Source organism: Malania oleifera, chromosome 8 (assembly GCF_029873635.1).
Source record: "Malania oleifera isolate guangnan ecotype guangnan chromosome 8, ASM2987363v1, whole genome shotgun sequence".
Classification (NCBI taxonomy): Eukaryota; Viridiplantae; Streptophyta; class Magnoliopsida; order Santalales; family Ximeniaceae; genus Malania; species Malania oleifera.
The window spans coordinates 16,340,376-16,412,464 of NC_080424.1; the positions used below are offsets into that span (position 1 = coordinate 16,340,376).

Consider the following 72,089-nt stretch of genomic DNA (forward strand, 5'->3'; position numbering starts at 1 on the left):
ATTGCCTTAGATGAATTGTCAAACACTAGGAGACTCAAACCCAAGTTAAATTTCTGGTAAACTGACTTTTAAGAAAAAACTAGTTTAAAATTAAGGTTCAAAGGGTTAACAAATGGTAAATCAATGTTTAGTTCTTTTAGGAATACTAGTCGACCAAAGATAGTCACCCCTTATTTGATCGGAATACAATCATTATACCCTTAAGACACATACCATAATCTAGATAAAAAGCTGAAAAATTTTGTTCATTAATTTCATCATGGGCTACACAATACATCAAAGTAAAGTACGATAGAGTTTGATAAGTCGTATTCTATAGAAAATCGAACCTAAAAAATAAAATAAAATAAATAATAAAGAGAGAAACAAAGTAAAATAAAAGAAAAAGGAAAGAAGTTAGTTGGCAGGGCCAAAACCGTCGACGATTTCAGCGAGCATGAGAAAAATCGTCGCCGATTTTGGGTCAATAGGGCGAGTCAACCATAAAACTGTCAACGATTTTGTGGATACAGGGAAAGCCGTCGACGGTTTTCTCCTGGGTTGCTCACCTATAAATAGAAGTGAGCTCATTTTTTAAGAATTCCAAAAAAAACTTCTCTTTTGAGTTCTACTAGGGTTTCGGGGTTTCTTCATTATATGACTTCTACAGGTTCCCTTTTACTCCCGAATCATTCTCTCTCCTTCCGACTCATAGGATCTCTTGTTTTTTTTTACCGGTTTGAAAAGCTAGGGTTTCGGGTTTTTTTTCCATTTCGGTTTCTTTTTTAGAAACAAGTAAGAGGATTAAGTTAAGTCAGCTTTTTAACGAATTTGAACTGTTTGAAATGTTTCTGGTGTAAGTATATTTATGTTTTCAGCTGTGGTTTTCAAAAATCGACTGTTTAGAATAAACCTTTTTCAAACTTATGATATATGGTATGCTATTTTGTGTAAAAATGAATGGTGAAAAGCATGGATCTGTTTTTTAAACTAATATACTATGTTTTCTTGGAGGCCTACAACTATGTGCAAATATTGAAACTTGTGTGACAGGTGAATGATATGTAGGTATTATGTTATAACCGAAATTAGGAATATTTGTGAAATATTGGAACTATTTATGAAAACACAAGGATTTGATATGACGGTTGCAAGGGCTGGGTTTTGATATAGCGGCTGTGAGCCGAGATTTATATGACAGCCACAAGGGCTAGGACTATGTTTGGCGGTTGTGAGCCGAGATTTATATGACGACCGCGAAGGCTGGGATTATGTGTTAACGAGAGTTATTAAATAAGAGGCTTTATATGAAATGAGTTTGAAATAAGCTTTTTATTACTTAAATTGCATGATATGCTCTAGAAACCCTAAGGATCAGCTATGTTATGAGCACGATATCGTTGCTAAAAATTCATTATGGGGCCATGTGCGCCTTCACTGTTCTAGATAGCAGTGTAGGGTGGTTTCAGCCTATTAGCCTCGGTATAGGGTGTACCTTCCCTGGAAGCCTGGACTTTCAAGATGTGGTAGGGCAATCGGAACCACGCAAGCAAGTTGAGGATGCCTGCATAGTCGAAGTTAGATGTAGATGTATGTTTGACTTTGTCTGAGTTGATCACCTCAAGCTTAGTCCAGCTTTTAGGCCACACAACCCGTACCATGGGGGAAGTAAATGGTGTTAGTCACAGGAATTGTATTTTATGCATATCCGTATATTTATGTAAATGTTGTTACTTATTTATTTAACTTTTTTATGTCATGAAAATGAGACGAGTATTTCAACTTTAAAAAAAAAGAAAAAAGAGTTCAATGTAAATAGCTATTTTCGGTTAAATGAGGAATAAATGTTTTCTATAAATACCAAATGCATGCTGACCACAAACTGATATTAACTTAATCTTTCTTACTGAGAAGTGTCTCACCCCATTATACAAATTATCTTTTCGGGACCATCTCGAGGTCGAGTTTAGCGTACTCTGGGGCAGTTTGATAGCCAGATAGATTTTTGTGAGTGTTAGTAAGAACTCTGCTGTATGTAAGTTGGGTTTGAAGCCTTGAGTATGTATTATGGTTGTATAGACTAAGATGAGAATTTGTTTGTATTATTGGTTATAGTATGGATATTTGGAAAACCTTCATGTATAAAGGAAATTTAGAACTCTAGTAACGCATGTTTGGAGAATGTTTCATTATTTCCACTGCATTTATTATGATGATTATGGTATCAGGTATGCAGACGTCACTAAAGTAGCACCCCAGGCCCCCGTGGCGAGTCGAGGCATTACATATTCATCTACTTCTCCTGATAAAACTCCTCATAACTTGAAATCCATAGTCCACAAGGCTTCTTATGGATTGACAACTTATTATTCTAGACTTCTTCAAAACTACCAAGGACACATTGTTGAAATGGGGTCCCTACTAAGCATCTGTCTTGAGGTTTCATTTTTTTTTTTCATTTTTTTTTTCATGTTTTTTCAACTCTTTTCATTTCTTATTTACCTTTTTTTTGTTTTTTTTATTTGTTTTGTTTTTTCTTTTTGTTTTTGTTTTTGATTGTTTTTTTTTTTTGTTTTTTCCCATTGAATTGATTCTCCAAACCAATTATTGGCTCTAAATCCTCTGTACTAGCAAAGCTATTTCCTGTTTCATTTTGTGGAATACAAGTAAAAACAAACAAAATTTGGCAAACGGTGTGTAACGACCCCAAAAGTAGTTATACTTGATTACGGTTGTGATCCTAAATAAAATAAAATAAAATAAAATGAAATAAAATAAAATAATTAAATTAATTATATGATAATTATTAATTAAATAATATAATAAGGATGCTTATCCTTAAGAATTTTTAAATTGGAACAACAGAGGCACCCTCCTCTCTCTCCTCACGTCTCTCCTCACGCCACCACCTCTCTCTCCTCATTATCTCGGCAAATATTCGCCAATCGGAAAATGGAAGATACCGTTGGATTCCTATATCTACCACTGATATTCCTACCAGAGTGAATTTGTCGTAGAAGCGACGTAGGCCCCACTCTTGGGGTAAGGTATACACCCTCGCTTTCCTCAATTTCTCCTTCAATCTTCAACTAAATCGACGATCGGTACCACCACAGGATCTTAATCTCGATCGTCATCATTTTGGCAGGAGTAAATTTTCAATTTGGGGGTCCTAAGCACCACTTCAAAGCGAAAGTGAGATTTAAGGAATTAAGAAAATTGGTTATTTTTGGGAGTTCATTGGTTTATTTAGAATTTATGGGCCTAGTAAATGTTAAAATAGTATTTTGTTTAGGGTTGATTTGATTAAATTAGAGTTATTGAATCAGAGTTCAGGTGAGCGCCGCAAGCATCGTTTTGGGGTCCTTGCTGGCGTAATTTATGGAAACCAAGTAAGTGGAATATATTAAGCAAGTAGTTTTTTATGAATTTACTAGTTTGAATGGAAATTATATGCGTATATAAATATATATGATTATCATGTGAATTTTAAAAGAAAAGCCAACCGTTTGAACTGTGGTTTTTTGAGCTTAGGGTTATAGTTATTATTTGTGAAAATGGAATGATTAAAATAATGTGTTTTCTGGAAATTGCGAAGATAATTTGATGCATATTTTCAGTAAACGGATGATGAATATGGGTTGACTTACTATTTTAACGAGATATTATTATGCGTATTATTTGGAATATGTGGCATGAGTAAAATGAAAGTACTGAGTTGAGTTGTGAATTATGATATATTTATGACATGTTGGAAATACTGAAATGTGATGAGAATATATACTGCATGTGTATTGTTTAATCGGAGCGGGATATGAATGTTAAATTGCAATGTATGATTTGAGAACTCCGGTGGACCATAGTGAGGCGCAATACTGTTGCGCGTGATTTTTGGCAAGGATTAGTGCACCCATACATCTCATGGAGTGTTCTACCTCGTCGAAGAAAGACTTAAAAAAGATTCGATGTTACTACTCATATCAATAAGGTGCACATTTCTTTTTGGGAGCCTTCCTATAAGAACTCCACGATTAAGCATGTTTGGCTTGGAGTAATCTTGGGATGAATGACATTCTGGGAAGTTTTCTCAAAAAGTGTGTGAGTGAGAACAAAACACACTGAAAAGTACACATGTTGGTCTGTGAGGCCAGTCATTAGTCTGATAAGGCCCGCCCCTTATTGTCTGGTCCAGGTGGAGGGGGAGAGACGCAGTGTTCCCTGACAGGCGTTACAAATGGTATTAGAGTAATTACCCAGCCAGAAGTGTGATGAGATTCACATCGCCTGGGTTTGGAAATGTGGGTTCACAATGAGGACGCTGCATTTTGTAAGTGGAGGAGAATGTGATACCCCATGGAAGAAAGACTTAAAATAAGATTTAATGTTACTACCCATATCAACAAGGTGCACCTTTCTTTTCGGGAGCCTTCCCATAAGAACTCCACAGTTAAGTGTGTTTAGCTTGGAGTAATCTTGGGATGAGTGACCTTCTGAAAAGTTTTCTTAAAAAGTGTGTGAGTGAGGACAAAATACACTGAAAATGACACGTGTTGGTCTCTGGGGTCAGTCATTAGTCTGATAAGGCCTGCCCCCCTGTTGTCTGATCTAGGTGGAGGAAGAGAAATGCAGTGCTCCCTGACAGACCCAAGTTGGGGCGTTACATGGAGAGTGTGGGGACGGGATGGTCGATTGTGCTATACATGGTAGAGATTCCCCCTGTAGTCTAGACCAATGTGGGAAAGCCAACCTGGCTTACAGACTGAAGAGGTTGTTTTCTGATTTAGCTCTGGTGGGCCGACTAGGGTTAAGTCCAGCTTTCGGGCTGCACAACTCGTCATAGGGGGAAGCATGACAATAATGATCCATCTAGTAGTGAGTTCTAAATGCATAATTGTTTAATTTAACCAGTAAATAATATGAAAACAAAACATGTGAATTCATATGAGAATACAAAGTAGTATGAAATAAGAGTAATGTAAAATGTGATATGAGATTCACGTGATGTGAACTATGAAAATGAATTATATGATATGAGATTCACGTGTTGTGAATTGTGAAAGTGAATTATGTGATATGAAATACTGAGAACATGAAAAGATGAGTAATACAGAGATAATAGATATAGAGTAAAGTAAATATGTTTATATATTGTAGTATTATATTTATTTGGGCGAAGTATACACTTTGCCCGAGGGCTTGCTGAGAAAGGCGAGTGCCCTGATTAATATCAGATGTAGCCATACTAGGCTGCATAACGTATTAGGGCAGAGGGAAACTACTTGTATGGGCTGATAATCTTCCTTATTCTCGAAAACTTCTGCTAGCAAACATTTGTGTGAATGTGTGTGTGAGTACGAGATAAACTATCCACCCGAGGGCTTACCAAGTAAGGTAAGTGCCTTGATATGCTTCAGTTGTAGCCAGAGGGCTGCTACTTGTATGAGCGGGTAATCACCCCAATCCTTGGGAACTCTCGTTAATAAAATACGTTGCATGTGTGTGAGTAGGGACAGAGAATGATTTCATAATTGTGGATTAATTTGTAAATGATGATTACATTTTGTACACAAACCTCGTGATAGCCGCACACTGGTGTTAATCTATTGCGACTTATTGAGATGTGTCTCACTCAATATGGAATTTTTATCTTTTTCAGGACCTTCGCGTGATAGAGCTCAGTGAGCTCGAGGTTGGTGTAATATTTTTGAGAGAGAAAGGGTATAAACTTTTGGATGTATAATATTTTTGGGGTTATAATATATTTATGTTTTTTAGAGTTGTATATACTTGTGAATATTGGATGTTGGAGAATACCTTTTGAGATTATAGATATGTAGAAACTCTGGTATATTATTGAGGAATTGTTATTATTTTCATTGCATAATTGATGTTAGAATATCAGCTACAGGTAAATGGAACAAGTGGCACCCGAGCCCCACTTGGCGAGTTCGGAGCGTCACAAGGTGGTATTAGAGATATATTTTAAATAACATTCCGGACATTAGTTTTGGGTTTGGGGCGTCACATAGTGATAGTCAAAGGAGGATGTGGTGAGATCAGACTGAAATGCATATTTTTTTTTTTCATTTAAAATGTATTTTCTTATAGGAGACAGACACACATGTAAGGTAAGAGTTGTAATCATTCTTGGAATGGGGTGCTTTAGGGTGTTAATATTTTAATTTTATTTGAAAAGAATCCCTATTCACAATTGTACTCTCGAACCTATAATTATTTGAAAAAATTTTCTTTTATTTTAATTTTTCATAAATTAAAAAAAGTGGTGATTCCATTTTCCAAATATAAAAAAGTGAGTTAGGAAGCCGAGGGTTCAATTTCCTATATTTCATTTGTTTTTAAAATAGTTACCAAACTAGTTGGTAATAAAATGAGTCATCGAGTTCAGTGTCTATAAGCAATAATAGAGCTTAGCACCTTTTATCGTTTCGCAAGCCACCAAAGCCAACCATCGTCCTTGTTGCTGCCCACTCTTTGAACTTGGAAAAAAAGGAAGAGAAATGGCCTGATTAACATCTTCAAAATATTGTTGAAAAATAAAAGAATGGAAGCCAATTAAAAGGGAGGAGAAAAAAATGGTAGGGAGAGGATAGATGTTGTTGAGATAAGAGAGACCACTAAGACAAGAGAGACCACTAAGATGTGGTAAAGCAGGAGGGTTTATGGAGTATCAGAGGTTTGAATCCCTGCAACAGCTGGATGACAACATTATGTTGGAAGGCAGTTTGCCTTGTGGAGACATAGTCATTGTGCGCTTTGCCGCCCCTCTAGGGGTCCCATCCGCATGACATAAAGGGGGGTCCACAGGAAGAGTAACCGCTTTTCGAATGTCTGGTCCAAGTGTGTATAAGTTGTGACCACATCTGATTTACCTGGGTGGCGAACCAAGGGAAAGGCCGCCACTCCTCAGGATTAGTTGGGTGAAGTTTAGAAACTTGTGCCATCAAAGAAAAAAAAAGGAATAAAAAAAAAACCCATAAAATGAACAAGAAGCAAACACCATTCGCAAAAGCACACCATATCTTGGAAAATTGTGCAAAAAAACTCAAGGCACCAACTCTCACTAATTTTGAATAGTCATAAACCTATAGTGATCCCACAATGGAATAGCAATGATATAAATCTATTCATGACAGAAAAATGCATGGATGGTGAAAGAAATGGGGAAATCAATATTGAATGATGAAAATCCATCCATGATAGAAAAATGCATGGATAGTCAAAGAAAGGGGGAAATCAATTTGGGCAATACAACTTTGAAGAACTCAAAAAACTATATGTAAATATACATAAATATAGATATAAATATTATAAAATTATAAATTTATAAAATAAAAAATTTAACAAATTTTTTTCAAAAAAATAAAAAAAAATAAAAAAATATTTTCCGCAATAAAGGCTCCATATATGTTCACTCATATTGGTTATATTGCGCTTGAGAAAATCTTCGCCAACAGAACTCCAAACCAGTCCACGTCGACGATTTTTCGTTTTCCTTATTGTTTATCTGTAAGCTTTTGCCGGTTCGAGCATTATCTGTCAACGGCAAGCTCTCTCTCTCGTTGCACTCGCTCGCTCGTGTTTTGCAGGTCTCTGCGTTTCTTATTGACTCTGGATTTCAGTTTGCATTTTGAACGAATCTAGGTTTTTCAGTAATAGGATTTTCGTTGCTGTGTCCCTTAAAGTTCTATACACGAATATTTATTTATTTTTGGTAAGTAGGATGTTCGTCAACACTTGATCTAGGGTTTGGGATGTTTTCATCTAGGTTTGATTCATTGATGGACTTTATTATTGCAGAAAAAAAACACTGTTTATTCACTCCATTCGTCAATTATTTCCTTCATCCGTCATTCTTCGTCTTACTAACTCATCAGCATGATGCCGTGGGGAAAAAGCTATCTTTTTGTTGTTGACTTTGATAATTTTTCCCTTCGCCGCTACGCAGTGCAATATCATCCCTTGTGCAATGTGTTGCCGTGCCTTGCTCTTCAAAGACTTGCTATTCAGTCGAAAATTTCTTTAATTTTTGCTTATTGTAAATTCTGAAAATGCAGGATTGTTCGATATTGGGTTTGTTTCAGTGTCCTTTAAAATGACAGAGCCTTCGAAAGTTGTTCACGTACGAAATGTGGGGCATGAAATATCTGAGGTATATGCTCTCTCTCTCTCTCTCTATATATATATATATATATATATATATATATATCAATTTAGTGATCCAAATTTACTTGCTCAAACGATTTTTTGTGGATACTCTGTTGTGAGCATTACAGTGAAGAAAGTCAATATTTCAGTTGGCAATTTATCTCAAATATGGTGATCCCCTCATTTAAGATGCCATAAAGCTGCATGAAATGGGCTAATTTTCTTAGTTACGCTACTTAGGAAGGAGAGGACATGAGCACATGCATCGATGTTCATCTAGTAATTGTTTTGGTGCTAGGTCCACTTGAATGTGAGTGATTTAAAACAAGGAGTATTTGCTGCTGTTAGTTTCACGTAGAAGGGAATATCTTTGTATTGGAATTCATGTATATAAACTTTTGATGACCATTTATACCGTCGAGATTTATTAGTTTGTTCATTCTTGTTGATCCCTTTGTTTTGAAACTCAAAGGTTCAAAGTATTGATCTATTCCCCGGGATGTATGTAATTGATTGTTTAGATTAATTGGAGATGTAGGACCATTTTCTTTGTATGCGTTTGGTTCACAAAATAAAAAATACTCCCATACACTATGTTCCCAAGAATCTCATTCTTGGGAATGAGACGATTGTTTCATTGGGGTGTTTTTGTTTGGTTTGTGTTGAAAAATCTTGGTTCAACAAGGGAATATTGTCAAACATTTCACAAGATTACCCTTATAGCCTTAGCCTTGATCTATGTTTTAATAATACATGAATAATATTATTTTTCATTCTAGAATGGTGGCTGACGCTCTCCTCTCTCACTACTGCTCCTTGGTGTCGTGACTGCCATAGATTACGAAAAGAGGGGATTGCCATCAACCCATTCATATTGAAGGGAAAACCTTCAATATGAGAGTAGATAAACTGGGAAAGGGAGGTTTTCTCTTTGTTCTTGAGTTCTGTAGCGAAATCAACTGAGGTTTTCTATTGGAAACAGTGAAATGCTTTTTTGATGGTTTGGATTCGGATTTCTGTAGGCCAGGAAGGGGTTTCTCAAGTACTAGATTTGGTAGTGTGAGTTATTGGTTGGCGGTTTGACCAACAAAACTTGGGAAATTCTTGGAGGTAGGGTGGCGATGGAAGGGAAGATGTTTTTTAGTGTTTGTTCTTGGAGGACCAAAAATGGATGGATGGGGAATTCTTTGCTGTAGTTAGGTTTTATTTATTGAAAAGATTGGCGTTGGCAAGGATTTACAGATGTGTTGTTTTCACTAAGCTAGGTATTGTTGGTAGAGAGGAAGGGGGTTGTGATCGATGTGGGTGCATGATGCAATTGCAGTAGCAACAAGTGGTGCAGTAGACATAGCAATAGGTCAAGCAATAGATAAGGTGGATTAGTAAACACAGGTGCAACAATAGTATGATTGTCCATTGTTGGCGGGACATCTTCATATTGAGATTATGACTCTGATGGTAGAGATGGCTGGGGTTTCGTTAGGGGATGGGAGTGTAGTAAAGGTGGGATGGAGTGGGCTGGGGTGCCTGATATATTTGAACTTGGGTTGGGGGTGCAGTGAGGGTGATGGAGTGGGCTGGGGTGCCTGACCAATTAGGAGTCTAGGTCTTGGGCTGGATTTTGGGTAATCTAGGTTTTGAGGACTTGGGCTGCCTAAGTTAATGAGTGTAAGCCCAAATGCTTTAATTGTGAGTTGGCCCAGTTTCCAGCCCAATGGAAGTTGAATAATAGCTAGCGGCCTTTTGAAGCTTATAACAATTTAGATTTTAATGGCCTTTTTGGCCATGCCAAAAATTTTATTGATCACAAAGAAGGTAATGAACAATGAGTCCACTATTGAATTTTGGAATGGACTGTATAAGCTTGGTACAATCAACTCACATGGAGATGGACCTTCCCTTTTTGCAGAGTAAGTTTAACACCTTACTGTAGGCAAGGGATTCCAAGCCTTCCATGCGCAACGCAAGGGGATTGGTCGGGTGAATCCAGCAGGGTAACCTCCACCTAGGTTAGTAGCAACTTGGTTAGCGTTGCAACCTCAATTGGTGATCCTATGCTTTTAGTTCGAGGCGGTTGCTACTAGAATAGGGGCTTGATCAAGAAGCTATTCTTAGCATTAGATGAGGAACGGGCTTGCACTAAGGTTCATGAAGGTGGTACGGATAACCTACAGAGGTTGGCTGTTGATGAGGGGGACAAATTCTTCTATTAAGGGAATGACTTTTTGTTCGCTGGTTGGACAAGCGATATAATTCTTCTAGGAATTTTTGGAAAAATGTAATCAACAATGCTGAAAGTTAATGTGCTGTGAATACCCAACATCTTCAAAAGGGAGATGCAAATGAGAGGAGTCAGGGCAATAAAGGAGAAATGGTGTGATGTATTGGATAATGTTGTGATGATGTTAGTGAATTTGTAGACAAGAGTAGCTTGCTTTTGGATGAAATTTGGGATTAGTGTGGCTATGTTGCCTAATCATTTGATTTTTGACTTGGGGATTTATTGTATGTGGCGTCATCTCTAATGGAAGGTTTAGAGGAAACTTTTATAATTGAGGATGTCTTGGTTGAGGAGCAACAATATATGGGATTTTGCTCACTCAAGTTGTTGAGGTTGATCGAAAGGACTTAGAAGCTCCTTTATGGATGAGATGGGTTTGTGGTTTTCTAGCCTTGGAAGTGATGAAGTTTGCTTGGATGGAGAGATGAAGAAATTGAAGAAGAGCAGCGTAAATTAGCAAACTTGAAGTGTTTAGTGAACATAAGGGCAAGGGTTTAAAGAAGGGGCTTAAAGAGGGGTTTTTGGGGAGGTAATGCCAAAGATTTAAAGAGGAATTTAAAAGGAGAGTTACGCATAGTGGAAGATATATGCTAAGAAGATGGGTAATTCTTGTGATGGGGTTAGCAAAGGAAAGGAGGTTATGAAATCGGGGATTAATAAGATAATGAAAGGTGATCTTAATGAGTTTGCTTGTGGTGGGGGTTTATTGTTGGGTGAAATTAGGGAACAATATGAATATGTGATGTAGACCAAGAAGTAAGACCTTGGGAATATCCTTACTAGAAATTAATTAAGAAGAGTTGGGTTAAGGAATTGTGGGGTTAATTTAGTAGTTTATTATGTGTGTTTAGTTTTGATTAGTATAGGATTATTATGTGAATTTGGGGGTTGTTTTTAATATTTGTGTAAAGTAGGGGTATATTTGTAACATAATGTAGTTTTAAGGGTTTATGTGTAATTTCATGTAAAGAGGCTTTCTTATAGATGGTGTGTGAAAGCCATGTTGTAGGCAGTTGATGATGAATTTGAACTGAAATGAATGTGAGTTTTCCCCTGGTATCTCCTCTCTCCTCCCTTCCTTCCTTCTTTTCTATTTTCTCCATGGCTGTAGAACCTTGAAGTTGCTTCTGCATCATTTGGTATTGGAGCCCAACTACGATCTTTTTCTTCCATTTCAATTCCCCCATTTATTCCTTTCAATCTTCTTCTTTCCCCCTCTTCCTCTCTTCTTCCTTCGCTCCACTGTTCTACAACTTCTATCACCCCCTGCTTCTGCTTCTTCTTCTATTATTCCTTCTTTCCTTCTCCTCCTTTGTTCTGTAACTTTTCCCTCCCTCCCTATTGTTGCTTCTTTCTTCTCTTTTTGTTCTCTGGTTCTCTGCTTTGCCTCTATTCTGTTCTGTCACTCTTTGTTTTCTATCTAACTGGCCGTTCTCTGTTTTGTCTTTCTGCTGCTTCTTCTTCTTCTTCTTCTTTGTCTTCCCCTTCTTCTTATTCTGCAGCCTCTTCTTCTTCTTCTTCTTCTGTTATCTCCATTAATCTGTCCTTCTCTGTTACTCTTTCATCTCATAATTTCTATTCTGAAATTTCAGTATAAAAATTTTCAAAAAAAAAAAAAAAACACTGAAAGGCAGTTTGAACTTTTCAAAAATTCCAGTCATGTCCCCAAATCTTGAACACCACTTTCCAGTGACCATCTTGCGACACCACCCACACCACCAAAAACAGAACCCTTTGAAATCCTTCCCCACAAAATTTCATCATTGTTTGACCATTAGTGTGGCTACGCTCCGACCAAACTTCTCTAGTCACCGACCCCTTCAAAATCTGCCCTTGCCAAAGTTCTTTTGACATACAGCTATCACCACTGTATTCCCCACCAACCAGAGCACCATTGCCAGTGGCCCACACGCCCCACGTGCCAGTGACTGCGACTGAGAGTGTCAGCAAAAATCTCCTCCTGTTCCAATCTCATGAGAAATTGCCCAGCCACGATATTTTGAATTTTCTTTGTGATATTTTGAGCTGCAAGGAGATATTTTTTAATTGTAGAGACACTACATTGCAAGCAAGCACAATAATTTGGCATGAAACCCTAGAAATTGTGCTTGCCAGCATAAAAAAATGGTTTATTTTTTGGCTGTAATTTGTGAGTTTTCTTCGTGAATTTGTTTCATTCTAGCAAGACAATCTATATGAAGGTGGATTAAAGATAGTATTTGAGAAATTGGGAGTAAGGCTTGTGGGAAATTGCGTTAGAGGGTTGTGATATATAGCTGCAGCATATCTATATGCATAATTCAATAACATGGTGACAAATTATAGGAAAAAGGAATGCCATTTGCCAAACTTTGGGCACAATTTCAAGCTTTTCAAAACCTTTCTCAAATGCGGAGAAAAGGTTTGAAAAATCATTATTGATGGAAGATGTCCAATGAACATGGTTTCCATAAATGGAGTCACTCAAATGCATCTTCATCTGGAACCTCACCCGGAGCCTTATGAGATTTATTGGGTTGGTAACTCTGTTGTAAATGTTTATGAAAGATGTTTGGTTCCCATCCAAATGGGAGAATATTTGGCTAATGTTTGGTGTAATATCCTACCTATGAAGATTGGCCATGTACTCCTTGGTTTTCCTAGGTTGGATGATTTGGTTGCAACTCAAGGACATGGGAACACATATGTTTTCCACTATAATGGGAAGAAATCATTTTGAAGCTTGCTATACCAACCAACCAAGACAAAGAATCGGAGGTTAGTGATCATGTCAAAGTTACTCAAATTGAAGACACTACAAGCAAGGCAATGGAAGTGTTTGAAGACATCCAAAATCCTTTAGACATTCCAATTGTTGAGTTTGTCATTCCAGATGTGTTTATTGATGCTAACTCTCAATTCAAGTGTATGATGCTGCCAAAGGATCGTGACTTCTTGTATCACTCAAGCGCTGACTTTCAAAGGATCCAAGTTTGCTTCTCTCCTTTGATTCTCCAACATTTAAAAATTCGAGTTTGAATTTTTTCTGATTGGGGGAGAGTTGATGTAGGGCAAGAAGTAAGACCTTGGGAAGATCCGTACTGGAAAATAATTAAGAAGAGTTGGGTTAAGGAATTGTGGGGTTACGTTAGTTGTTTATTATGTGTGTTTAGTATTGATTAGTATATGATTATGTGTATTTAGGGGTTGTTTGTCATATTTGTGTAAAGTAGGGGTATATTTGTAATATAATGTAGTTTTAGGGGTTTATGTGTAATTTCAAGTAGAGAGGCTTTCTTATAAATGTGTGTGAAAGCCATGTTGTAAGCAGTTGTTGATGAATTTGAATTGAAGTGAATGTGAGTTTTGCACCTTGATGCTGCCCCTGCATCAATATGTTTCTGATTCCAATGATGTTCTTGGGCATTTATCATATGTACACCCATCTTTGTTGGAAGGATTGAAGGGGGTTTCTATCTTTGAAAAATGACGGTTTGGTTAATGATTTGTAGTGCAAGGACAAAATTTTACCAGCACTAGTGGAGAAGATCTCAAGTAAGGATTTAGAAGTTCAATATCTTATGGAGAAATTGTATTTAAAGAGTTTGTGATCTTGGAGGAAATGAAGTGCGTTTTAATGGGTGCAAAAACAGAGTAAGAAGGGTTAGAGGGAGTTAGCTAACTTGAAGTGTGAGGTGAATTATGATGGAAAGGGGTGTTGAAGAGGGGATTCCTTGGTTAATTGTTAATTTTTGTTATTTTATTATTATTTTTAGTTTGAATTTTTATTTTTTTTGGGGTGGACTTCTTGTCCCCTTCTGTTGTATCTTCTCTTCCTCTATCTATTTTACTATCAATTTTTATTTTTATTTTTATTTTTATTTGTATAATTGTATCTTATTTGTATTTTATTTTTTAAAATTATTTTTTCGAGGTTTGCCCACCCTCTTTGAGTTGTAATATTCTTTTTACTCTTTATAATCTTCTTCCTTTTTTTTTTTTTTTTACGTCAAAATGATAATATTAATAATAATAGTATTTTCACGAAAATCTATTAAAAATATGGACTATGGACAAAGTTAAATGCAAGTCCTAAAATTTTGACCATCATAAATAAAAAAATTCATCATATGATGATCCAATTGACCAAATAGTGGGGTAATATGTCTCTAACTTTAACCATTTTGTTATATTATTGTAACATAATAATAATTAATCTCAAAGAGGGTTTAAGAATTAACCTACCTCGCCGGTGTGGTGTTTTAGAGTGGCTTATACCTTACTTAGCAGTTCCTTTAGGAGGAAAGCCCTGCCTTATAGCTTTTTTTGAATTTGGTGATGTGCAATGTATCTAAGCAGTTGGATGGGTGGAAAGGTGCTTTATTCTATTTAAAGGGGGGGGGGGGGGTGTGGGGTTAGAATTACTCTTATGTAGGTCAACTTGTCTACTATTCTTCTGTACTTCTTATCCCATTTCACGGTTCTTGGAGGGATAGCTCAAAAGGTAAGGCGCAGGGGGAGAGGAGATATCATTTAGTTAAGTGGGAGGTGGTGCGTAGGGTGAAGGAGGAAGGGTTAGGTCTAGGTAATTTGGTGTGTCTACGGCCCTTCTAGTTCAATTGGTTGTGGCATTTTCCCCTTGGCACAAAGTTGTCCGAATTAAATTTGGATTACAAGAGGACAAGGGGATGCAACTATGGGTTTTTGAAATTCCCTAGAGAGTCTTTGGAGGTTCATTTCTTTTACCCTTTCTTTTCCTTCCTTTCTATAGTTTCTTTTGGGTAAGGCAATTATATTCAGTTTTGGGAAGATGTTTGAGGGGGGAAGTTGCTTTGTATTGGTTGTTTCCTTGTCTATATTGTCTTTCTTCTCTTCGATTTCCTCCTTTTGTATTCCTGTGACTGATCCTTTTTCTTGTGATTTCATTTTAGGAGGGATTTGAATGGTAGAGAGTTGGAGGAGCAAGCTTTTTTGTTCATTGTCTTGGTACATGCCTCATCTCCAATAGGAGTGATGCTAGAATTTGGATTTTGGAATCTTCAGGGGATTATTCCTGCAAATATTTCTTCTCTTATCTTGTTAAGGTTTATGTGTCTTTTCCTCTTTTTTGAGGCATGTGGGATATTAAAGTTCCTTCCAAAATTAAGCTGTTTGTTTGGTTGATGGCGCTTAATAGAGTTAACATCAACAATATGTGAAAGATAGGCAGCCTCCTTAAACTTTGTATATCTGGATATGTGTCCCATGTGTGGGAGTAGTTTTGAAAACGCCTCACATTTGTTTCTACGCAGATCATTTGCATGGGGTTTGTGGAACAAGCTTCTTGGAGTTCTCAGCAAAGTGTGGTTTGCCCAAAGTTGGTGGAGGGTATTTTTGAGTATTTTGTTTGTTAGTTTGGGAAGGATAAGGATGTAGAGTGGATGGAGACGTGCTCTTTGTGCTGTTTTATGGGGAATTTGGCTGGAGAAGAATGCTAGAATATTTTTTGGAAAGAGAATGTCAAAGGATGTTTGGCTTCTTGGGCTTATAGTGCAGATAGTTTTTAGTGCTGCTGTTTTCAGGATGTTAATGAAGATTGTTAAGATGATGCTGGTTTTTCTTTTTCTCTTCTTTTGACGAGGACTCCTTGTTCTTTTTTTCTGTATTTCTTTTCTCCTTGCTATTTATAATGGAACTTCTTCTCTAAATTTGCTTAAAGTTCCCTAAAATTTTAAAGCTTTTATTTGGATGGCAATTCTTGAGAAAATTAATACCGAGCACTTGCTTCAAAAGTGAGGACTTAGTAAGGTTGTCACCTGATATTTGTGTCCTTCATTTGAGTAGTGAGATGACTTTCGAAGACCAAAGACTCAATGTTTGAATTGATAAATGATAAGATGATCTCTTTGTGCTCTTATTTTTATGATTGAGTAGTACTAATTTGTTGTGTTAAAAAAAGCGCCTACCCTGCTGTTGAATGACCTTAGAATATTGATAGTAGCGTTAAAGTAAGTGTAAGAGGATCACTGTAGAAATTGAATTAAAGTTAGAGGTACAAGGGATAGAGGGCTATGGCAAGGCGTTCAACTCACAGCTCACATTTGTTTCTCCATTGCCCTTTCACATTGACCTTTTCGAATAATTTATTTGGTATCATTGGTGAAAACTGAGTTTGTCCCCACACATTGAAGCCTTTTTCTACTATTATCTGTATAGGATTTAGCAAGGATGGTAAAGCTTTATAGAGGTGCACTGATATGGTTATTATTTGATGTGTTTGGTTGGAGAGAAATGCTAGAATTTTCAAAGGTGTGGCTACTACTAACAATTTGCTTAGTGTGGTTCTTTTGTGTCACTGTTGGTGTCAGCAAGTGGTTTCTTTCAACATGTTTCTTTGGAAGACATACAGTGGTGGATTGGTTGCCTTTGCTTCATTGAGTTGTTATCTATTTTTCTGTGATCTTGTAGCTGTTTTCTTCTTGTAAAAGGAGGATTTCTTATTCTCTTTGTTTTATTTTACCTTTTTTCTGTTTTCAGTGTATATTTTCTCCTCATCTAATGTAATTCTTTGTTAAAAAATCTCTTTTTTATCAAAGGAAAAAAATATTATTATAACATAATAATATTACTTCCATTTTATATTGTTTTCCATTTTCATTATTATAATGATTTATTATTATAAATATAAGAATAGTTTGCAATAATTCTATAATGTACTAGAAGACCTCCCAATTTGTCCCAAGTCATTTTGGCAACGCCAAATATGATGTGGGTTTTTGAATCAAGGGTTTTGCTTCTTTTATGAACTTTGATTGGCTGCCCATTGCCCCCTTATCAATAAGGTTCTCCAGTATTATTTTCTGCTGTCTTTTACTCTAATATTGAGAAATAGTGGAATAAGAAGAAGATGAGAAGATAAGAAGAGAGAGGTGAAGTAGCTTCTAAGCCTCATAGTGACAAGTCAAGAGGAGATAGAAGGTTGTGGGGAGATGGATAGAAGGCCAAGTTTTTGCAGTGAGCTCAATATTCTCTTTATGTCTTAGTACCCCTAGTGGTTTTCCTTTGGATTTTCTATTTATATGCTTTTGACACTCTAGAAACTCATAGAGACGTGACAAAGAAAATCCTTCCCTACATTTTTTCCTTGGATAATGAAGGAGCGCTAATGTAAATTAACCTACCATTGCTTTCCTCTCCCTCAGTCTAATCCTGCCTACATGTTAACATGTGAAGACCATCATTCTGGCCCCCAAATCCTACACAACTCTGAAAAAGAATGAATATTAAATAAGTCCTAATATACTTGTAAACAGTTGGAATACTAAATCATTAATTATCTCACATGGATAGGGTGCGTCAGGTGCTGTTAAAAAAAATAAATAGGGTGCATTAGGTTGTAAGCTGGGTGCTCACCTAATTTTTGAGGCATGTATGTGTTTATGTCTGTTGGCCTAAGTAGCAATTGTAGATGGGGGCAAATTGGACAATATTGAATTTTATTTTCTAAATTAATTTATGCAAAAAATTAATCACACTAACAAGCACAATATAAATAATGAGGAAAATGAAAGGCGGAGGAAGGAGGGAGAGAACTGTTTCTAGCGGTTTGGCTCCAGAGCTGGGGTCTTCATGCTGAGATTTTCGCCAATCTCGATTTTCTTCACAATGGTTCTCCATAAACCACAGGAATAACACCCTCATATGAAAGCCCTAACACAAAACTTTGCTTGCAAAAACTTCTTGTACTCAATTCTGTTCGTTCACCTGACGACAAGAATCAGACAACCAAATATAATTGATATTTTAGATCACTAAGAACTCGAGTCCTTCTTTACAAGAAATAACCTCTCACAAATGCTAGTGAGGAAGAGTGAGTTAATTACTGTGAGGGGCAGTCCAATGGGTAGGGGTAGACCTAAAATGACTTGGAATGAGATAGCAACGATTAATAGCCTTGAATTTGTTGAAGGAAATTGCCCATGATTGCATAAATTGGCGGAAAATGATTCATGTAGCCTACCCCCACCTAGTGGGACTTAAGGCTTGGTTTGTTGTACATAATGGTGGTTTACATTGAGAAATCTCAAGACAGAACATAATTGATCAAGATCTAAGTACAGAATTGATTCTATATGCACGGGTGTTTTCTTATTCGAACAAGATAAGGGCTCAAAATATTGAAGCATACACGTTTACACACACATATTTTGTGTTACTTCAATATTCTCACAATCATTAAAATATCTAGGCCAATTGGAACCTTTCCAGATTTGCAGGATAAAACTAAAGTTTCACTTTACACCAAGTAGAGTTAAGTCAATCAAATATTGTTCAAATTATTGAATTTCTCCTATTGTTAAGAGATTTTGTCAAATGGATGAATGATAACAAATTCAAGGAAAATTGGGTAACATACAATTCAGGTGAGAGGGGAGTAAATGGAATGAAGAGATTGACCCCACAACCAGAAACATGAGTAAAACAGGAGTAACTGACGTGTCAGCCAATGAAACTATTGGGTACTAGGTTTCAAGGACTGAAATAAATATGTTTGCCTATGAAACAAAATCAGTAATCCAAGGATAGAAGGATGAAGAGGCTAGAAGCTCCACTATGCCCGATTTGATAATAGCAGTACAGTCAGCACTTGTTACTCTCAAGACACAGAGAATGATGTGCAATCCCCTCCATCCTCACCAAAAAAAAAAAAAAAAAAATGAAAAGAAAAGGTAGAACTAGGAGTAAGCAACTGGTTGGTTCGGGTAAATTGGTTATGATTTCAAATTAACTGAATTTTTTTGGTCAGCAATACCCTTTGATGAATCAACAGAATTATTCCTTGTTCAGTGAACCAGATGGATTGAGATTGTTATTTAGTTTAAATTGGTGAATTTGATAAAGTGAATCCATTAGGCAGGCAGTAGGCATACTTATAGTGAGAAAAAAAGAAACCTAAAATTAAAAAGATAATATGCTATAAGGGGCAATGAATAAAACCTAAAATTGATCACATGCCTCAAATGTTTCTTATAGAATTATTAAAAAAAATCATCATGAGGTGGCCCCGTCTCCCCAAATCCTCTATTTCTGATATTTTTAAACAATGGTTACAAGTTACAACAATGAAATATATGGGCTTTGATACCCAGCATTCAACCATCAGTCCAACTAATATTTACAATTTCCATCAGCAGTGGCCTTAAAAAACAACTTTACAAGAACAACATGCATTACTGTCAGTCTATAAAATTAAAATTTCAATTTCCATCAGGAAAGCAAACAAGCACTGTGGGGGTTGACACCCAGAATTCAAACCACAGAACAGATCTAATTAACCTGAGTTCCAATATAAGTATCAACAGACTAAAGAAAATAAAGCCATCCAAAATTTTTAGAAGTGCAAGACAAGGGGAAATGTTTCTCTTTTTGAGAAATAACAGCAGCCTGAAAATAATAGAAACTGGATGGCAACTGCCCCTGCAGTCCAATCACTTGTTATCCCTGCTATTTGTTTAAATGACTTGGTCATTACTTGCAGGGAAAAAAGGAGAGAACTTCATTCAAATATTATCAAAATAACAGCCTGAAAAAATATAACATGAATTGAAAAAGAAGAATGAATTGAAGAAAGAAAAGGAGAAGCATCAAGCAATCAACAGGTCCTATGAAATTGCTCAAAGAAGCCAAAAAAATAAAGTGGTATTATGCTCAAAGAATATTGCCTAGGCATTAACTTTTCGCTATGGTATTAATGCGCAAACCAATGGTTCTGTTCTGCAGTTAGTCAGCAGAAGATCCATGTGAAACTTTGATAAGTATCCCTAAATGTTCTCACAGCCAGCATCAAACCCTTTTTGTTTTCTGGCAATCTGTCTTAGTTTTACAAATTTGAGTTTCTTCATAGAATTTGAAATAAAATATTAATTGGTTAAGGGCTTATAGGTATATACCCTCTTGAAGGCTCTGCATTTCTTCTTAATATCTTAGTATCATGTAGTATATGTGACAGACTTCTGTTTTTTTAATATAATTGCTTCCTCTGTTTCAGTCTAATGCTTGTATTGGTTAGGGCCAAACCCACGATAAAGCCGCTGATGTTTTTAGCCTACTCAATAAACATGAATGGGATGCGTCATGTGTGCTCTGCTAATAGATCAATAGCTCATGTGATTGATTTGGTAATAGATGGTTGTTCAGCACTGTGTTTTGCAAACAGTACTTGTGCAGTGATGCAGCCTATACTCGTGCTATATTACCATGTTACTTCACAAAACTTGAGCATGAGATTATGTTTGTCTTCCCCTATTTAATTGAAAAAAAATATCATAATACCTTGGCTACATTCTATCTTTTATCCAAGTTCATAGATCAATCACCATTGTTTGTTGGCACCACAACATTTGACAGCTCTAAAAACAAAAATAACAAATAATAAGAGCCTGTAATAGTTGTAATCTTACACAGTCGTGAACTAGCAAATAAGAAATTGTATAATTTACAAGTAAGCATTAATAAATTTTCCTTTTCTAGTTCTTCAAGGTCACCCAAACTCTTCTTGATGCTAATTGGTGTAGATAAATCCTGAAACCAATCTTGGGGCATAGATGAGGGCATGTGCAATTTTAGGAGTCAAAGAACTCCTAGACACATCAAGAGCACATCCTCTGGTGCTAAATGCAGACTCAAAAAGTAACTGTTTAGATGGGCTCTGCCAATATCATGAGTCATTTTTGAAGGGATAGGAAACCGTAGACTGTTAAACTTCCACCAATCTAAAATATTAAAGTTCGCCATATCGTCTTGAGTGTCTTTGCATAAATAGCCATCCAATTTTGATTCTCTCCAGACCTCCAACTTCAGACTTGAGCCTCTTATAAAAAGCCTTCAGTTGTTCCTTCATTTTTTTTTTCCAGTGGTGGTTCCAACTCAATGGAATGCTAGCCATCAATTCATCTTAATGGAGCATTTGGTCAGGTTTAGGACATAAAGAGAAAATTGGATGTCAATTTTCTCAATATTTCTTGTAACAGACCAGAGTGTAGCCTTTAGCATCTCTATCTCAGTCCTAGAGTCCTTAGTTTCAACATTCGTTTTCTTGTCATCTCCTTAAGTCTTCCCATTCTCGGACGTGTAGCTCTTCTCTTCAACTTGGCTAGTTGGTTGACCAAGCTAGTTCTAAACTTGAAGGATTTTCAATCTCTGGTTTGTCAGCCATTGATCAAGTGTATAGTCTCCCTTTTGTATGGTAGGACCAAATAGTGAAAATCCATTTTATGCTTTTGCTCACTCCTTTTCTTTCAAAGATTGAAACCTCCACTATTGCATGGTAAACTTGAGATGAAAAGTATGTCCCCAATGCATAGTGATGAAGAAATTCCTTGGTTTCCTCCTAGGAAGTATTGACAGTTCAAAAGGCCTCGAATGTCTGTATCTGATGCATGCTGAACACTAATGTGCATGTTACGCAGCCTGAAACATGTACAACATATATGTCAATAAATTAGTTTTATTTTGACATAAGACACATCTTCACATGCACTGATGCATTTGGGACAAGTTAGGAACACACTGTGAGGACCAAAATGCAGCATTTCGTTTGTTGTTTTTTTATTTTATTTATTTTTTTCCTTTATGACTATTGGCCTTCAATTATCCTCTTTTGAATGAAAGAAGCTCGTGGAGCCCTAAAAATGAAGTCCCATCCTGTGAAGAAAGGTAAATGCAGTGTTTTTTATTGCTTCGTGTAACAAGATGATGCGTTGATTTGTCCAACAATTGCTTTTCTTTTTTCCTTTATCTTTTATCTTTTATCTTTTATCTTTTTTATTTCACTTTTTATTTTTGATTCTTTTTTGATTTGAGTGATTTTTGCTTGGTGTCAATGTTGTGTCTGTCTTCTACTTGTGTTTTGGTTCAAGGGATCTTTGAGAATTCTTGGGAATGTGAGTTGGGAATCTTTGATACCCTATATGTCTGGAATCCTACATGGTAGGCATCAAGCGTGCTATGGAAACCATTGTGCTAAAAAAATTCCCATTTAGTGTTTTGTAATCTGGATTCACTTAGAAATGGCATCTTATTCTCTGGCATGGGATTCCTACCATGAACGAAACACCTTGTTAAGGCCTTCATGTGTTGGTCTTTTTCCTTCAAACATAGAATTTTAGATGAAGCTATTTTGCTTAATGTGCATAACTTATGCCTATGGTTTATCTTAAATTTGTTTATAATTTTATAAGAATATCTTGATCTAGAATGTGCATAAATTATGCCTAAGGTTCATCTTAAATTTGTTTATATCAATATTTTGGTCTAGAGAGGAAAACCATGCCAGCATGCCTATGAATACACACACACACACACATAGATATGTATTAGAATTAATTAATTTACATATCCTTGTTGTGTAATTGTGTTGTATCTTTTTTTTTTTTTTGGAAAATTTCTGTATTGTCATGTTGGTGTTGTCATATCTGTGTCACATGTTAGTATTGGTACCGCTTCTTTTTCCTCTATTGATAGCTAAATTTCTTGAATGTTAAGGAAGTGAAGGGCATGACCATGGCCCATTTCATCATTATGCTATAATCATTAAGCCTAAATTTTTGAAACACAATTTCTTTTGGTTGGATTCAATGTCTTAACTCCAAGGTTGATTCTTGGTCATTAGAATTATTCACCCGTCCTTCAATTTTTTTAAAAAAGTAGTGTGTTGGTCATTAGCCTATGGTCACGGGCTTTTAATTTTGGAAGATGATTAGGGTTCTAATTTATTGCTATTAGAAGCATGATTAAGTTTCTGATTTGCTGTCCTTAGAAGCATGATTAGGGTTTCTATTTGTCATTTTGTTGTTATTAGAAGCATTTTTTGGATTAATTTTGTTTAATGGAAAAGAATGATTGGGATTTATTTTATTTAGATGTACTTAATTAAAAATATGCTTTGAATTATTTTCATTAGAGGCATGTTTTGGAAGCATGTTTATGATTGATTAAGTGGGTGCATGCCAATTATTTTATGGTACTCATGATATTCTTCTAAATATTTTCGATTTCATTAGATGATGAATGCATGATTCTCATATGTGTGCATATGTGTATTGGTGTTTTGGCCCATTGTTTCACAAGTGATTTTGAAGTTAGGGATTGTAAGAGCTTGGGGCCTCATATTGAGTTGAAATCCATGACCAATACCCTTTCGAGTTTTTTAAGGATACTTTTTACTATTTAAATATTATTCATTACTTATTTAATTTATAATTACGTGTGAAATTATAGTTTGATTCTAATTTAGATGAATGTAATATGTCTTCCAATTGTATGAGGTTATTTGATTTTATGCCTTGTTTATTCAATTACTGTTCTTAGTTAGGCTTCATTTTTTTTTAAAATTTTTCATTAGTTTGTTCATTTTTTATGTATGATGTTGTAAATGATTTCATGTTTATTATTTGTCATGTTTTAATTATTCCTTGTATGTATAGACTTAATTATGGTATTCATGAGTTAGTTTAGTTAATTTTATTTGACATTAAAGAGTTAAAAAATGCTAATTTGTCAAAAAGAAAACTAAGAAGGTGAATAAAGATGCCCAAGGGGTTTTCCCTTCATGAACCATCTCAATTTGTAACTTAATCCTTGGGCCCTAGAATGTCTTGAGGATGTCTTTCCAAGCTTCTTATCAAATTTAGGTTTCTTATTATTTTTATTAGAAGTGATAAGATGACACTACTTTTTAAAATTTGATTCCTATTATTTTATTGTCAAATTTGATTCCTCCTATCCAAACTATGTCCATTTAGGTTGATGGCTTCAAGGAGTACCTATCATCAATGTGCGTGGTTAGGGGATAATGGTTCTACCACTTGAAGTTTTAGGATGGTGGTTGTACATGCATGATTGATATGTAGTATGATTCTATTCAAATGGAATGATGAGTTGTTGGCCCATTTTAGGGTTATTGTTTGTGAATTTATTCAATTTAAGCATACTGTGTTATCTTAACCATAAAAAGCTTAAAAAATAATTCAAGATTGCTTTTGGCCAAACATCCATCCTTTTTGAATTTATTTTTTGAAAATAAAATTGAATAGAAAATTCTAATTTTAATGTATTTTAAATTTTTGGTTGGCGCGAGGGTAGGTGGCTCATAATAAGGTTTATACTCATCGAATAGTGATGCAAGTAGGTATTGAAATAAGGAAACTTCTTGATGGGAATACATTTGAATTGTTGATGATCAAATCTATTTCAAAAAAGGAATATTGATGGTAGTTTGTGTACTGTAGAAACTTCGAACAACCAAAAGGTTGAATTAGGTAAGAAGGTAATTGAGGTTGGTTGTCTTAAGGGAAAGAACAGATGGGGTAGTAACTCTCATAATGGGAATGATTTTGACGGTTGATTTTGCTTGTGATAGCGGATCATTATTGTGGATTATTATTGGATGGGTTTCATGACCAGCATGGGTATGTTTCAAATTCATCTTTGGTGGTATTTCTTGCATCACTGGCTTGCTCAAAGGTCTAGAGGGCATTCCTTTTTTCAAGTATGATGCTATTTGTATGCAAAAAAGAGCAACAAGTTATTGATTAGAATAGGGATGATATTTTCTCTACCCATATTGCTACGTGATCAATGGAAAGGATATTGAAGCTAAAAAAATGGTGGATAAGATGGATTTGTGGTTGTTTAGTTATGGAGGACAAGTAATTCGATTAGATAATGATAAGAGTAAGGGGAGTTAAGCGGGAGCAAGCGAAGGAAGATTGTCATTGTTGAGAGTTGGTCTCTTGACCTTTTGCTTGATGGTGAGCATGTCGACGTCCTTGAAATCACCAAATATCAAAGTGGAATATCTCTAGGAGGTGGCGGAAATCGCATGGTTCCTTGCCACTCGGGAGATTTTTGGAGTTGAAGGAAGGAGGGGCTCAACTTCTTTGTGGCTTCACTGCACAAGGAGCAAAGAGAAAACCTTGATACTCCAACTCAAGGAGAACAAATTCGATAAGTTCCTTGCCTTAATAGAGATCAATGCGGTAGGTTGGTGATACTTAGCCTTTGAAGGGGTTCAAATTGAAGGGATGGAGCAAAATCTCCTTCAAAGTGACAGAGTTGGGAAGACGACTGATCTCTAACTAGGAATCGAACTCCAAGGCTTTGTCGGGAAAGCAGGAATCCTTGATCCACTCGTGCCAAATGAAAAACGTTGCACCCTCTCGTTGAGTAGCATTGTTGTCCACTCCCTTGGAGATTAAGTGTCCCTGTCCCCATTGTGGTTGCATCATCATTCTCACTCGTAAGGCTATGTAGAGGAGTCAAAAGCAAGGGTTGAGAAGATGAGTGAAGGCATGCTATCTTTCACGCATCATTTGAAAGGAGCATAAAGGTTAGATGGCTTCGAACGATGCCTTTTTTTTTTTTGAAATTTTTGGTTGGGCCCCCTTTGGCTCAAGGTTTTTGCTGGCTTTGTTGATCTAGGGTCAGGCCTCTGTTTGGGCCCCTCTAACAATGTTACAGGAGATTTTCTGTATGGACTCTCTCATGTTTCATGCCATGTCCCTTGACATCCTTGGCAGCCCAACTCCTTTGCCCCCTCTCATCTTATGAAGGCCCAACCAGTGACAAAAAGGGTCAGGTTTGTTTCGGGACTCCTGCTCCTCTGCAGAATCATCTCAAGCAAGCCAAGAAATTTTGTTGGCAATCTGACCTGGAGTCTTTGAAGGAGCCTAGCGCTAATTCTAGCTTCTTTTTTCGTGCTTTTATTGACATGAAGAACATGCAGGATAGTCCTTCCTCTCCAAGTATTGAAGAGCTTGAAAGGCTGGATTGAGAGTATTTCTTTCTAGGAGCAGATGTCTCACTGGGTTCTTCGCAAAATGAAATTGTTTAGTAAGACAATTGGAGTATCTTTCAAAGATTTTGAAGATAGGTGCATATGTTTATTTAAAGAAATAGAGAAAAGAAGACAGGAAGGAATAGTCACATTTAAAAACCTCAGACAGCAGCCAGAAGGAGGATGCAAACACGGAACTAAGAGATTGGAGTTCTCAGTTAACCATGATAAGAATGGAGGGAACTCATATTTGGTGGAGGCTGAAAGCAGCCAGGTTGCAGAGGTGAACTTATGTTGAGGAAATTAGTGTTGTGGAATGTGAGGGATCTTAATGACAAAGCTAAAAGGACTTTAATCAGGTCTTTTTTCAAGGATTGGAGAGGAGATGTAGTTTGCCCTCTGGAAATGAAATCTGATTCAGCAAACGACTTTATTGTCAACAACTTATGGGGGAGCAAGAATTGCTGGTGGATTTGTATTGAAGCTGTTGGAAATGCAGGAGGCATTCTCATTTTGTGGAATGGTAATATGGGGGAGCTGATGGATCACTCTCTAAGTGCCTTCTTGGCTTCCTGCCTGTGCAGGAGATAATTCCCATTGGATTCCAACTGGGGTTTATGTTCTAGGTGAAGGCAGGTCTTGCGGAATGAGCTCCTGAAGCTGGAAGTTAGAGGTAAATGGGATGCCCCTTGGGAAATTGGGGGAGACTTTAATGTGGCCTCTTATTTCCCTATGAAAGGAGTGGGAGAACCTTAAGAGACAACTAGCAGAGTTCCATGATTTCATCAATGTTTGTGCCTTTTTGACCTACCCCTAATTGGTGGCCCCTTCGTGTGGTCAAAATCTGCGGAGATGCCCAAATTTTATAGGATCAATAGGTCGTTAATTTCCAAAAACTGGAAATGATCCTAAGGTTACTCAAATTTTGTTCTCGAGACCCATATTGGACCACTTAATTGTACTTATTGACACGAGAAGAATTAAGTGAGGGCCAACTCCTTTCCTGTTTGAGAACATGTGGTCAATTATGACAGATTTGATGAACAGGTTAAGCAATGGTGGTCTGATCTTCATTTTGAGGGGAAGGCAAGTTTTGTGGTCGCCTTGAAACTAAAGGGGCTGAGGAGAAATTGGTAGGGTGGAAATATTATGCCTTTTTCCAATACACTTGGAAAAGAATGTGATCCTCAGTGGCATTAAGGAGCTGGAGGACGAAGAGCATGGACAGGGCCTTAATGCTGAGAGTAAGGCTAAGACTTCCACTCAGGAAAAGCTTGCTGATGCCATTACATGGGAGCAATTGCTCGGAGACAGAAATCTAGGGCTCTTTGGCTGAAGGAGTGGGATAGGAATACCAGTTTACTCCACCAAACCGGACTGCTAATGCCCACTGAAAGTTTAACATGTTGACAAGAATTTAGATTCTAGTTGAAGAAAAGAACATAAAAAAAGGGGCATTTTTTTTTTAAGGTTTTTACGAGAACCTTTACATTGAACCAGAGCCTGAGGCATGAATACCAACAGTTGATGGCATTAATTTCAGCAACCTTTGCCCTTCCACAGTGCAGTGACTTGGAAGGCCCTTTGAAGAGGAGGAAATTTATCAATCTGTTAAGGCTGCAAAGGAGGTAGAATGCCCAAACCTAATGGCTTCCCCTTGGTTTTAATGATAACATAATCTGTATTTTAATGATTTTTACAAGATGGGCAGATTCATGACTGGTATCACAACATCAAAGATTTTTGCCTAATAATCTTGGTGGGTGTCATTTATAAGTTGCTTTCCGAAGTCCTCACTGTGGGGCTTAAAAATAGCAAGTTTGGAAGTTATTGGGTAGCAACAAGATGGCTTTTTAGCTGCCAGATCAATTTCACATCCATGATCACGAATGAAGCTCTGGTTTCCTACAATAAGGAGAGGAAAAGAGGAGTGGTTGACAAGCTGGACATGGAGAAGGTGTTTGATCATGTGGATTGGAATTTTCTCCATATTCTCAACAGAATGGGCTTTGAGGAACTTTGGTGTAGCTGGATCGATCAATGTTATTCTACCCTTTCCTTTTCTGTGCTCATTAATGTCTGCCTTTGGACTTTTTTCTCTCATACCGAGGTGGCATCTCCCCCTTATTTTAAATCATAGTTATGGAAGCATTGAGCCTGTTGATTAATAAAGCTATTGAAGGAGGCCTTCTCAAAAGGCTTGGTATCAGAAAGAACAGTAGGAAAACGGAAGTCTCACTTCTTTTCTGCAGATGATACCGTCGTATTTTTGTGAAGATTGCAGAAAATCCTCAGCCTCAGGTGCATTCTCCTTTGGTTTGAAGTTATATCAGGCTTGAAGGTGAACTTTGGTAAAAGTGAAAATGTTGTATTGGGGATGAGTGATGGTGAGCCTTTCTTTGCAGGTCTGTTAGGGCGTAAGATGGGTGCTTTTCCTATTACTTACCTCAATTTTCCTCGGGGTGCCAAGTTTATAGATATGGTAGTTTGAGACTGTATATGGAAAATTTGAGAGGGGAAATTCGCTTGTTGGAAGAGGAATCACATTTCAAAAAGTTGGAGGCCCACCCTCGTCAAGAGCACCTTATCAAGCCTCCCGGTAAACTTTGTCTCCCTTCCCTATCCCAAGCTTAGTTGCTAAGGGGTTTGAAGGCATTCAAAGGAGATTCCTTTGGGGAAGCATGAGTGAGGAATTTAAATATCATCTAGCTATATGGGGGTTGGTTAAACAGCCTATACAAAAACGAGGGTCAGGAAATATCTCTTCATACTTTCAATAAGGCCCTCCCTGGGAAATGGATCTAGTGATTAATCAAGGAGAAGTATTATACTATTATTTCTAAGGGGGAAATCATTGTCTCTAAATATGGGCTACGCCACAAAGGTTGAGCCTCGAAGAGGTGAGCGGAGCTTATGGTATTGGTGTATGGAAATTCATATGAGAGGATGGGATAACTTATTTTCTCTCATTTATTTTCAACTGGGAAATGGGAAGAATGTTTTGTTTTGGAATGATACGAGGTGTGGCAAGTCTCCACTTAGCACAAATATCCCTGTGAGAAAGAAGCCCTCATTAGCAAGCACCTCGAGCTCACTTATTATGGGACGTCCTGGAACATTCCCCCTTGGTTAGGAATGCCTTTGATTGGGAAATTGACAACCTTTCAGAATTTTATTGTAGCCTTTATAAAATCCAGTGCTGGAGCACTACCAATGAGCCCAAATGGACCCTGGACAAAATAAAAATTTGCTGGGCAGATCCTACTATAAATATCTCACCTCTCTGGAAGACACAGCAGCAATTTATAGTAGGATCTGCCCAGCAAATTTTTATTTTGTCCAGGGCCCATGTGGAACTCTAGCCCCCTGATGGTTGCTTTCTTCACATGGGAAGCAACTCTTGAAAGGATTCTTACCATTGACAACTTTGAGAAATGGGGCTTGCCTCTTTTTAATAGGTGCTACTTATGTTTGGATTATGCTGAGTTAGTTGTGTACATCCTCTTGCATTGCTCCTGGATTAGAATTTTTTGGAACTTGGCCATTTGCTTTATTAGGCAGCAGTGTGTTACTGCCAGAAAAGTGGAGGGGGTGTTATGGGCTTGGAGAGTTATCTGCACAAACAAGAAAAGCTTTTTCCCTATTTCTCATCATTTTTTGGCTGGTTTGGAGGGAAAGAAACGGGAGAGCTTTCAAGAGATCAGCTACGCCCCTTCACGTTGTCAAAGATTGTTGGATTGCTACTGTTTCTATTGATGCTTGGCAATTGAGAGTTTTTGATTGATACCTCTTGATGCTGGAACAAGGTCAACAACTTCAATTCTCAATTCCCGTAACAACAAAAACTAATACTTTGGGCCTTTTTTATAGGCTCACAATGCTGGGAAGATAAGGAAACTAATTGAGAAACCTAATTAAGCCAAAGTACTAGTCTCCTAAATGATAATAGCCTAGAATCTAGAAGGTATAAATATAAAATCCTAATTTATAGGCATACAATGCTTGGAAGATAAGGAAACTTATTAAGAAGCCTAATTAAGCCCAAACACTAGTTTCCTAAATGATAATACCCTAGAAAGGCTTATGCCTCACCTCTTATGGGCATGGTCTTAAATTTCCACGAAATTGTTGAAATTTCTGGTTTCCGTCACCCTTGAAATTGAAATGGCAGTCGATTTCCGTCTTGCATAATTTATATCGAAATTTCAATGAATCATCTGAAATTTATCGAAATCTTGAAATTTTAGCGAAACTTGTCGAAATTTGAACTACGCAATGAAATTTCCCCGAAAAGCAAAAAAGAGATTTAGGAGTAAAGTGAAATTTCTCTCTTAATTTATTTTTATCGAAACAAAAGATTATTACAAGTGCTTTTGAAATTTATGAAAAAGTAAATTTACAACAGCATTTTATTTAACCATTCATGTCTACATTATCATTATTTGTATAATAAATAATATTTAAATGATTTATGAATTTCATTTGTATTAACTAATTCACTAAATATGTTTAATGAACATTATCTTACAAATATGTTTGATGCACATTATATTACAACTTCTCCACCTCATACACAGCATAGATGTATTTACTTGTAATATATTAGTCCTAAAACTTGCATTGCTATGTCTATTAATCATTTCTAAAGCTTTATAAAAGAATTCCATGCTTTACTAATAATTTCCATTGTTTTTTCAAATGGAAATCAAATTTGACATCGAAATTTCTGTTGAAATTTGCATACTTTTGGAGCTTCGAAATTTGAGTCGAAATCAAAATTTAAGATCTTGCTTATGGGTAAAACACCTTGTCTTATGCTTAGGTATTTTAAAACATTGGTTCAGATTATGGATGGTATTTTGCCTACCCTTATTTCATTGGTAGAGAATAAATGAAAAATATTTTGAAGCTCAAAAATGGTGGTTCAGATGGGACTACAGTTGTCTGATCCAGCAGGGCAGGTTGTTCATTAGGATGGAGGCAAGACTAAGGTGAATGAAGCTCTGCGGGAGCTAGCTAATTTGAAGTGGTCAATTAATTATGATGGAGAAAGTCTAGAGTTAAAGTTTCTAGCTTTGTTCTTTTCTGTTTTGTTTTCTTTTTGTGAGGACTTCTGGTTCTTTGACTTGTAACTCCTTTCTCTCTCTCTCTCTCTTTTAATATAAAAAAATTATATTTAGTAAGAATTTTTGCAAGATCAATGTAATTTTAACATTCTCTTGAATATACTGTTTTACATTTTAAATGTTGGAACTGGCTAGTAAAGGTCCTCTGAATGAGCACAATTTTTAGCATTTTGAGGAACATTTGTTTTTTTATCTCTTGTTCTATTCGGTTTACACTCATTAAATGGTTTCTATGATAAAAAAAAAAAAACAACTAGTAAATAAAAAGGAACGTGTGAGCAAGGAATCAACACTAAATGTGTAATACCCTTTTCTATCTAATACCTAAAATATACTGCATGCTGAAAAATGCTCATTAAAAATGTATGGAAGTTTAAGCACCATAAATGTTGAGGGCAATTATGTTCATAGTTTACTTTCCTAAAAAGAAAGGTGGGAATAATGTCAAAAATATGAAAGGGATTAACTTAAATATACATTCCCTCCTTGGTTCATTTAACTAGTCTATCTTTCTGCTACTAGAAGAGAAAAAAAATTGGAATGAGGAGAATAAATGTATAAAATTCAAGAATAATTGAAAAAGTGGAGCAGTCATTGAATGTCAAAACAAAAAGGTTAATTGGAACTTAAAGTAAAAATAAATCAGAGAAGAAGTGAAAAGTAAAGTGCATACATTCAGCTCCTGTTATCCCCATCCTTTCCTATGAATGCCATATTTGCTCTTAATTTACCTTGTACCATAAGGAGTTAGACTCTAAGGGAACCTCCGTAACCATTTTACCTATTAAAGAGATGTGCTTGCAGTCTTAACCCTTAAGAGTACTCCTTATGGCACAAAGTAATTAAGAGCGGCCAATTCATAGGAATGGATGGGATGCTGGGGAAGTGGATTTATGGGCTTTTATTTTCCCCTAATGTGAGTGTCTTCCCAGGCATCTTGTTAATACCTTTCCCTGGATTTGTCTTTTCAGCGGGTAGTGGTGCTCAAGTTCATTTTTGAGAGGATATTTGGGTGGGTGAGACCTTGTTGGAATTTTTGGTGCTGTGTTTGTACTTCCTTCCATTCATAATGCTCCAATTTCAGTTTTCTATTCTTCTAAAGGGACTCTGTTTCATGGGATTTCCACCTTTTTAAGAGCCTCAATAGAAGTGAGGTTGATCAGCTGAAGTGCTTATTGAATGTTCTTAATTCTTTTAATTCTAATTTGAGGGGGAATGCTAAGCTTTGAATTGAGTATTTTTTGGGTTCTTTTCTCCAAAATCTTTTTTCGTTCATCTTAACAAAATCACTAAATCCTAGCCCTTTCCGTTTGGACAAAGCAGTGTGGAAGGCACAAGTTCTTTTAAGATTCAAGCTTTCATTTGGACTTTGGTTCTCAACAAGGTTAATACTAATGACTTGCTTCAGACTGGGAGGCCTTATATGGCTCTCAGGCCATATGTTTGTGTGATGGATCATGAGGAAAATGAGACTAATTATCATTTATTTCTTCATTGTGGGGTAGTGAGGTTTTTGTGAACAAGTTTTCCTGCTTTGGTGAGGTGGCTCTGCTTACATATTGTTCACAATTTTATAGTGGTGAACTTTTGGGGTTTTGAAAAGGATAGAAGAAGAAGTTTTTGGAATTGTGCAGTTGCTACTTGCTGCATTGTGAAAACTCAGACTTGAAAGGAATTCTAGAATTTTTGAAGGTCGAAAGACTTCTTTGAATTTTCTTTGGAAGAAAGTTACTTTCCTTGTTTCTTTTTGGCTCATTCTTTTAGGTTTTTTGAGTGTCATTCACTGTCTGGATTGGAAGGCAGCCTGTTGTAATTCTTGTTGTTTTCTCTTTCTTTTTATTTTTTTGAGGATGCTTATCCTCACTCTGATTTTCTCTGGTCATGCTTCAATGAAATTCTCCGTTATTTAAAAAAATAGGGACATTCCTTCATGAAACTAAAAATGGGTTCTAACTTTGTTTCTAGATGTGTGTATTCTTTGTTTCTAAAATGGTGGGTTGAGTGCACAGTTGTTTTAGCTTAATTATTCTTTCTCCTAGAACATTTTGAGCCGGCATTTTAGCATTTTTGGAGAACATTGGTTGCATCCTTCATCATAAAGTTCATTTCTTCAGAAGTTTAAAGGCTTTCTTTGTGGCAAGGAGAGGAAAGCATTTTAGAGACGTGCTACTTTTTCTGTGATGTGGTGTATTTGTCTAAAGTGGGGCTTTGGTTGTGCTTTTGACTTGGTTTGTGGTATTTTTGGCTTCATTTTAGTTCTGGTTTTGGGTTGTTTAGTGGAGAGAGTGTGTCTGATGTGCAACAAAACTGAAGGGCTTTGCTACATTTGCAGTTTTTTTTAGTTATCTTCCTTTATTTTGTTCATTGTGGGAAACATCATGTCCTTCTCTTGTGCTCTTCAATCTTTCGAATTAAACAAAAGTCATTATGCTAATGTATATGTTTTAGTTTACTTGTTGATAGCAATGCTTCCTATGATCAGAAACATTTCATTTCCCGTCCGAATCAAAATTAGAACTTCGGACATTAAGTCATTGGGTAAATGGAGCTTTTCATGACTGCAAATAAGCGACAGCTGTGGCTAGAAAATCAAAGAAAATTTCTTATACATTGTAGTTAGTGCCATTCTATTCACTCAAAGGGTTACATGAGTTGTTTCATTGCGGATGATTATACTTACCTCCAATAATGAAAAACATGTGCATCTCTTGTTGGAGCTGGAACGTCCAATGTCAAATTAGCGTGTGTGATGCAGCTTTATTGACTGCAAATAAATGCATAGTATAACTAAAGAATTGAAGAAGCTTCTCATGTATTGTAGTTAGTGTTATTCTACTCAAAACATGTGCACACACACAAGCTCTCTGTTTCTCTCTTTGGATTGCACAATATCTTGTCTGAACTCTACTAGCTATGCATGCATCTTCTAATATATACTCCATTTATTTTCCAGAATGATCTGTTTCAGCTATTCCAGCCATTTGGAGTCATTTCTAAGCTTGTGATGCTTCGTGCAAAGAACCAGGTATTTGTCTTAATACTTGAGAGTTAAATTGAACTGGTGGTGTTACTATATCATTTTCCATTGATGTTTGTCCATTATTTAGTATAGTACTCAAATTGGATTAGTAATTTTAAGCTGTTGCAAATCTGACATAAATTGAATATTTATTGAAAAAAATACAACACTTATAGAAAGAGAACAGGAAGAGAAGAAGAGGGACGAAGAGGTTAGAGGGAGAAGCAGCAGCTGGTAGTCCTGAAGAATTTTCTAAACTCCAGGCTTGTCCCCTTTATATAATGATAATTATAAAGATATATAAGGACAAGAATATGTCACACTGCATAATTAATAAAATGATATGTTCCCTTCTAATGCTCCCCTTCAAGCTGGAGGTATATAAACATCGTCTATCCCCAGTTTGTCACAACAAGTAGAAAAGGCAGGTTTAAGTGAAGTCTTCATGATCCCTCAAAGTATGACAATAAACTGTGCTAGATTACCATTTACCTAGGTTATGGGCCAACAAAGAACATAAAGCCTTAACACTCCCCTGCACGTGCAGCCTGATTGCACATGGAGAGATAAACATACAATGAATGATGAATTGGGAATGCAGTCATTTTTTACAAACTTGCAATAAATGCAGACTACAAACTAGAACTTAGGATCTCCTGGAAACCATAGCATTAATACCATGTTAGATTACTAATTTACCTGAAAGGTTAAGTTGTTAGTCGTCGCAACAATGTATGTCAATACTTAACAGAACTCAGCGTGCTTGTCTTATGGAAAATACTGGGCTGCTAGAAATATAAATAGTTGTATGTTATCATAGAAGATACTATGGGTGTCATTATCAATATGCCCATCTTTGACACAAGTGACTTCAATCGCATGAGCTCATAACAAGTATGAATCATAGCTCAGAATTCTATTTCATAACTAGATCTTGCTACAGTAGTTTGTTTCTTGTTATGCTAGGTAACTGAAGTACCGCAGCAATTGTATAATATCTACTGGTAGACCTTCGATTTTCAAGGGAGCAAGCCCAATCTGCATTAGTGTCCCATGATCTCATAGTGTCTATAACATTAATATATCAAAACTTTGTCGAGAGAGCTCTTGGGATGCTGAAGAATATTATGGCAACCAAGTGTTTTTTGAGATTTTCCATAATTGGTTTATTAAATCCATGAACAAATGATATGTTAGGACTAGTGCAGTCAACTAGATCAACTTGCAAACCAATTGCCTATCCTGATCTTTATCTTCAAAGTTCTCTCCAACATCTCTAAACAACTTCATGTTGGGATCTATGGGAGTATCAAGTATTGAGAGGTTTAGTTCCCAACATACTAGTCTCATCTAGCAAGTTAAAGGTGCGTTTTTACTGGGACAGATTCAACCTTTCTTACATCATACTATCTTAATGCCAAGAAATGAATGTAGGGTACCCAAGCCCTTGATTTGAAACGTTGCTTGAAGTCATTCCTTGATGTATGCAATCCTTGTGTATTGCCAAATGCAAATGATGATGGTATCATCAACATAAACAGCTAGAAGCACCCATGCTTTGTCTCCTTATTGCAAATGATGCAAAAACAAACATGCTAAATTTGTCAAACTAGGCTCGAAGAGATTGCTTGAGACCATAAATGGACTTATGCTACATACACACCTTACTTCTCTCCCTTTGAACAACATGCTTAGGAGGTTTCTACATGTTGGAGATGTAACTCATATTTGGGTGGAATGCATGCATCAGGGAAGCATAGTATGCAAAGAACAAGGAGGCTAGTTGTAGGATCAAACCGTCAACAGTAGGAGAGACGATTTGCTCTCGATATCAAACCGTCGATGGTTTCAGTCTGCAGCAGGAATAGTCTCGGTATCAAATTGTCAGCGGATTGTTGAAACCGTTGATGATTTCGTTCGGGGCAAGTCATGAAATTTGAATCGGAGGTCAGTAGATTGAGAGATTTTGGAGGATTTTCCTTCGGGGGATTGCTACGGAAATGTTTTTGTTATAGTATATGTCTTCTGTACGCATAGGGTTAGTATTTAATCAATATTTGTAACCCTAGTTTGATAAGCTTGATGTAAGCTTCACATGTGATAGTGAAAAACGGCTGCTTGTTCCTGTGGATGTAGGCAAATTTCCGAACCACGTAAATTCTTGTGTTGTGTTTGATTTATTGCTTTCCTTTATTCATTGCGGTTGATTGTTAATTTTCATATATAAATCGTTGAGTGCTTGCATTATTTCTTCCTGTTTGATTCGAGTTTGCGAGGTCTTCCGCTATGCACTCTCATCAACAATTGTTTGGTATCAGAGCTATTTGTTGCAATGCTGGGATCTCTTCGGTGAAGTTCGATGTTGGTAAGTTTGATGGAACAAGAAATTTCGGACTTTGGCAGAGGAGTGTTGAGGACCTGTTGGTGCAGTAAGGTATTGTGAAGACTCTATGCGGAAAGAAGCCGGAAAGCATCAACGACACGAGTTGGAAGCTAAAGCTGTGTCTATTATTAGGTTTTGTTTAGTCGATAACATGTTGTATCACACCATGGATGAGGAATCGCCAGCAGCGGTTTGGTTGAAACTAGAGCGCTGGTACATGTCCAAGTCATTAACAAACAAGTTGTATCTTAAGCAAAAACTATTTTGGCTTAAGATGACAGAGGATTTAGATTTGAGTCAACACATTAATGTATTCAATCAGATCATTAGTGATCTGAAGCGAGTTGATGTGAAGTTCGAGGAAGAAAGGGCATTGATGCTGCTTAATTCCCTACCTACATCTCCTACGTACGAGAATCTGGTTACGACTCTGAAATGGGAGAAAGAAATCATGGAGTTGGAGGATATCACGAGTGCATTGTTGGGGTTCTAGAAGAAGAGGAAGGCCAGCGATGAGAGTTCACAAGGTGAAAAGCTCGTGGCGAAAGGTAATCAGGATCATGGGAGAGGCAAGTCTTGGAGCAGATCGAGTGGTAATTTAACTCAGTCACAGTACAGGAGGAGGAATGACGTTTGCTATTTTAAGTGCAGGAAAATTGAGCACATAAAATCGGAGTGTCCAGAGTGGAGGAAGGGGAATGCAAAAACTCAAGAGGGTTCATCAAAATTTGCGAATGTAGTGAAAGAAGGAGACTCAGGGAGCAGTGATTGTGATATGCTTTCTTTTTCAACGGGTTCAAAACGCCTCACGGATTCTTGGATCCTAGACTCGGGATGTTCTTTTCACATGACGCCGAACAAAGCTTAGTTCACCACTTATAGGTTGATGAGTTATGGTTCCGTTCTGATGGGAAACGATGCAATCTGCAAAGTTGTCGGAATGAGGGATATCAGAACCGAGATGTATGATGTTGTGGTAAGGATGTTATGTGGTGTAAGGCATGTACTTGATCTACGGAAGAATGTGATATCATTGGGCACTTTGAATTGTAACGGGTATAGTTACAAGTCTAAAAGTGGGTCAATGAAGGTGTGTAAAGGTGTCTTGATGGTGATAAGGGACAGAGGTTAGCAGGCAATCTCTATGCACTACTGGGTAACGCAGTTATAGGTGGAGCTGCAACTGAGAGTTCTGAGTCAGATAGTACTGTTTTGTGTAAAACAATCACACACAAACAGAGTGTATTCTTAACTACATTGTTTTGGATGTTTGGGAACTGGTGAGGGCAGGATCACGGGTTGGACATGGGTACTTCGTGAGTTTTTCACGAAAGGTTTGGGAGTACCTCATGCGGCACAAGTTGGAAATGTTCGTCAGGTTTAACTTGTTTTTGAGGTGGAATACTAGACCGAGAAAAAGTTCCTCAGGTCAGACATCGAAGCTGAGTACGTTGGTGTTTAAGGAGTTTTGTGAGCATGGCAGGTTGTATGCAAGGCTTGCAAGGAACTTCTTGGTAAAGTCAGCGAGTATGATGTGTTTCTCGATTAATCGATCGACAAAGGTATCACTAGATGTGAGAGATGCAGGAGAGGTTTGGATAGGTTATGTGGTAGACCACTCCGGTGTGAGAGTGTTTGGATGTCTAGCCGTGCAAGTTTCTACTGAGGTGGGATCTAAGTTTGGTGTAATGTCCAGACGGTACATCTTTCTGGGGTATAAGAAAGGTGGGGTCAAGTTGAGTGATCCAATGGAAAACAGGGTGGTGATTGGTGGAGACATGGTTTTTGAGATTAAAGCCATGGTGCAGCGTACTCAGGTAGATGAAGAGAAACGGGTGCCAGAAAGCTGCAGCAGCAACGAGCATGTTGTGCAGGTGGAGTTGGAGACTCGGGGCGGAAATGCAGGGAGTTCTAGGCTTCTAGCTCAGGAGACTTGCAGTATCACAGTATAAACTGGAGTAGAAAAGAGATTGTGATGTAGGTGGAGTTACAGACTTAGGGCAAAGATGACATTGTTCATATTGCAAGGAATTCTAACTTAGGAGACTAGTAGGATCACAATAGGCCCAGGTGCACTATCATGCTACTGCTCAGGTTTGAGTTTGATGATCTAATGTCTTATGCATTTATCATTACCAGTAAGGTTCCTACTATTTTTCAAAATGCGGTGCACAACTAAGGGAAAAATAGATGGACAAGTGCTATGGTAGAGGAAATGAAGTTACTACATAAGAATCAGGTATGAGAGTTGGTGGAGTTTCCAGAGGGGAAGAGGGTGATAGGATGCAAGTGAGTAATTATTCTGTTGTTCTATGTGAATGACATGATAGTTGCTGGGAAGATTTCGATTGAGGTTAATCAGTCGGAACATTGCTGAGAAAGGAATTTGACATGAAGGTTTTGGGTGCTTCCAAGAGGATTCTTGGGTTGGAAATTCAAAAGGATAAGGCTGCAAGGAGACTGAGGTTATCTCAAGGTGGCTTTGTGGACAAAATTGCGAGGAAATCGTGGTTATCTTAGGGTGGTTTTGTGGAGCAGGTGTTGGAGAGGTTTAGCGTAGTTAATGTTAAACCAATCACCGGTACACCGTTGGCGAATCTATGTAAACTGTCTACAACTTAGTACTTAAGGACAGATGGTGATGTTTGGGACATGTCAAAGATTTCTTTTGCTAGTACAATGGGGTGCTTTGGCGGGCAATAGAGCGTTCGTTAGTTGTAAGATTCGTGGATGTAGACTACACAGGGGACTTGGATGATAGGAGGTCTACATCGGGATATGTTGTGGGAAGGCCTAATTGTTGGAAGTCGAGGGTACAGTCTCAGGTTGCACTTTTTAACAATAGAGTTGGAGTACTTGGCAGTGGTTGAGATTGCCAAGGTAGCATTGTGGTTTAAAGGATTGTTCAAGGAGCTGGGTGTTCATATAGGTGGAGTTCCTGTTACTATGGACAAGTTCAAACGTCGCTTTGACTTGGTTTACATCCAGGTGTTAGACGGGAGGCAGTCTCAATCTACTGGATCGGGTGGAGCAGCGGGGTTATGCTTTCATTTTTCTATTAAGCGGTGAATATTCGTCAAGATGGAGATTGTTGGAGGTGTGACTCATGTTTGAGTGGAACGCATGCACTAGGGAAGCATAATAATATAAAGAATAAGGAGGCTAGTTGCAGGATCAAACCGTCGATGATTTCAATTTGCATCAGGAATAGTCTCGGCTTCAAACTGTCGACGGTTTGTTGAAACCGTTGACGGTTTCATTTTGCGCAAGTCACGAAATTTGAATCGGAGATCAGTAGATTGAGAGATTTTGGAGGATTTTCCTCCGAGGGATTGCTACAGAAGTGTTTTAGTTATAGTATGTATCTTTTGTACGCATAGGATTAGTATTTAATCAATATTTGTAACCCTAGTTTGATAAGCTTGATGTAAGCTTGACATGTGATAATGAAAAACGACCACTTGCTCCCGTGGACGTAGGCAAATTGCCAAACCACATAAACTCTTGTGTCGTGTTTGATTTATTGCTTTCCTTTATTCATTGTGGTTGATTGTTAATTTCTGCATATTCATCATTGAGTGCTTGCATTACTTGTTCCGGTTTGATTTGAGTTTGCAAGGTCTTTCGCTGCGCACTCGCATCAACAATTGGTATCAAAGTGCCAATTGCACAACACTACATGTGCACCTCTTCTTGTAAAACCTCATCCACTAAGGCATTCTTCACATCCAATTGGCATAAAAAGCCAATTCAAATTAACTGCTAACAGAAAGGCCTCAACAAAATGTTAGACCTAGGTATCCATGACCAACTCCTTACCAAGAGGAAGATTGTACAAATCCGATGTCCCTTGAGTAATCTAGGCATCCATTCCTACATCCGTTTGTGTGCTCCCTACCATGTTTAGCAAGTGCATCAACATTTGAAGAAGGGATAATTCCAATCAGGGTTAGCAAGTGCTGCAATATGTGAGGAGAGGATAAAAAAGGAAAATGGCAAGAGATTGCATCTTAATAGGAAGGTGAAATACATAAACACAATAAGCAATAAAATAAGCCACTGAGGACTGCTAAGGACAAGTTTGGGAACTTTACTGATGAGCTATTGGAAAATCCAAGTTATGTTGGGATGGATGTCTGTTCTCAAGAGCCGAAAGTTGAGATTGCACTGAAGAGGATGAATATGCATATTAAAAATTAGAGACATTCTACATCAAATAAATTTCTATGTTTCCATTTAGTAAATGTCTATGTTTCCATCCTTTTGACCAAGCAAAAGACTAAATCATAATCGAAACAAATTCAAGTGCATTACCTTATTGAAAATTTTGAATTCCAATGCCAAAATGAGTTCTTACTTATTGGTAGAATTAAGTGAGTGCATTAAGAAATTGTCTTTTAACAAATTGATTCAGGTCATATGAAAAAAATCAATGAAGTAAACAAAATACCAGTGACCAGTAATATTCTTGCAGGACTCTATGCAAACCTTAGATATTTGAATTAATAAGAGAAAACAATGATTTACTATGAGACTCAAATCTAGTTGGAAAAGAAGTGTTAACATGCTTTCCTAATTGACATGCAGAACACTCAAGACAAGAAACACTAGAAGATGTGAAATATTTATTGCAATTATTTGAATGGATGGATGACCCAAACGAATGTGCCACTGCTAGAGAAACAGTATGAGTAGGAATTGAAGAAGCTATATGACAAGTACTAGACCTACTACCACAACCACCACCACTGAAATAGTATAGACCATCCTTTTCAAGCCCTCTGGCTAACCACTTCTTCATCTGGAGACCCTGAGTAACACAATAACAAGGAAAGAAGGTTATGGAGTAGTTATTTGACTTTTAATTGATTGACTGATGCTAGGTATGAGGGAAATTTAGGGACACATAATACAGAAGAAAGAGAAATAGAAGAAAAATGAGAATATTGCCCCAACTGTAATTGAACCATGAGAGTAACCGGTGTAAAGTAGTGGGTTTCAAGTACTGAAATAATTAGGACTGTGTCATGTGAGAGGAGGCACCGAAATCAATAACCTAGGGAGAGGAGGATGAAGAGGCAAAAAGCTGCATTGTAAGTGAATGGGCCACAGTAGCATTAAATGTAGACGATTGAGTTTAGAATTGTTGAGCTTTGTGGACAAGATTGTTGTACTCTTCTCAGGACACAATAAATGATGTACTCTAGATGATGCACTCAGTGTGTCAATGGTTGGACCACTGTCAGTAAGAGACTTACTAGTTCATGTTAATTTCCCATGGATATCCCATGAATAATCAACAATATGGTTTTCCTTGACTTGTGCGACTCTGAGAATTGCCAGGTGAACTCCTCATCCTCATTCACCTCCTCTGCCATGACTGCCCTCCAAACCTTGGCTTTGTTCTCAAACACATTCCAGTTGCAGCACTAACCACGGGTAAACTATTGCAGGAAGAAGCTTGATAAGGACTGAGATACACTTTTGGCTGTTTGTTGGATTCTGGCATATGCTTTATCCATGAATGGTATGGATTCATTGACAAGAATTTGACCATGGATGAGTTTAAGCTCACAAATCAACCCAAACAAAAACTTGGCTGCCAAGAACATTGTTGTTGCCTTGCCTCTCAATAATCTGACTGGTTGGTAGATATTAAGCTCCTCCCACACACTCTTGAGAGTGCTATAATATTGATCAATGGACCTACCTTCTTGTTAATCACTTGTTTGATTTTTATCCTGTGTGAGGCTTTAATGAAAATCATCCCATGCAGCCAAAGCTGCATGATGTTCTTGGTTCCATGCTATCCCCCAATTGCACAAGCAGTGTCATTCACGTTCATCCAATCTTCATAATTCTTGGAGTTTGGAGATGGTGGAGAATGCTGCAGATACCTGGATGCTTCTAATGTATCAATTCCAAGACAGCTTGGGATCACAAGAAGTGATTGGAGGATCCAAAACAGTTTGATGGCTGTGATTTCTATGTTCAGAAAAATCTGTAGATGCCATCAGAACAACCCGCAATTCAACCCTACAATCCAGCACACACAAGACCAGCAAGGGCTGTAGAGAAGAAACAGCAGTACACACACCACAGGAGACATTGTGATCGGCACAACTGGAAGCAGGTGCAGGCAAGAACAGGAAACAGAATTGTCCAGTACTCTTGAGAGAAATCCCTTCATGACAAGGAGGGCCAGCATAAACCAGAAATAGACAGAAACTTACACAATACAGCAACAATGCACATTTAGGGCAGCACACACTAGCACTAAAACAGCGCTCTAAAACTTCAACACACAGTTACAAACGCAAAATTGCAATATCTTAGGAGGAATCACAGGCATAAAATAATCTCTCACTAATCCTGCTAAAGTTGGCTGTGACCACACAGAACAGATGAGACCACAACTAATAATTACCTGACGCTTAAACAACTGTGTGGTATCAATAGATAATCTGGTGGCATCTAGAATAGAAGCATATGTAGACATGACCAGGAGATTATGCACACTCACGTTGTCTGAATAGCAACATTGGAAACGTCAGAACAGCAACAGAATATGCCAAAGTTAGCGTATCATCAGGCATCAACCAATCAGAGGAATCATCAGAACAGCAACAGTAGTCTGTAAGAAACAGAACGGGACATTATTTACATCAGCAAATCTCCACAAGCCCTTACAATGCCCACAAGAGTTGCTCATGGCTGAACAGAGGACTCTCAAGCCAGAAAACATATCTCTAATTGAAAAGTCGAGAAGGGAGAAAGGTGAACAGAGGAAGAGAAGTGACTGCAACTAGTCAGGTTAATCAGGTTCAGAGAAGGGTGTTGCTTTGATACCATGTTGCAAATCTGAAATAAAACTGAATATTTAATGAAGAAAATACTGCCCTTATGGTTTGTGAGAGGAGAGAAGAGAGAGAAAAGGTCAGGGAGAGGAGCACCAGTCGTTGCAAGTATTAACTCCAGATCTGCCCTCTTTATATACTGAGGATAAAAATATATGGAGGACAATAATACGCCCATTTAGTCCACATAATTAATGAAATAATATATTCCCCTCTAACAAAAGTTTTTTATCACAAGCCCACTTGGCTGATTCCAATCACCTAACTTGATAGAAGTTTTTGTTCTAGAGTTGAGGCTACTGTTTAACCCAAATTTTAATATCTGAAATACATGCAGGCTCTTATTCAAATGCAAGATATTTCTTCTGCTGTGAGTGCTTTGCAATTTTACACAAATGTTCAGCCGAGTGTAAGGTAATGGTATTTATTTTGTTTATTTAACTTGTGGGAAGAATGTTAGCCTTGGGCCTTGATCCAATGGTAAGGGCGTTACATCCAAACATGAAGGTCAGAGGTTCAAGTCATGGAAACACTCTCTCCATGTATGTCCTGATGGCATGAGAACCTTGTTCTTTTGAGTGTCACATTTATTTATTTATTTTGGATGGTATGGGGATTGTGCAAGGTATTTCCTTTTTGGAAGCTAAGGTAGCAAAGGAATAACCTCTAACTTTGCATGATATTTTCAAGTTATTTATTGTTCAATTACCTATCTCTCTAGGGGAAGGAATGTTTATGTTCAATTCTCATCTCATCAAGAATTAACTACCATGGATCAGAATCCTCAAGGACGAGGAGATGAGGTTAGTAGTTGGATTTTTCTGAATTTACATGTTATCACGGTGTTAATATATGTCAAGAAAAATCTAAATAAAAGTGTATGCTATAATCATGGTTTTCAAACCCGGACCGGACTGGCCAGTCTGACCAAGTTCAACCGGAAATGGTCACTAGGCCAGTCTGGGTGATGTTGAGGAATCGGAATTGATGTGAAGTGAGGTCAACCCAGCCAAAACCGACGACCCAGCTTGACTTGGCCAGAAGCAGTGGTTCAAGTTTTAGTTATTCTAGAAAAAACGTGTGAATTTTGAGGGAAGGAGAGCTTGAACCCTGTATTACTTGGAAGGAAAAAAGGTACTAGGCACCACTCGACTTGTGCGCTGTGCTATGGATTCCTTGAAAAAAATAAATATATGTTTGTTCATGTGAACGTATACATACGTACATGTCAAATTTTAAATTCTTTTTTGCTGTTATTATATAATTAATTATTATTATTATAAATTTCACAAAATTTTAATAATAAGAAAAACAATACAATTTTTAGGTTGTGCTGTTAATTATTTTTGTTTTTAATTGATTATTATAATTTATAGAGTATATTTGTAACTTATATGCACACACACACACACACACACACACACATATTACTTATTAGACCTCTAGGTTGATGCTCTGGTTCGACCAGTCTTACCAACCATGTAACTTTATTGGGTTGGTCACCGGTCTGGTTTTTAAAACCATGGTTATAATAATTAATAAAAATATTTATTTGTTTTGTAGTGAGGGCTGAGGTATATAAAATGAATCTTGAACGATCTTTTTTTTTGTTATTCATGTTCAGCATAATTCAATTAGCAGAGTAAGAAGTTGCTGAATAACATTGTACATCTGTCAGCATAAGGGTTATATCTATTGATTTGTTTGGTGAAGGAATTTTAATTTAAAATTTTTTTTATTGGTGAAATGAAGTTCTGATTTTTTATTCTTTTTTTTTTTGGTGTCCACCTTGTTAAGTTGACTAAAATTGATAACTACATCGAAATTATCATGCTTTATACTGCTCAGTGCTTGGAAGAGTACATATTGCAAATTTCTTGTTAAAAATTAGTTTGTTTAATACTCTAATGCATTTCTCACCCTTATATTGATGTGTTTCTGGTTGCATTTTTGCTGGTTCTTCTGTAAGCATACTCCTTTAGTAGGATCTTTTTTCTTAGGTTATATTCTTATTCATTTCTCTGATGCACCTTATTAAAGAAAGTGACCAAAAAACAATCTGATATATATGTACTTTTGGGACACACAAATGAGTGCAAAATCTTAGCTATATAGGCATCTAATTTGTTTGTTTATTTTTTCAGGTACATTTGTTGTGATTTTTCAATCTTTGAAATGGATCTCGATTTCTTCCAAATCTTGCTAGTCTGCTTGGTTGCTTTGAAATTTAAGCTGCATGCTTTTTCCATTATTTGGGAACTAAGGGCATGAGTGTGAGAAGCTGATTTTAAATTTCTGTTTTTTTTATCTTTGTAAAAATGCATTCAATTTATTAATCTATATTACTAATTTTAATAAAAAGTAAAAGGCTTATGCCACCACACCATGGGGCTTACCTCTCACTTTGTTAGTGGTAAAACGTCTAGACTAGCACCTTTTTGCTTATGCCTTGTCTCAAAGAACAGATTGAAGGCATTCAATTGCTTTCTGGACCAGGATGTCAATGTTTAGGGCATGCGTCTGGATTTAAATACGTATGGTTGCAGCATTTGTGTAGGCGTAATGCATTGTCATGCACTGGGATTCAATGTACTTCAATAATGAGAAAAAATGGTACTGCATAAGTTGCAGCATAAAATCTATGCAGAGAGTGAGCAGGGTAATCTGGCTCAGAATTGTTGTCCTCTCACCCTTTTCAAATTTCTCCTGTTTTTTTTTTTGTTTTGTTTTGTTTTTAATTTTGTTGTGTTTTAAATGCTTTCTGTATGTTTGTGCGGTGAGTCATTATTTCATGTAATTCCTTGAGATATTCTTTCTTCTTTTCTCTATCTATTCTTTTCTATTTATTCTCTTCTCTCTCTTCTGTCTCTATGCTGTCTCGCTATCGGCATTCCCTGGACACAGCCTAATCGAATTCTCTTAGTTACAATTCATCACCTGCTATATCCTATAACTGTGGAAGTGCTGCATCAAGTGTTTTCTCCTCATGGATTTGTAGAGAAGATCGTCACATTTCACAAGTCAGCTGGTCAGCTTCTTCAAGTTTCTCTCTCTCTCTCTCTCTCTCTCTCTCTCTCTCCCTCTGTGACTTTTGACAACCAGGTCGATGGATACACAGTTACGTTTGTAGAAATACTCTTTGAAATGTTTTTCATGACCTGTGCTTCTAGTGGTCTTGATTAATAATTTCAAGATGTGAATTGATTGAAATGCTTCAATGAGTATCTGTAACTTATATTTTATGTAAAGAGGCATCTAAAATGTGTGTGGACACCTTTATATATTTTTAAATTGTTTTGAAATTAACATGTGAATATTGTTGATTAGGTTTTCAAGCCCTTATCCAGTATCAGTTACGCCAGAGTGCTGTTTCAGCAAGAACTTCTCTTCAGGTATCTTGTTGATTTTGTATTCATGAATTTGATCTTTAGAATGATGGGGCTTTTGAAGTCTGCTATCTGGTTCTGCTTCTAAGTTGAAGAGTTAACACAATTTCGATATAGGGGCGCAATATTTATGATGGCTGCTGTCAACTGGACATTCAGTTCTCAAAGTAGGTTTCTTACCTTATAAAAATTTCTTAAGTGCCTGCTGCTGTATATGTATGCTTTTATTTTTCTCCAGTATCTCTTTTAACTAAATGGTGGACATTATATATATACACTTTTTGTTTCCATAATCCAGCCTTGACGAGCTGCAAGTGAACTACAATAATGAGCGCTCGAGGTGAGCTGTAGCTTGATGCTTGTTTCCTAATGTTGCTTGTGAATCTGTCTTTGTGATATAGCTTGACAATATGCTGCTGAATATGTTTCACCACAGGGATTTCACAAATCCATCTCTGCCTTCAGAACAGAAAGGAAGATCCTCGCAAGTATGTCCCACTGTTAATTATTATTTCTCTGGAACTTTGTGCTGCAATTTTATAGATAGCTGTCATTTGCCTTCTGAAGTTAAATCCATGACCTTCCATGTTGCAACAGCCAGGATATAGTGATGGGGGAGGCATGTATGCTGCAAGGGCAGGTGCATATTTTGGTGGTTGCACAATTTTTTAACCCATACTTTCAGTGAGGAACATTCAAATGCTAATTCTGTTTTTTTTTTTTCCCCTCCAGTTGGATTTCAACAGGTGTGTAAATCCCGGGTCATGTTAATTTGTTAGTCTCCCAGATTTCCTCCAGTGCTTAAGATTTTATGATTTGCATGTAGTGGGCACTTGGGATGTGTCTTCGAGCTGGTATCTTATTCATCCGTTTTAAATATGATACAGCGAACCATGCAAATATTCTCCAAGGTCCCCTTGGTTGAAAAGCATGCATTTGGCCCCTTTAATTTACATGATGTTTGCGATGAGCCTTATGGGACAATGGGGTTTTGTATGTGCATGTGCAATTGTGCTTGCACTTGTACTTGCACTTGTATGTATTGCTGGAAGGGGGGCTTTTGGAGTCTTGGAAATGCTTCTGGCATCATTCTGGAGATAGTTCAAAGAGAATTCCAGCTTGTATAGCCTATATTTTTTGGATTATTGGCTCTGATTAAGACATTTCTCAACTTCTTGTGCAGCATGCAGCATGAGATGCTCTTTTTTTGTTCATGCCATGAAAAAATATGAAAAGGAATTAATTGATTTCTCTCGTGCTTTAAAAAAAAATATTTTCAACTTTCTGGAAACATTCTGGTATTTATATATATATATATAAAATATTTCCTGCCGGGGAAGGGTGGGGGAGATGGGATTGACGGTGGGCATGGTGTTGGATTTTTTTTTTTTTTTTAAAACATAGATGGCCAATACTGCTGCTATTGCTGCTGCCTTTGGAGGAGGTTTGCCACCTGGAGTAAGTGGGACAAATGACAGGTGTACTGTACTTGTCTCTAATCTAAATTCTGACGTAAGCCACTTCTAATCCTTTTTATTTATATTTGAATGGTTTGTTAACTTTCTATGCCATCTGTGCTCAGTGACTTTCTATTCGTTGCAGCGAATAGATGAGGATAAGCTTTTTAACCTCTTTTCTCTGTATGGAAATATTGTGAGGATCAAGCTTCTCCGCAATAAGCCAGATCATGCACTGGTTCAGATGGGTGATGGTTTCCAGGCTGAGTTGTCAGTGCACTTTCTGAAGGTTTGATTAATAAAATTTTTATGGAGCCCTTTGATTTATGGATTTTATTGTTCATTTTGTCAGAAGAGATCAGAGTTTCCTACTGCATTAGAACTACAATTTTTTATTATGTAGAAATAGTGCCATTTATTGATGTTAAAAGATATTCTGGTTGTGAGATGTTTGATGTTCTGGATTACTTTTGTTTCGTTATTTCGAATTTTATCCTGACTAATTTTTGGCTGAACTTTCTATCTTAAGCTGGGTTTTCAAATTTTTCCATATCAAATTGATGCAGATGAAGGGTTACTGTTTGTTTAGGATGTTAAAAATTGGCCAAGCAGTCAATTGTGCTTGCATGGTGATTCAATGGCAACTATGATTTTACTGGACCAACTTTGTTTTGATTGGTTTGCCACAAGGTTCTGCATTCATATTAGTTTTGTCCAGATCGTTCATGGTTCTGTTTCTCAGCCAACATGTGTAGTCCTGACTGGCTATGGATGGTGAAAGCTGCTTCCAGAATTTTTAAATGTGCTGTATAAATTTCGTCACAAATTGTATCAGCGTCACATTTTTCTGTTACCTTATTTACTTCTGAAGTTGATTGTAGAATTGTGACACATACATGCTCAATTCTGTTGTTTTACATGATCACACAATTTTGTATTCTTGGTCAGACCTCATCGAATTGCTGGGCTCTACATTAATATTTCTGCTGTATAAGTTGGGTTTGAATGTAGAAGTCCATGCTATTTGCTTTTATTGTAGCATGAACTTTTTAATTAGGTACTAAAACTTTTTCCGATTTGGAATACAGGGAGCCATGCTGTTTGGGAAGCGATTGGAGGTGAATTTCTCCAAGCACCCAAACATAACAACTGGTGCTGATACACACGAATACGTGAACTCTAATCTCAATCGTTTCAATCGTAATGCTGCAAAGAATTATCGCTATTGCTGCTCTCCTACAAAGATGATCCACCTTTCCACCCTGCCCCAGGATGTCACTGAGGAGGAGATAGTGACCCATTTGGAGGAACATGGAACTGTTGTCAACAGCAAGCTTTACGAGATGAATGGGAAGAAACAGGCCCTTGTTATGTTTGAAACTGAGGAGCAAGCGACTGAAGCTCTTGTGTGCAAGCATGCAACTAACCTTGCAGGGTCAATGGTCCGGATATCCTTTTCTCAGTTGCAGAACATATAAAGAACTTGTGGTAATAGCGAGGGGGTAGGAGTTCGTAAACGAAAGGATATTTTTGTCTGATCATGCCCGTCTTCGTTCTATTTTTTTGTCCCCCTCTTTTTATGATGGTTAAATTGCCTTTGTAATGGTGGAATGCCCTCCATTTTTCTCTTATTAGTGTTTGTACCAATTATATCTAGGCTGCAAAGGGTAATGTTGTTTGCTAGGCCTCCCCGCTGAGGGTTCTTATAGTCTTTGTATATTCGATGCAACTGAGCCTCACCTAGCAAAATAGGTTTTTGCTTTTTTGACGTACCCTTCTAATTCGCCTCCAAAACCATGGCAAACTGGCGGCTAACGTGCATGGACTTTATTTACCTTATTAATTAATCATTAAATCTACATTATTTGTAATAATATCTGAGTGATAATGGGCAGATTTAACTTTGAAGCATGAATTATAAAATGAATTCTATACGTGCTATGCAAAGCCTTTTAAAGAACAGTTTTGCACTCGAAATGTGATTCATTGCCATGTTCAGTAAGATCCACCGACATTGATAGCAAATATATCAGTCACTAGAAGTCTGTACTAATGTGAAGTAATAATTTAAATGTATTTCAGTTAATAAGACATGGATAAATTATTAGTTTAATGTTACTAAAATTTAATTTGTTGCTTCGTGAAGGCATATAATGATTTTGCTGCATTTGTTTCTTCAATTTTGTTTTTATAAAATAAGTTAAACTAATATAGGCAAGGCTTGTCCCAATTTAGTTTATTTTTTATTCTACTCAATGACTTACAAAACATAATATTGTCATTATAAGGCGAATGATGCAGCAAATGGCTCTGCAAGACATTTTATGAGTTTGTAACGTGTTAAAATATGTTGAAATATATTATGTGTGTTAGTTTTTGATGTACGTCATTTTTTTTTTATTACATAGGAACACCAGCTATCAATGAGCCCTTCGGTTTCTCAGGTGCGGCACCAAACTTACGGATCAGCGTCCTCCGTCCTTAGGTCTCACTAATCATTAAGTTTAGTTTTAATGATTTTCAAGACACATTACTATACATCTTGGACTATCTCTTTAACCTATATTCCGCCATACTTCTATATTATACGCTCTTAGGTGGCATGATAAATGACTTACCATAAATCTTTTAGATGCTTATTTTGCTTACTTGTTGGACGCTTTATGAACTCATCTTACAAATCATAGCCTTCATATAATATTCAAAATTTGAAAATTCAAGGCAAATTAACATTTGTATATTCCCCATATTTAACAAAATTTTTGAACAAAGTTGATTTAGGGTTGAATTAGTTTTATCTAGAAAAGTTTTTTCTTATATTTATTTGACAGCAGATTATTTCAATTTGGACGTTGAGTTTCGTTTAACTAGTACTCTTCAAAAGTCCATTTGCATTTGAGAAGCATGTTGCTATTTTGTGTTCTGAGAAGAGAGATGTTTTTCTATTTATTATCTTTTCTAGTAAAATCCTGTGAAACATATGTTCTGATCATTGTATTAGTATCTTATACATTTTTTGGCTGGATTGGATTAAGTGATAGGTCGACATTATTGTTCGAGTGTGATTACCTTGTTTATGTAGTAAAGGACTGGGTTAGCCCAATTGGGTTATTCACTTGTAAGTATTTTTCAGCTTGTGGTTGTTTTTGGTTGTGTACTTGCTTATATTGAACAATGTTTGTCAAAGTTCAATTCGCATGACTGGTTGTAATGTGATTTTGATGGAGTAGAAATCTTAAGTAATTTACTTAGGGAATGGACATAGATTGAGTTGACTAAACCACAATAAACTCCAACGTTGTGGTAATTATTTGATTGATTGGGTGAGCATCTCATTGCTTTCGCACTTTATTGAATTTTTGGGCACCCAATATACACCCCAAGTGCCAATAATTAGATTAACAATTGGTATTAGAGCAGTTGCTCTAATAAATAGGTCAACCCAACCCTTTTAATAAAACGGGGTGGATGGGTTTAGGTCGGGCACTCGTTGCGTGATCCATTTACATTTTATTATTATTTTTTTTTCATTTTTTTTTCGCTTTTGGGCCCTTTGGCCTTTGGCCGCCCACTTTTAGGCTACTTTTTATATTTTTTAAGTGCTATTTTTTTTTTAATGAAAATTAAGTCAATTTTGATCAAATATTAAAAAATTGAAATAAATAAATTATAGTTTTAAACGGGTATTTAATGGGTACCCGTTTAAGACCCATTTATTAAAAGGGCGTGTTTGGATTTGTAGATTAGTCACCCGTTAATAAATGAGTTAATCCAGAGTTGAATTCGTTTTGTCTCCATCTGTTTACGACCTCCTAAAACTCAATCCTTCAGCTCATTTTGCGCTCCTAACATGAATAATTGATCATGTGGACTTACTACGATGCAAGTGACTTACTGGTGATATGCAACTGCTCTTTAGGACATGGGAGTTTGGAAGGATCGATTATTGAAATATAGAGTGAAGAATGAATCATTGAATTTTTAGATTACGTGCTGTAGGGTTTTTACTATTAGTGGCTAAGGGAAAGAGATTTTCAGTACTCGAGTTAAGGGCCTCATAGGCTTTGAGATTGGGAGTTTCAGTGGGTCCATAGGGTGTGGATGCATGGGATAGGGAGTCCAGATCTTTAATTTTGGGCCTAAACTTAATTGCTCGGTCCAAGCTGAAGTTAGAATTGGGAGTTAGATAGTAGATGATATTAGGTAAAATGTGAATAAGTAAATCCAAAACCCTTTTCTTAAATGATAGGCTGATATTCATGGAATATAACAGGCTTGATACGACCCATTCAACAACAGATTGCCCCTTTTAAACTATATCTGACTTGTTTAATAAGCAGCTGATCGAATATGAGTCAATTTAGAAAAAATCAGATACAATTTGCGTTAACGGATTATTATCCATTTTATCAAGTCTAAGGAATCCATCTTTTCCTCTTTAACCTCTATGGATGAGTTTTTGAGGATGACGTCTTTATCCTTAACCCGCAGCTCTTTCTTATCCAAGCCTCGTATCAAGATTCATGGTGTAGTTCCTATTCATAGGAGACTTCCATATTTCTTTATTGAGCCTTTCCTATTGACTTGACACTGCATTTATCTACTTGTCCTCAACACGAGGCCACCTCGTGGATAAGAATTTTCCAATTATTCCGCCTCAACGCATGCTTAATTGTGTGTTGTTGAATAATTAAGGGGCAAAAATCAAAGATATATATGACGAGAATTAATTCATAAGTGATCTGCTAGCACTGTGATTTTGCTGAATGGTATTCAACAATCCCCATCATTATCCAAGGGTTTTAAAATATATATATATATATATATATATATCTATATATGTGATTTAATTATTACTACAAATTTCTTTACTATTTTACTCAATTATGTTGAATAGTAGTGAGAGTTTATTAATAAATAAATATGTATTGGGCAGCCTAGTTGCAGTCTTTTCTTAATTTAATGATTTAAGGATTGGCCTGCATGCATCCACGTTTTGGGTCTCCCATTTTTCTTGGGGTATAGTATTGCTGATTTTTTTCTTTTGTCGTTAATTTGAGATCTCAAATAACTTTGAATCTGACCAGCTTCTGGCTTTTCTGTTCTGCCCACCAACCCAACCACGCGCAAAACCCTTTTCTCATTTCTTTCTCCCAGTTTATATTTGTTTTAATTATTATTTCTGATTAAATACCTTCTATATATATATATATATATATATATATATTTAGTTTCAGTGAGAACGTCTGAAAATAAATATATTATTTAGAAGTACGTACGTGGAGTTGTATTTTGGCTTTATTTAATTAATTGGGTCTCCCTCTGTGCGTATATATAGATATAGTAAGAATGAAAAACGTGTTATGATGGAGATACGGGCGTGCATGGTGTTTGAACTTGGCGGCATGGGCGATGAAGCAATGGCCGCATTTAATTTTGTGAAAGGGGCAAGGAAAAAAAGAAAAAAAAAACTTTTGCAAATGCTTTAATTTGCCTGTCTTGCTTTCTCCTTTTTATCTTTTTTGGGCGAGGAAAATGATGATTAGATTGATGCGAAGATTATAAGATGTTGAGAGGTGGGGATGTCACAATGAGGAATTGGATGCACCTGCCACCAAACTTCACATCCAAGATCTTCTAAATATGAGTAGGGCTGAGTGGAGGATCCTCTCAAATCAAGTGATTTTTTGGAAGCAAATTAGTTTTTATTTTTAATTTTTAAATTATAAAATTATGGGTTTTTTTTTTCTTCTAATTTTTAATCATTTTAGGGATTTTTTTTTTTTTTTTTTATAAAAAATCTCTAACATTTCGCCTGAGAGTTTGAAACTTAAGTTTTGAATTTAGATTTGTATTGATTTGAACAAAATGTAGTATGAACTATATTGTATTGTATTTTTTCTAAATTCAGCACAAATTTAAATATTTAAACCACGAAGTTCATACTTTCAAAGACTTCGTAAATTATAAAATATGGAAGATTTTGTATTTTTTTAAAAAAATAAATTGAAAATGAAACTACTTATCTACAACTAAGCAAGTCCTTCGTTTTTACCATCCTCATAGTACGAAGGCTAGCTTGAATGATTGAAAATCAAATCAACTTCCAAATTGGTTAGGGTATTGAGCACTTCAAGCTAACGTTTATTTAGTTTGGAACGTAGATGCATCCCATTAGTTAAAGTTTGATACTAATTGTAGTTAGGTTGGTTGTTTCAAGTTCGAATGATATGAGAAGTAGAAAGAGATATGGGGTGAAACTTGAAGTTACCTTCTGCTCTATAGCCTAGTCATGATATGATCTAAATTGACAATATATGATAATAATAATAATAATAATAATAATAATAATAATAATAATAATAATAATTCGCATCCAAGAGTCTTGAATATAACAATATGTGACAATCAGTACAGTTTAATATAGTGTTATATTATGTTTTGTCTAAAATTATACCATTAACAATCTAAAGAATTTCATATTTCTCGATGAAAAGTTTAGGCCCTTCATAGGGAATGCAAAAATTAATTTAAATATTGGATTAAGTTCAACGTTTAAGACTAACATATTCGTGATCATTTCTACTAAGATTTAATTTCTATCAACACTGAATTTTGTCCAAAGTGCCGACAAGGGTTGCTTATCAAATAAGAAAAAAGAGAATGGGACAAAGTTTGAAACTTGGTAAAACAACATATATATGCAAATGAAAGAAAAGATTTTTTTAAGAAAAACACTAAAGTCAAATAAAACAAATTAATAATAGCTTTAGGGTTCATACCTAAGGAAAGTGGTTGACTAATCATTCTACAAGAAGTTAATCAACCAACACCCCTTACAATATTAGTACTAAAAATTGTTACCAGTATTTATGTGTATGTTAATTTATTATACAATAAAGATGAAAAAGAACAACATTTACATTTTTTTTTGTATTTTTCTTGGTTTTTTTGATTTATAATGATTTTTAATTTTTTTTCTGATTTTTTATTTACATTTTAAAATTATTATTTACTAATAATAATAATAATAATAATAATAATAATAATAATAATAATAATTAAAAATATGAACCATGTCGCCTTGATCGAATAGCGGACTCAAAATTACATGAAGCGGTAATGCATGTAGTGAGAAATGAGTCAAAATATGGTCCAAGGGAGTCACCCCTAACCTATTTAACTCTAAGTGAGGTTAGAACACCTATTTAATATGCTATTAGTTTATTGCCCTTTAAGCGGCTGTGCCTAGGCTCAAGGGAGCTGATAGCCCACAGTCTGAGTAATCAGGTCGGATTCAGGAGTACGGTTATGTAAAGGGAAGGTATTAACACCCCTTTACACCTGTCTAAAGGACGATACCTAATTAGCCTAGGATTACCTTCAAAATTAACCAATCAAGACTCACACTTTTCCTTTTTTATTTCAATTACCAGTCCATAATGTATTGGGTAGCCCTGCAAAAGACAAAAACTACTCTCACCTCAAGATCCCCAGAGGCGTGCTAGGACAAAACCTCTAACAATCCTTGTGAGGATTAATTGTTTATTAAATTTATTTCAAGTTGGTGAGAGGTGGGAACTCTTCTTTTTGGTTTGAAAGGTGGCTGTCATCAGGCCCATTATCTGTGAGCTCTGAGGATATTTTGAACAAGAATCTGTGTATTAAGGATTGCTGGCTAAATAATAATTGGAACTCTGATTTAGTACTAGAATTGGTTGGTGCTGATAAAACAAGGGAAATTTTGCATCAGGTGCTGGTGGGTAAAAGTGGGTAGGATATTTTTGTTTGGAAGCCTGCCTTTGACGACAATTTTTTACAAAAATGGCTTGGGAGGTAGTGAGGAGCAAAAGTGACAATTTTGTGTGGAATGACTGGTTTTGACATTCTTTATTGCCCAGAAGAGTCTCAATGTGTTTATGGAGAGTCTGGTTTAGATGCTTGGCTATAGATGATAGAATTTAGGCCAAAAGAATATCGATGGTTTTGGCTTGTGATTGTTGTATTCGGAGAAGTCAGGAAAACATTGATCATATTCTCTCTTTAGGTGAGGTGGCTTCAGAGGTTTGGCGTCGGGCTTGTGTGGCATTGGAAATTCCTTTCCAAAGATCCCTTCTTGGAAAAACAAAATGGCAAATTGGTTCCAATATGCTCAAAAATCTTCTATTAAAGGTATTTTAATCGGGATGATTCTGTATTTGATTATGTGGTGTCTCTGGAATTGAAGATGTAAAGCGAGAATGGAAGGAGTTTATCAAAGTGTAGATCAGATGTGGAGAAGTGTTCAATTTTAGGTTAGTTTTATTGTTGAGAACACCAATTCTTTTCAAAAATTGAAGAAGCCAGACATTAATATTTTGAATAAGTTTCAAATTAAGCATCAGAGAATTTACGACAGGCTTGGAAAAATTATTTTATGGGTTAAACCTCCAGTAGAGTGGATAAAACTTAATTGTGATGGGAGTTGTAGGGGCAATTCGGGTAATTCAGGAGGTGGAGGAATTATTTGGGTTTGCCATGACATGGTAAAAGCAGCTTTTTCAAGGTATTTTAGCAACGGTACGAATAATAGTGCGGAATTAAAAGCAATTAGAGAAGGAATTCATTTGTGCAAACGTTTGCATTATTTTAATGTGATTATTGAAAGTGACTAGCGAATTGTAGTTGATTGGCTTCGGAAAGGTAGATGTACTTTGTGGTTTCTTTGGAAATTTTGAGAGGAGCTCGTGGTGAAGTTAAAAGGAGTGAATGTCATGGTGATGCATCAATATAGGGAAGGCAATAGTGCGGCTGGTTTTCTTGCTAAAGAAGGAGAAATGGAAAACAATGTAATTTACGAAGAACAACACCTTCTACCAAATTATCTGAAATGTATTCTTTATATGGATAGGTGGGGTATCGTTTCTATTCATCGTTAGTTCAACTATAGAGTTTTGTTTGGTATATTTTTGTTTTGAGTTTGGCCGTGTTTATGTTTTTTTATCTTCTTTGTTAGTTATGTTTAATTTTATTGTCCTAGTTTGGTTGGTTACTGGTGTTTTATTTTATCTTGTAATCACCATATTCCTCCACAAAAAGTGAGGGTATATTAATAAATAAATGGAGGTGCCGCCCTCTTTTAGTAAAAAAAAAAAAAAAAGTTATGTGTTTCCTTTACCCGACCTTTAAACATCGAGAGGCCTTGCGAAAGACAAAAACCACCCACCTCCGATTTATTGAGGGCATGCGAAGACATAGCCCTTAAGTTCAAAAGAAGATTTATTATGAAATTTCAATTCAAAAACACATGCAATCAATAGAGCAAATATTTATTCAAAGCATTTAAAACAGAAAAATATATATAAAACACATAAATCAAGGGGTCTAATAGAATCACTATCATGCAAACTTGAAATGATTATGTTAGACTCCTTGCCCCTCACATGACAACGAGGGATTACACTCCTACGACACCAGCTACCGTAATTATATAGGTGCTGCCTTCAAGAAAAGAAAAGGAAAAGAAAATAAAAGAGAAAGACCCCTTTTGGTCATCTAGTGAGAAATCACTACCTGAGAACTCCAACATGGCTTCAAGGAGCTCAGAGTATTGCTCTAAAAGAGTTTGGTCTTAGAATCTTATGTTTTTGATGAAAATGTGCCGAGGGTGTTGGCGATGGCTGATAAATGCATAAAAACAATTGGTTTTGGAAACGTCAAACTTACATTGTCAACCTAGAAGACCAAAGTTTTATAAAAGGGGATCAGGTTGGCATTACTGGTATTTGAAGAAGTAAATGAAATAAGTGAGTTTGAAAATGAGAGAGTGTAAGTTGAAATGCAATGTATGCATGAGCTTTGAAAATTTAGGGTTTCATCATCGACCATATTAAAATTGGGAAAACGTTGCAAAAATGTTTTTTTTTTTGGGCATTTTTCAAGAATTATATATATATATATTTAAAAAAAAATTATATAGGCAAGATAAAACACACAATAATATCCACGCACTAAAACAAACAATACACATTAATATCCACATTCTAAAATAAACAATCACGCACATACTAAATTTTTGACATAGGCAAGATAAAACACACACTAATATCCACACATTGAAACAAACAATCACACACATACACTTACACTATATATATATATATATATCTGCACACACACACAACTACTCATACATAAATATCTCTACATGAACAATTTCCAAATAAATAAACATACACAAATATGAATAAACATGCACAAACACAAACACAAATACTCATATATAAATATCTCTAATTGAACAATTTCCAAATAAATAAATATACACAAACACAAATAAATAAACATACACAAACACAAATAAATAAGCATACATAAACACATAGACATATATGTATACACACACACACATGCGCGCGCGCGCACACACACACACACATTTTTATATAGAATTATATATATATATATATATATATATATATATATATATATATATATATATACATATACTGGAACATATACTTGCTACCATATGTAACCATACATCCATCTACACATGTATGCATTACATAAATCATGCATTCATACATAGGTATACATGCATCATTCCATACATACATTCATGCATCATCATGCATGCATGCATCAAACATCATGCACATGCATACATTCATGCATTCATACATCCATGTTTATGCACCATCATGCATGTATGCATCAAACATCATGCACAAGCATATATTCATGCATTCATACATCCATGTTCGCGCATCATCATGCATACATGCCTCAACCATCATGCACATCCATATATTCATGCACTCACGCATCCATCATCATGCATTAACCATCATGCAACATGCACACATACATGCATTCATACATCCATGTTCATGCATCATCCTATATACATGCATCAACCATCATGCATATGCATACATTCATGCATTCATACATCCATCATCATGCACATGCATATATGATCACCCATTCCCCCATGAATATGATGCATGCATGTCACATACACACACATGCATCCCTCATGCATTCATATGCATCCACATGCACATGCATCACATATCCATGCACCATCATGCACACGCACAGATGCACACACATGCGCGCGCACACACACACGCACGTGCGCACGCGCGCGCGCGCACACACACACACACACACACACTCCCTCTTCATATCATGCATCCATGTCACATACACACACATGTTCACACGTACACAACACACACCCACACAATAGTGCAACATTGAGGGGGTGAAAGATAATATAGAGGAAAGAGAGTTTTGGCAAGATACCAAAACCGTGTATATCATTAAGTTTATATAGACTTTACAATTGATATATCAGATTACAATAACAACTAGCATAACATGCGGGATGCACAACAAAAGAATACAAAGTTTAAAAATCAAATAGCCTAGTTTGCTGGAAGCACGAGTTTGACATCCTTGATATCCTTAATACCCTCCCTCAAATTGGAGGGTAAGGAATATACCAACAATTTGTCATGCAAAATACAAAATCGATCAGCAGTGTGGCCTTTGGTGAAGATATCTTCAACTTGATTGCGGGTATTAATATGACGAACAACCACATCTATGTTAACCAACTTCTCTTTAATAAAACGATAATCAAGTTCGATATGCTTGGTTCGAGCATGGAAAATAGGATTAGAGACCAAAGAAATAGCACTGAGATTATCACACCAAGCGTAGGGGGGGAGGGAGATAAATAAATGTGCAATTCTTGCAAAAAAGAATACAGATCCAATATAGTACTTCAGATGTCATTAAGGCCAAGTTCTGATACTATGCTTCATTATTGGATCTAGAAACAACATGTTGTTTCTTAGAAGACCAAGAAACCAAACAATGCCCAATATAGCTGCCATAGCCACTAGAAGAACGTCTATCATTTGGATTACCCGTCGAGTTCTCATCACAGAAGGCATGTAAGGCAATAGTGCTTGGTTTATAGTGAAGACCAAAATTGGTAGTATGCTTTAAGTAACGAAAGGACTCTCTTAGACGAAGTCCAATAGGTGCTAGTGGGAGCTTGCATATGTTGCCATAATTGGTTGACGAAACATGCAATATTAGGATGTGTAATGGTAACATAGTGTAGGGCCCTAACAATATGGCGGTATTCAGAGGGATCAGCTAATAAATCACCATCACTTTCGAACCAGAAACATAGGGAGCCTTGTTAGGCCGAGCACCAACCATATTTGCACGATCAAGTAAATAAAAAATATACTTAGATTGATGTTAATGCAAACCAGTATCATTACGTGCAGTCTCTATCCCAAAAAAAAAACTCAAATCACCCAAATCCTTCATCACAAACTCAAACTTCAATTGTGAAATAATAGAGAAAATTGTAGAATCATCATTGCTAGTGACAATGGTATCATCAACATAAACTAGTATAAAAATGCGCAATTTATCTCTGTGAAGAGTGAAGAGGGAGTAGTCAACATGTGAACCAGAAAAATCAAGATCAATAAGTGCCCGTGAGAGACGAGTGAACCAATCTTATGGTGCCTGCTTAAGGCCATACAGAGAGTGATGTAATCGATAGACAAAGTCTGGATGCTTAGCACCGATAAACCCCTTCGGTTGCTCCATATAAACTTCCTTATCAAGGTACCCTTGAAGAAAAGCATTGAATACATCAAGCTGTCATGTAGTCCAATGAAATTGTACGGACAAAGCAAGAATAATGCGAACAATTGTCGGTTTAACAACTAGGCTAAAAGTCTCAAAATAGTCGACCCTAAACCTCTGATCAAATCCTTTGGAGACCAACCTCGCCTTGTAACGATGAACAGAACCACCAGGTTTCTACTTGATCTTGTACACCCATTTTTTGTAGACAATATGATGAGAAGAAGGTCGTGGACAGAGTGACTATGTACCGCTGTCCAATAATGCATTGAACTAAGATTCCATTGCATGCCATTTTGGTTTAGAGACTGCCTACGTGAAAGTTTTAGGCTCAGGGGTTATGACAATCGTATGAAATAGTTTAAGTGGATGACATGAGGAATAGTAGGTCACAAAGTCAGGAAATTGGCGAGGTCGGGAATGCCCAGTTTGTGAGCGGGTAACAGCACTTTGGATAGGGATAAAAGAGTCCTCGACAGGTTCCAAATAGTTAGGTGAGTCAACGATATCTTGATCAGGCAAAGGCGGAGGCATCATTATTGAAATTTGAATATGAGATGAGGCAGGTGAAACATGTGGATCAAAGGACACATGTGGCTTGGGTGACACCTGCGGAAGAGTTTGTACGATGGATAGGTGATGAACATGAAAAATCAGGAGAAATTGGAATTTGAATTGTAAAATAGGGCGTACCAATAAGGATCACGACACCAGCAGGAGAGTGATTCGGGATCCTTATTTTAGCTAGAAAATATTTTTCATCAAACACAACATTGCGAAAAATGTAAACACGCTCATTTATAGATAAAGGCACCTATAACCCTTTTTACTTGAGAAATAACCAATGAAAATGCATAGGATACTACAATATGACAACTTGTTTTCAGCATAAGGACGTAACAAAGGATAGCATCGACATCCAAAATTGTGTAGAAAAGAGTAATCAAGTGTAACTTTGTAAAGCTTAGAAAAAGGAGTATCATTATTTAAAATTGGCGCAGGTAACCTGTTGATTAAATATACGACAGTTAAAAATGATTCAACCCAAAATTTCTTAGCAAGTCCAGATTGTGCAAGTAAAATGAATCTCATATCAACAATATGGAGATGTTTATGTTCTGCAGTACCAATTTGTTGAGAAGTATGTGGACATGTTTGCCCATGTAAAATACCATTTTCTATGAGGTACCAAGAAAAAAGCGAGGATATGTATTCTCCACCATTATCGGTTTACAAACGTTTACTAGGAATAGAAACAATCACGCATACTAAATTTTTGATATAGGCAACATAAAACACACACACTAATATCCACACACTAAAACAAACAATCATGCACATACACTTACACTATATATATGCACACACACACACAACCACTCATATATAAAGCCAAACACAAATACAAACACAAATACTCATATATAAATATCTCTAAATGAACAATTTCCAAATAAATAAATATACACAAACACAAATAAATAAACATACACAAACACAAACACAAATAAATAAGCATACATAAACACAAAGACATATATGTGCGCGCGCACACACACACACATGTATATATATATATATACACATATACTCATATGTATACATGCTACCATATGTAACCATACATGCATCTACACATGTATGCATTACATAAATCATGCATTCATACTTAGGTATACATGCATCATCCCATGCATACATTCATGCATTCATACATCCATGTTTATGCACCATCATGCAGGCATGCATCAAATATCATGCACATGCATATATTCATGCATCATCATGCATACATGCCTCAACCATCAGGCACATCCATATATTCATGCACTCACACATCCATCATCATGCATTAACCATCATGCAACATGCACACATACATGCATTCATACATCCATGTTCATGCATCATCCTATATACATGCATCAACCATCATGCATATGCATACATTCATGCATTCATACATCCATCATCATGCACATGCATATATGATCACCCATTCCCCCATGAATATGATGCATGCATGTCACATACACACACATGCATCCCTCATGCATTCATATGCATCCAAATGCACATGCATCACATATCCATGCACCATCATGCACATGCACGCACACGCACACACACACACACACACACACACACACACACTCCCCCTACATATCATGCATCCATGTCACATACACACACATGTTCACACATACACAACACACACCTACACAATAGTGCAACAATCGGGGGGGGGGGGGTTGATAGATAATATAGAGGAAAGATAGTTTTGGTAAGATACCAAAACCATGTATATCATTAAGCTTATATAAATTTTACAGTTGAGATATTGGATTATAATAACAACCAGGATAACATGCGGAATGCACAACAATAGAATACAAAGTTTAAAAATTAAATAGTCTAGTCTGTAGGAAGCATGGGATTGACGTCCTTGATATCCTTAACACCCTCCCTCAAATTGGAGGGTAAGGAATAGACCAACAATTTGTCATGCAAAATACAAAACCGATCAGCAGCGTGGCCTTTGGTGAAGATATCTGCGACTTGATTGTGGGTATTAACATAACGAACAACCACATTTTGTTAACCACCTTCTCTTTAATAAAACGATAATCAAGTTTGATATGCTTGGTTCGAGCATGGAAAATAGGATTAGAGGCCAAAGACATAGCACTGAGACTATCACACCAAGTGTAGGGGGGGGGGGGGAGATAAATAAATGCGCAATTCTCGCAAAAGCATACAGATATAATATAGTACTTCAGTTGTCATTAAGGCCAAGCTTTGATGCTATGCTTCACTACTGGATCTAGAAACAACATGTTGTTTCTTAGAAGACCAAGAAACCAAACAATGCCCAAGATAGATGCCATAGCCACTAGAAGAACACCTATCATTTGGATTACCCGCCGAGTTCTCATCACAGAAGGCATGTAAGGCAATAGTGCTTGGTTTATAGTGAAGACCAAAATTGGTAGTATGCTTTAAGTAACGAAGGACTCTCTTGGACGAAGTCCAATGGGTGCTAGTGGGAGCTTGCATATGTTGACATAACTGGTTGACGAAACACACAATATTAGGATGTGTAATGGTAACATAGTGTAGGGCCCTAACAATATGGTGGTATTCAGAGGGATCAGCCAATAAATCACCATCAATTTTAGACATTTTTGAACTAGAAACATAGGGAGCCTTGTAAGGTCGAGTCTAAAGACCCAGAAGAATTTTTTATTGTAATCTATATTAATTTGGGTCTGTAATAGTAACATAAGAAAAAGGTATGAAATAATCTGCATATCATGTATGAGGATCTATAAGCTCAATACCTTAGAGAGACCTTGGGGGTCGACTGACGCCAGTTTTTTTTTTGGCATACTTAAAAAGGCCTTAAAGACCCTAGGTCTCAGCACTTGCACATAAGAAAGTCCCAAAAATCACTCATTATACCAGGAGAATTAAATAAGGCAAAATTGGACTTTAATCGAAAAATTTGTGAGAGGTTTGGCGATCAAACCCTAGGAGTTCAAAATTCCTCAGGCGCTCGAACTGTTGGAATGAACGTATCGCCCTCGGGTGACCAAACCCTTAGAAAGGGACTTCTCACCAACTCGGGCTGCCAAACCTCATAGTTCAAATTAGGCCTCGAGCGACTGAACTTGTCAGTCCAGTTAAGCGAACTTAGTACTGGGCACCCGAACTGCGTGCCAAATGTTACTGACTTTAGTTCAGCCACCCGGTCCCAAATTTGGGCACTCGAACCATTTTTTATAAATTTCTCTGATGAGTCTGTTCGAGCGACTGAACTAAAGTTCAGCCACCCGAATCTTCTCGAGTTGATTAATATTTTTACCGAGGTTAAAGGGTTAAACATGGTTAATTTTTCTAAACTTTTTTTTAACAAATTTAAGAATGCCCTATGTGTCCCCTAACGGTTATAGTTTTGCCATTCTCTATATATAGGGGCTCATTTGTAAAATTAAAGAAATATTAGTAATATAATTAGTGAAAAATCCTCTCAATCTCAAAAAGCCTATTTTGGCCTATTCCACTCCAAATACTCTCATGTATTCATTCCCTTGATACATCTTAACATTGTGAGAGTTTACAAATTGTGCTAGTACTTATTAGGTATTGCTAATACTCCCATTGTCCTGCTTGAATATATGATATTGATTTTGGAGAGTTTATCATAGTTTATCCCACATATTTTTATTGATAAAATCTTGTGTTAGGATAAACTCATAGGCTTAAGGATCTTTGCATTGTCATTGTAAGATTCCTATAGCTTTATTTTTGTGTGCAAAATATTTTACAAAACTAGATTTCAAACAACTCTTGTGCTTGATACATTTGAGAAAATATTTTTTAAGTTCATTTGAACATCATTGCTAGTATCTTTGAAATACTAATTTGATATTGAGATTTAATATACTTTACTTTCAAAGATTAGCTTGTTAGAACACTCTATGCATATTTGAGATTATACATCCTTGAGTGTTGATTGCACACATAGAGCACCGAGCTTAAAGTTCATACATACTTGAGGTGCATTGATTATATTGTGCGTAGTGGTATATATTTGCTTACGTAATAAGCATTTGTTTGTACGTAAAATTTTACATCTTTTGTATTCTAGGCGTGGGCTCGAAGAGGGAGACTAGCCCTGTTGAATAGTCTCAGGTTGACTTAGACCCGATTAGGAAAGTTAGGTGTGCCATCCAGGTAAGGCATGTTGGTTGAGGTTAGCCCCATTAATTGTCCTGGTTGTAATCGGTGCCGCTTCACCCGTTAAGTGAGTAGTAGTGGAATCCTTGTGCTGGTATAGCTAAGGCGGGGACGTAGGTAGTATTGGCCGAACCCCGATAACATATCGTGTGTTTGATTATATTTCCGCACTTTATATTTACTGCACGTGTATGTTATAGAGTGAATGATGTGCATGATTTAAATTCTGTATATTATATTTATTTGCGCATTTGGGTAAATAGACCTTAGGTTGTGTAATACTACAAATGTTTGGTTAAACCTAGGAAGAAGTTTAAAATTCCAATTCACCCCCCTCTTGGGAATACACTAAAGCTAACACAATGCAACAACTAATAGTTAAATATACAAAACAATAATCACACAGATTATAATGAAAGCAATAACAATAACACAAAGAATTACGTGATTCGGTAATGCCCACATCCACGAGAGCAAACGATAGTATTTTTCACTATCTTCTTGTCTAAATACATGAACATTATAGAATTACAACATATACCATGTATATATAAGTTTCTTGGAGGCTTTCCCTCCAAAACCCAACCTATCCAACGTTTTAATTCAAAATTTGAAAACAAACGCTAAGTAACTGAGCCAAACCATCGACAGTTTGCAGACATGCCATCAACGATTTAATACGAAGATCAAATAGTCGAAGTAACAAGCTAATAACCGTCGACTGTTTCACTTCACTGGACCGAATCGTCAACGATTAAAACAGGGAAAGCGTCGACGGTTTCCTTCTACAAGTTAGCATTCCCGTTTTTTTTTTCATGTTTTCTCTTTGTACATACCTTCCACTCAATCATCTAGGCCACATATTACAACAATCTTCACCTTGGTGAGTATACGCCCCTTAGGAGAAAACTAAAAACATAAACCCGCTGCTCCACCTTAACCTTAGACATTAGGTTGGGACTGCCTCCCATCTAGTAACTAGAGACATTCAGCAAGTCCAAGCCAAACTTGAACTTGTTCGTGATAGCTTCAACTTCTTCCATGAACCTGACTCAGTTGCAACCTAAGACTATACCCTGGATCACTCTGTTGCCTGTCGAAACACCTCATTGCACCAGCATAGGTAACCTTTGACATGCCCTGAACATCACCGTCCGCCCTTGGGTACCAAGCGGTAGACAACAATGTAAATTGTCTACAAGTGCAAAATTGAACCTGTGACCTTGAGGTCACCATAGTCACAACTCCGCCTTTACCACTTGAGCAAGCTTGACTGGGTGATCTTGGCTCAGTTGTTAAGTAGCCCTTTTAACATTTTCCATTGGATGATAAAATCCATTCGATGCCCAACCATTCAAATCAAAATTTTAAATTCCACACCTCCAAATGCAACGTTCGAGAGACTTTAGATTTTATGTTTGTGAATTTAAATAAAATGTAATATTAAAATGTATTGGTTTCATACAAATTACGCAAATATAAATTTGAGGTCTGAAATTGATATTTAGAACTTAGAATTTAAACATTAGATTTGAATAAGATATAATCCAAAATTATGCTAAGCTTTGCCAAAATCCACACAAATTCAAATTTAGGTCTTGAAATTCATACTCCTAAATATCAACCCAAATCCATATGAATCCAAGTAAAAAATCTAAAATGTATCCCATGTTTACGAGCATGAAATTGGAGCTTGAATTTTTATGAACTTGGACAAAATGTAACATAAAATTGTATTGAGTTTTGTTCTAATCTACATAAACACACAAATTCATGCTCCTAAGCATAGTCTTGCCCCAATGTTAGTAGCTTACAGCTGAAACTTTATTCAAACATTAGATTTGACTTTGTTTAGATTTGAACAAAATATAGTATAAAATGTTGTCGAACTCCATCCAAATTCGAATATCGTATTTAGACTCGTGTGAATTAAAATACAATTAAATGTAATTTTGTATCACATTTTATTTAAACTCAAACAAATTTAATAGATTACTCAGCATTTGGGAGGTTGAGTTTTGCATCTTAAATTTGAATTTAGACAAAATATAATATAAAATTATATTCAATCTCTTTAAAATCCACATAGGTTCAAATTCAATATTAGAAATTTGTACGTATTTTAAAAAATTTTTACTTTGTCTTTGTGCTCCGAAAGGGTTGTGTTTAGAATTTAAATTCGTATTTCTAACAGGCAGTTTACATTTATATAAATTTAAATTTAAATTTTCGAACTTGTGACGCTAGAAAAATCTACTATTATATTGCAACTATTTTATTTTCTCCGAAACATAACCCTACAGTTTGAAAAAAAAAAAATTCTACATCTCATGCATTAAATATCAAGGCATATGCATAGAATTGCAAAAACAAAGTCACACACATTAAATTTAGAGTCATATTATTTATATGATAATCATAGTTTGATAGGGTAAATAGACAAGCAAGGCCCCAATTAGTGAAGAGTAAATATAACCATATTTATGGATTATTGATTGCTATGAAAGATATGTTTTCTTTATTAGCATTTAATTCATATAAAGCATTACCATTTTCTTTATCACAATGCCTCAGTTTTTTTTTATATAAAAAAAATCTCTGCACACTGCCTCCATCTCAAATACAACTTTATTTTTGGCTCCAAAACAGTCTATTGATTTTAATAATGGCCTCTGCATCCTTTCTCAAGCGGACACAATTGCGAGATGTGGACTTGCCACTAGTACTAGCCGTCGACCAGACTATGCACGTGCTTCCATCTAAAGTAACAAAAATAAATAAATATATATATATATATATATATATATTAAAAAAAACTACGCTCTGATTCGCCTTTTTCCTTTTCTTTTCTATATTTTAAATAAATAAAAATATGTACACGTGCGTGGCTCGAAAGCAACCGCAAGCTAGGTGGTGACATGGCAACTGATGATGATGCGCTTTAAACCAGCGCCATCATATTCAAAACGGTGCGGACTCACATGCAAAACGACGTCGCCACGCGCACGGCGTGGAGAGAAAAAATAATATCATGACCCGGCGCCCACGCTGGCGACGGGGGCATCGCTCCCATTTCTTTGATGTTTATTTTTACAATTAATTAATTAGTCGAGGAGGAAAAAAACAAAGAGGGAAGAGGCATGCGTCATTATATATGCATGTATACAACATGTATAATATAATATAATAATAGTGTAGTGAAAAGCATGGCTCAGTGACGTTGACTCCCTTAACTCATTACAAGAAGAAAAACCAGCTACAACACGTTCAACATGCATGTCCAAGTTCATCACCCACATCAACCCATTTATATCTTATCAATATATCAATTATAGCTTATGAAAATACCGGTCGAGTAAAGTGATAAGAATGTTTTGTGACTTTAGTGATGCTAAGGTTACGAGTTCAATTCCTTCTTAAAAATTTATTCCGATGAATTACTATGGGTGCGTCAATGGACGAACGACTTTTACTCCCCTACGTTTGATGTCGTAGCATAATGTTCAAAGTGGCGCAATGACGGCTAGAGTCCCCGAGTTATCAAAAAAAAATTATAACTTATGATAATAACAATTTCTAGGTTAAGTAGCTCTGCTAATTAATGCTTTATCTGTATGTGTGTGTATGTATGTGTGTGTGTGTGTGTACGCGTGCGCGCATATACTTTCACAATCCAATGTGTTAGCAAGATGTGTGTATATACCTCCATCATCATCACCAAACTTTCTCTCCTGCCAACTCTTTCCCAGTTCCAAACAATTCGTTGGCGCCTTCAGCTACATATCCAACACTACTAGTTTATTACTTCAATGATTACACTACCCATCGCTATATCTTGACCAGCACCAGTGATCCATCTTGTCTTAATCTCCATCGTCCATACTTATCCTACTAATGACGCCTAAGACACACTAGGGTGGAGAAATTTGATATTTCTCAGCCTATCACCATCATCATGGATGAACACAATAACAAAGTTTAGTCTAAAAATGTACAAAGTTTTCTCAAAGGAATAAAGATAATATGCCTCTAGTGACATCACATGACCTACTGAAGTTGTAGACAAATTTGATGCCAAACTTGTAGATCGTCTTAAAGACTAGGGCAACAAAAATCATTAGATCATTACTTCGATTGATCATAACACACCCAAGCCTTCAATCCATGGGAAATTTGGATGGTCTGAGATTGCAAAAGAAGTTTGGGATCTTTTGGTGGATTGATATGGCACCCTTAATAATCTTGCTTATATGCATCACCGATGGGTTGACCTTTATACATTGAAACAAGAGTTTTTTCAATCAATTAATGAATTTATTGCTAACTCTTTAGGATTAAATGGTTCTACTACATGAGCCCAAATGGGAAAGTGATGCTGATGCTTAAAAGTTCCTTATGCACTAGGATCAACTCCATCTTATTCAGCTTCTCATGTCCTTGTTACAAGCATATGAACTTATCATGCATCACTACTACATTAGAATCATCTACCTACATTGGAGTAAGAAATTTTTGAATTAATCATCTACCTACACTGGAGTCTCTGATGAGAGTCACCTTAGCTTACACAAGCCTTTGTAAGATGATGTTGCTTTGGCTACTGTCTCTTGTCCTTATAAGATGAGATAATTTTTTTTTTCAACACTGTCAAAAACCTAGCCCTATCGTGGAATGTAGGGTTTGCAACAAGAAATGGCACATCTCTATTAAATTTTCTTCTAATGTCATTTTTCTAAGTGTCATTATTGCAAATTGAAGGGTCACTTGATCGACAATTATCCTATGAAACCACCCAGATCAAAGCGCTATCAAACTTTCAATAGATCAAGTCAGTCTCCTAAACCTTCAACTATTACTACTATTGTTGTCACAAAATCTCCATCCACAAACCTTTTGGAAACTACTATCTCTGTTAGTAAACTCCATTATTTTCTTAAATAGATGATATCACATTCCTCTGGCCCACCCATTGCTTAATCTATATTTCTAGGTGACTTTCCTTGGTCATTTAACTCTACTTGTTGTAACCATATGACTAGTACCTTTAGTTTTTCTTTGTAGTTATTAGTTCTACAAATTCACCTATTATTCATGTTGCTAATGGTAATCATATGCTTCTCAGTCGCAATGGTTGTGTTGCCACAACCAATTTTCACCTCCCCGATATTTACCTTGTTCCCAAAATGGTAGTGTCTAGGCTACTCTATGTATGTAGATGATACCATATTTTCAGGAGTATTTCACTGACTAATTGATTCATGCTTGAGTTAAACCAAAAACAGAGATCACTTCCAATTTGTTATCTAGAATGAGTTTGGGTGAATGTTGTGTCAATTATATATAGCCTCTTCTTCGATTAAATTACTGGTGTTCACACAGTGTAGGATTGGCCTATAGTGAATTCATTACCTTGGTTCAAGAAGTGGTCAAAGTAATTAAATTAAGAAGGAGAATGCATATGAAATTCAAAGTTTATTTCAAATAATATAATCTAAGCATAGGCCCTGCTTGGGAACACATTAATGGAAGTAGGAATTGAGCTCATGTCCATAGGCTAAACCAAATAAGTAGGCACTAGATTAATTTTTTTTTTCTATTTTTTGAGGGAGAAAAGGTAAGGAAAAAATTGAGATTGGAAAACTTTGAACAATATCTAGAGCCAAAAATTTGGTACCAAATTTAAGTCCAGGAAAGTGATTGCAAGTTCGAAATGGAGATGAGAGATAAGATGCAAGGTAGTGGTTCATACTTGGGTGAAGAGAAAGGCTTGTCGACAACCTTGAAGGTTGCTAGTGTTCATGACTCATGTAGGACTCTAAAAACTGTACAAGCTGGTTTGTAGATGGTGGTCGAGTGTTTGTAGGTGAATTTTTGTTAGCAAGGTCATAACATTGATTTGGAAGCCATGCTACTAGGCAACAATGGTGGTTGGATTTGCCCCATACAGTGGAAACAATCATTGTGATCACATACTATTGAGCAGTGTTGAGATCTTCACGGTAGGCCTTCATGTGTTGCCAATGCAGCCACAACCAACTTCACACCTTTGGGGACAGTCCATGCAACCACCACTGATTCCATGCCTCTGGGGCCGAGTTGAGGGCAATGCACTGTATCCATGTTAGAGGAAAAGTATTTCAATTTCTAGTAGTATCAAGCGTCACAACAAACTTCTCTTCCCATTGCATCTCTTGTCCAAATAGGTAATCTCAGCGTATGCCTATCATCCAGTACTTCTC

General features: G+C 36.5%; 1 protein-coding gene across 3 annotated transcripts; it reads left to right on the forward strand.

The window, feature by feature from the left end:
* Positions 1 to 7,414: 7,414 nt before the first annotated feature.
* LOC131161551 (polypyrimidine tract-binding protein homolog 3) lies at positions 7,415 to 50,321 on the forward strand. Of its 3 annotated transcripts, none has more exons than XM_058117383.1 (15): positions 7,415 to 7,586; positions 8,055 to 8,149; positions 34,299 to 34,370; positions 43,942 to 44,018; positions 44,326 to 44,407; positions 46,509 to 46,632; positions 46,932 to 46,996; positions 47,108 to 47,157; positions 47,289 to 47,330; positions 47,427 to 47,478; positions 47,588 to 47,630; positions 47,723 to 47,736; positions 48,395 to 48,502; positions 48,593 to 48,736; positions 49,536 to 50,321. In XM_058117383.1, the coding sequence occupies exons 2-15, from the start codon at positions 8,093 to 8,095 to the stop codon at positions 49,923 to 49,925; spliced, it is 1,320 nt and encodes a 439-aa protein (XP_057973366.1). In that variant the 5' UTR covers positions 7,415 to 7,586; positions 8,055 to 8,092; the 3' UTR covers positions 49,926 to 50,321. The 3 variants fall into 3 exon arrangements, with proteins under 3 accessions (XP_057973366.1, XP_057973368.1, XP_057973367.1); XM_058117384.1 differs by having other exon boundaries at positions 7,440 to 7,711; XM_058117385.1 differs by lacking the exons at positions 43,942 to 44,018; positions 44,326 to 44,407.
* The last annotated feature ends 21,768 nt before the right edge of the window (positions 50,322 to 72,089 follow it).

Bases quoted from the DNA above. Each gene is read 5' to 3' on its own strand.
- LOC131161551 (XM_058117383.1), top strand. From the start codon at position 8,093: ATGACAGAGCCTTCGAAAGTTGTTCACGTACGAAATGTGGGGCATGAA. The intron at 47,479-47,587 runs GTATGTCCCACT...ATGTTGCAACAG, and splicing joins AGAAAGGAAGATCCTCGCAA to CCAGGATATAGTGATGGGGG. The intron at 48,737-49,535 runs GTTTGATTAATA...TTTGGAATACAG, and splicing joins TGTCAGTGCACTTTCTGAAG to GGAGCCATGCTGTTTGGGAA.